This window comes from Panulirus ornatus, chromosome 59, assembly GCF_036320965.1.
Source record: "Panulirus ornatus isolate Po-2019 chromosome 59, ASM3632096v1, whole genome shotgun sequence".
NCBI lineage: Eukaryota > Metazoa > Arthropoda > Malacostraca > Decapoda > Palinuridae > Panulirus > Panulirus ornatus.
This window is the reverse complement of record NC_092282.1, coordinates 942,641-1,014,729: the sequence shown is the minus strand read 5'-3', so window position 1 is coordinate 1,014,729 and position 72,089 is coordinate 942,641. Positions and strand designations below refer to the sequence as shown.

General features: G+C 41.8%; 7 protein-coding genes across 9 annotated transcripts in view; all 7 read left to right on the top strand.

The window, feature by feature from the left end:
* Positions 1–5,481: 5,481 nt before the first annotated feature.
* LOC139767182 (actin-like) lies at positions 5,482–8,547 on the top strand. Of its 2 annotated transcripts, none has more exons than XM_071696238.1 (2): positions 5,482–5,621; positions 7,313–8,547. In XM_071696238.1, the coding sequence occupies exon 2, from the start codon at positions 7,345–7,347 to the stop codon at positions 8,476–8,478; it is 1,134 nt and encodes a 377-aa protein (XP_071552339.1). In that variant the 5' UTR covers positions 5,482–5,621; positions 7,313–7,344; the 3' UTR covers positions 8,479–8,547. The 2 variants fall into 2 exon arrangements, with proteins under 2 accessions (XP_071552339.1, XP_071552340.1); XM_071696239.1 differs by lacking the exon at positions 5,482–5,621 and adding an exon at positions 5,641–5,727.
* Positions 8,548–16,189: 7,642 nt separating this feature from the next.
* On the top strand, positions 16,190–18,862 carry LOC139767083 (actin, alpha cardiac muscle 2-like). The gene is made up of 2 exons (XM_071696054.1): positions 16,190–16,282; positions 17,622–18,862. Exon 2 carries the CDS (start codon positions 17,644–17,646, stop codon positions 18,775–18,777), a length of 1,134 nt encoding a protein of 377 aa, XP_071552155.1. The 5' UTR covers positions 16,190–16,282; positions 17,622–17,643; the 3' UTR covers positions 18,778–18,862.
* Positions 18,863–20,495: 1,633 nt separating this feature from the next.
* LOC139767085 (actin, alpha cardiac muscle 2-like) lies at positions 20,496–22,370 on the top strand. The gene is made up of 2 exons (XM_071696056.1): positions 20,496–20,646; positions 21,120–22,370. Exon 2 carries the CDS (start codon positions 21,147–21,149, stop codon positions 22,278–22,280), a length of 1,134 nt encoding a protein of 377 aa, XP_071552157.1. The 5' UTR covers positions 20,496–20,646; positions 21,120–21,146; the 3' UTR covers positions 22,281–22,370.
* A 13,503-nt stretch (positions 22,371–35,873) lies between these two features.
* On the top strand, positions 35,874–37,953 carry LOC139767096 (actin, muscle-like). The gene is made up of 2 exons (XM_071696076.1): positions 35,874–35,917; positions 36,626–37,953. The coding sequence occupies exon 2, from the start codon at positions 36,646–36,648 to the stop codon at positions 37,774–37,776; it is 1,131 nt and encodes a 376-aa protein (XP_071552177.1). The 5' UTR covers positions 35,874–35,917; positions 36,626–36,645; the 3' UTR covers positions 37,777–37,953.
* Positions 37,954–41,709: 3,756 nt separating this feature from the next.
* On the top strand, positions 41,710–46,241 carry LOC139767092 (actin, alpha skeletal muscle 2-like). Its single transcript, XM_071696064.1, has 2 exons — positions 41,710–41,770; positions 44,745–46,241. The coding sequence occupies exon 2, from the start codon at positions 44,774–44,776 to the stop codon at positions 45,905–45,907; it is 1,134 nt and encodes a 377-aa protein (XP_071552165.1). The 5' UTR covers positions 41,710–41,770; positions 44,745–44,773; the 3' UTR covers positions 45,908–46,241.
* A 3,854-nt stretch (positions 46,242–50,095) lies between these two features.
* LOC139767333 (actin-2, muscle-specific-like) lies at positions 50,096–53,766 on the top strand. Its single transcript, XM_071696652.1, has 2 exons — positions 50,096–50,155; positions 52,542–53,766. The coding sequence occupies exon 2, from the start codon at positions 52,576–52,578 to the stop codon at positions 53,707–53,709; it is 1,134 nt and encodes a 377-aa protein (XP_071552753.1). The 5' UTR covers positions 50,096–50,155; positions 52,542–52,575; the 3' UTR covers positions 53,710–53,766.
* A 16,689-nt stretch (positions 53,767–70,455) lies between these two features.
* The window catches only part of LOC139767217 (actin-2, muscle-specific-like), a 3,320-nt gene continuing 1,686 nt past the window's right edge, over positions 70,456–72,089 (top strand). The window contains exon 1 of one of the 2 annotated variants that reach the window (XM_071696347.1): positions 70,456–70,586. The gene's annotated coding sequence lies outside the window, so the exon portion shown is untranslated. The other variant, XM_071696348.1, reaches the window with a different exon arrangement.

Genomic DNA, 72,089 nt, shown 5'->3' with positions numbered 1-72,089 from the left:
TCCCGATTTAATTTTCTTCGCTGGCTAGCGAGGTGGTGTTGAACTCGGACCAAAATTAGTGCGTTTGCTCATTTTCATCTGTTCTCAGCTCAAGTTTAATGAGTCAACCTCATTCTAAAATCAGTTTCCAATAGCTGGTTAGCTCAACTGTATTCATTCATTGTTCAACAAGCTGACCAAGATCAATCATCTCATCGAGTGTCAGTTAACGTTCAACAGTGAGCAGAATCCTGTTTCTCAGTATCCCTCCGTTCATTTAGTTACGATGACAAGGTCGATTTTGTTTTTGATCAAAGGTTGTGAAGCTACGGATCCCGTCCATCACCTGCTGAGGTGCCTAAATGAGGTCCACTTACACATCTGTAGATCCCTATTCACGCCCTAAGTGCTCCACTTTGCTGTATGATAACCAAATTTAGCCAAACTTGTTGAGATCACTCATGGTAATGATCCTGATCTCTGGTATATTAGGCCATCCATACCACACATATGTAAGGCCGCCGTCCTTAAACAAGTATCGGAAGATCAACTTCCCGATCAGTACTTCGGCCGAAAATGTTCGTTTTGAGGGAATCATAAATGTCGGTGTTGAGTACATCTCTGAAGCCAAGTAAGTATGGAGGTGGTTCATACTCCTCTACAGCAGACCGCATAACTGCCACGGCCATAGTTTCTTATCGTCAGTTTTTGTTTACATTACTCAGGTCATGCATGACGGTGGAACTGAATCATACAGTGTATCCATCTATAAAGAAATATAGAACTTTAGCTTTGCTTAATCATATTGCCTTTCCATTAAGCAACTTAAACTTTTATGAAGCCTTAGCTTAACTCTGGCGGTGAAAATCAATTGTGTGTCCGTCCAGCTTCCTGGGCATGTTACTGAGCCAAGCTTGCTATATCATGCTGGGTCCATCACCTCTGGCGAAGATAATCATCGATCCTCAACTCAGTTTTGATGACACAACCGCCTAGTGCACCTAACCTTCTCCTACACTTATATTCTTAACCATATTTTCGCATGACTTAACATGTTAACTAATGTTTACTTTATCAAACTTACTGAGATTGTTCTTTGAGATGATGAGGCTAGAGCTTTCCTGTCGATCTTAACATCGCTCTGAGTTGGTCACAATCTCCAGGCTCTCTTTTTCAGTCATTACTACATGGGCCTCATCTACTGAATGTCTCTACAGTCATACAAGTTCTTTATGTTGTCACCGTTCATAATATCACTAGTCGGTTTATTCCATTCATCTAGTACTCCTGTACTATCAAAATTTTCCTTTAGAAATATGAAGGTTGTGATCAAGTTATCCCTTACTCTTCTCTTTTCCATGCTGGGTAAGTTTAATGCTTCTAACCTCCAATTCTGGTACCTTCTTGACAGTCCTCCTCTGAACCTTCTCTATTCGTCCTTTCTGGTTCTTTCAATGAGGTGAATAAACTTGAGAAGGATATTCTGTGGCCTGATACCATTATTTGAAGCAGGGAGGGAGTCACTCACTTGACGGACCCCATCGCTTGAACATTTCTTTATGCTCTTGCATGATGTCAGTTTATCACATTCATCCACTGCTTGTATAAAACAAAAATACCTCCATACATCTTTTCAAACGATTGTGTATGCGTAAGTTGGTATTCCTATAACATTTTCATCGTGAACATTTCAACCGCTATGGCTGAGTTTACATTCATCAATGTCCACTCTACTGCTGCCGCAAAACTTTTCTTGTTCTTCCAAACACATGAGACACAGTGGAAAAGAAAAATGGAAATAAATGGAACGAAGCTTTAGTAAAGGAGGTAGGTATCCTTTGCCTGGTTCATACTATGATAATACTTTGTGGAAGTAGGGTGTGGGGTACCCAAGTCCCCCTTCTAATTCTTACTGCAAGGAAGACAAATGATTTATCATGTCAGTGTGTCCCAACACTTGTGGATCTTCTGCAACCAAACCAATGAAAGTCCTAGCCAGAGTTCTGCCACGCATTTCACCTACTCGACAGTATATCATAAATTCGGTAATGTTTCATTTATTCACTTGAATACTACAACATAGTCTACATATAACCTTCCTCGATTGAAAAGAAAGTGGTGAAAGTCCTTCATAAGATGAAGTGCGGAAGGTTGACGTTTGCATGGACCAATGTGAGGTGAGTGAAAAATGAAAAATGCATGTACGTATACTGCTATTCAATGAAGGCAATGTGGAACAAAAATTAATGCTCTAATCATATCGGAAAGTATGGGAGAATTGGGGTCTTCCTCAAGGTACTGTTCTTGGTTAGTTTATGGTGTTCGAGATCACAGTTCCTCAGGGTGAACTACTGCACGTTACTGACGTCACTCGGACTTAGAACCCTACCGACGTATGTTTTTGTGGTGGGTCTGTGTCTGTGCTTGTGTACATGCATGTAAGCACGAGTTTCCTTTTTTGGTAACACTATTGTTACAAGTATGATGATATAGGCACCATACTGCAGGGGGGAGCGAGTAGTGGAGGTGGTATCTAACATGAGCAGTGGAGGTGGTATCTAAGATGAGCAGCGGAGGTGGTATCTAACGTGAGTAGTGGAGATGGTATCTAACATGAGCAGTGGAGGTGGTATTTAACATGAGCAGTGGCCACAGGTGGTATCTAACATGAGTAATGGAGGTGGAATCTAACATGAGCAGTGGAGGTGGTATCTAACATTATTAGTGGAGGTGGTATCTAACATGAGTGTTCGTACAAACGTAGTTCTTTTCTGGTAGCAAGAGGGAAGTGTTATGTTATGTCAACGCTACTACTGGCATCGGCGGCTGACACACTTCTGACACCGGCGGCTGACACACATCTGACACCGATGTAACGTCACAATCTCTTTCTCTTTATTAACGACAGAGTTGGTACATTTCGTCCACTTTCCAAACAAATGTATGCGAGAGATCTGTCGTCCATTGTGTGTAGCGGATGGTACGAGTAAATGTACGTAAACCGTATGGAAATTTGATATATTTCTGTAACTAGATAAACTGCATACCTTCCGACACACGGAACACGCTAAAGCAATTAAGAAAACGTGTTGAAAATAGTACTTATTAACCTGCCTGATGATAACATGCGTATATATACTGATGTAACCCTACAGAGCTGTGCTTCATACATCAAATAGGGTTGCAGGCCTAATGACCTTCCTCATAGGTCGATGGCCGTAAAACCCAACATCCATCCATCCATCCAGACCTGTGCAACTAAGTTTTTCAGTCGCTCCCAGCAAGAAGAACGTAGGAATTAGTGCATCTTCATCCACTGTGATTTGTATAGTATCTTTATGCCAGTGTGATACACATTCCAAACTCAGTCACCAACTTATACAGTTTCTCACTCGAATCCGCCACCAGTGCTGTATCATTAGCAAACAACAACAGATTGCATGATATAATTCTCTTTCACCTGTAGCACTCCCGACGGTGTCAGGAGAGCTTGCTTGCCTAGCAACAAGCTGTTCGCTCCACTGTGCAGTACCTTCTTGAAACCTACTGTAATGATAATAATCTTATCCAACGTCTATGGATGCCATCATGCGCTGAACACAGACATCATGAACAAGGTTATAACCTTAAGACTACTTCTTGGCTCCCAACTCCTCCCACCAGACTTGGTCTAATTAGAGCCTAGTTCGCCTTGTCCTCACCGCCGCAGCCCATGACCACGTAAACTTCCAAAAAGATCCTGAAAGACTTGAATCTGGCAGCTGTAATACTTACACCAGGCGATGTGATATTGTTACTGCCAAAAGCGTCGAGCTTATATACAAGTGCTGAAAACAATGACATCGACCACCCCCAGTACTGACATAGTTCAGCACTTGCTAGAAGAACATTTGCTCATTATACTGATAAATTCCCTGAAATGAAAGATCTGAGGCCTCAGGTTCTGAGGTATCAAGAACTTTGTGGCCACTTCACGGATAATGATGCTCTTGAGGATGCTTTCCAACTATAATCAAAGTTTCTCATATCCTTTCACCATCGCTGTGTGTCCATCCTGTTAATCATACATTCAATATCTGAATGAGCTCCTACTCTCTTTTGTATATCTGGTATTGCCAGTATATTCTGTATGTTTTATATACTATATCCTTCGTCAGTACAGCATATTATGTATATTATAAATGATTATAGAATTATCGAAATAAGACTTCCTCTGGTCATTTTTTTTTTTCTTTTCAACAGATCTAATACAACGAGAACATTATTCTATAGTTTGCTTCAGATGTTCTGTGGCTTAGGGTGAAGATAAAATATGGACAGCATAGCATTAAAGTGTTGATCATATTATACTTTCCTTCCATGAGCGATGTGTGTACAACTGTGTGAGCCGTGTGCGGGTCAGGGTAGAAGTAATATTATGCTTTATGTACTGTGGTTCTCCTCTCTACCATCGCCAGTCTTCCTTTCCCGACTGAACGAGAGATTGTTACCTTCTTGGGTCGCTCAAACCCACCTGTCAGCCCCCTGTATCTATGACTGTACCTTCTGTAGCTGTCCCTGCCTACCTCCTGTTATGTACTCTTCACCTACACTATCATAGTTTTTTCTTCCAGTTCAGTGTTTATCCTTTTTTTCGCCATCCCCCATAGGGCGAAAAGGTGCACTGCAGGTTCCCAGCCACTGCGGCAAAAATCAGCCTATGTTTACCTAAACAAAGCTTCTCCGCTTACTGTAAAGTGTATGACTGAACTAGAGGATGCTGCTCTTATAACTTGAGGATGCACAGGAGCAAGCTAACCCAGTGGAAGGCTTGGAATTACACCAGATGTCATGAAGGTTAATGTCGACCTCCTTTGACCTCTTGAACACAACACACTCACAATTCCATGTGACTAAACCAACCAATGTAACGTTGGTGGTTGTAAGCGGATGATGAATGAATAACAGTACACATCATGGCACTGTCAGTGAGGAGGGGCGGTGTATGTTTTGTCTGTTAATTTAAGCTCATCTTCCACCCCCGCATAATGTCAACTGTTGCCACACGCCACCATCAACCATTGTTGGGGGGGACTGGCAGCACTACACAACTCTGGTATCATTTTACACGACTTTCGAGGATTCGGAGAAGCACTTGGGTCTTGGCGCCGCCCACATTCTCAGGTGGTTCGACGTCAGAACCTAAAACTCGCAGCCATCTGACAAATACAATTTTAATAAATCCTCAGGAACAATGAAACCAATAGAGTAAATGGAGGGGTCATCGGCAGTATCTTATACTCAAAACAGCAACAAAAGAACGCTCGAGTTCCACTTGAGAGCAACAGTGTGTTCATGACAATAACAGAAATAACCTCTGGGACGGTCGTTACGAGGGAGTCGTCCCTCAAGCATTCCCGAAGAAATCCTCAAAACGCTCATAAAATTAGAATTAACGAAATGTTCTGCTTCAACCACATCCTCTGTCGCATATATCTTTGGCCACGTAATCCTTGAGAAATTTTGATATTTATTTGGCAAGTTTTCACTAGCAAGGAATTTGGATACACCCACCCAAGTGCTGTCGGTGAGTAACATATAAATATACGCGAGTTGGGGCTTGTTGACCAGTGTGGCTACGACGCTCCTCTGGGCCAGAATCTGTAAGTGGACAAACATATTGTGAAATTGGTGGGTGGGTCGGATGGTGCCGCGAACTAACGACTGCACACTAGCGCTCCTGAAGGATCATCAATCGTGCATAGATTCGTACGTTGCGTGTTTGGCTGAAGGTGTGGTCAAGACTGTGAGGATCTTGAGTAGTAATCTGACGACAAATGGATGGCCGAGTCACGAAAAGGTTTATGAGGAACAGAAAGAAAAAGAAGAAAAAGAATCTCCCCAACTTAATAACTTAACCATCCTATACTTCAGACAATAAGTGAATTATTAATTCATAAAAGATTTTGACTGCATCATTGTGAGTGTCAGCGACTGGCTTTCCCTTATTATGAATAACTGTTTATGTTAACGTAAATAAGATCTTGAATCATTCACGTAACTTAGAAAAGTATCATAATCAAATGTTCTTTTTCGAAATATACATCATTCATCATTTGATATTGATCTTACAACAAGGTTATGGTAACTGTTAACATGTGTCTGTATGGATTAAGGTTAAGTATCTCCACACGACTGAGCCACGTCTAAGATGCGGTAGTGGTGCGGTGCGTTACCGCTGGTTATGCATGCCGTGCGTGTAGGCTGGTGACGTCTGCCAGACCTAGCTTGGTGGAGGTACCGGCGACGTTTGATGGGTAGCTGGCACGGGGGCGCGGCAGGATCAGGAGACAAGCGTCCCACAACCAGAAATAACAGCCATAGCTTGGCTAAGAACGAAGGCCTCTGATCTAGTAGTTATAATCACTGGTCTTGAAATACATAATCAAGTCCGGCCTTCACATATGTCACAGGATGTTATAGGCCAAAAAAGGAAACTTGAAGAGTTAATGCCGTTGCGATACGATGCCCTTACACCGCCCAAGTAAAGAAAGCTTTTGCGACGCTGTGTTGCTAAGCTAAGACCCCAGATCATGGGCTGCGGGAACAGTGCTACATAACTGGGCAGCACAGAATCACTGATCCTGTATCATACAAACTGAACATGAACATCATCCTGATGTATTAAGTGAACATGATACGCCCCTGGCAAGTTAGGTAGGAATATCTTGAATAAATAAATAGAATACTAAGATAAGGGAAACGAATAGATAACTTCTTTTAAAAAACAATTCATCGGTCGAATATCACACATAAAAATATAACGCAAAACAATGTTTAAGTGCTTATATATATCAGTATAAACACAGGCACGACATCTACCTGATTGCTCCCACCTGTGTGTGGATCTGGAATGTGTAATAGATTCAGAAACTAGAAGTCAGGGACGCTGTAATTGCTTCCCTGTTTTGATATATAATTTACTTTGAGATTCTGATATATACTTTAAGGTTGTGATATGTATTTCAAGGTTTATATAAGTCATCAGATTTCTGGAGCGTAAGGAAAGTGCAACGTTCCATTTAAAGTGTCACACTAAGTGTAAGTGGCGACTGCTTCCCTCATGTAATAACAACTAAAAAGTAAAATTCGTCATCAATTCATCATTTAACGTTGATGCTATGTCCTCAGCACATACACATGCGAATATAACGAACTACATAAATATATATATGCAAACCTTCGGATGCACAACCCTGCTCTAAAAGCGGGAAAATGCTTGCTGACAGGAATATTGTTATTTTCCCCACAAGATGAGGCTTAAACGTTGATCTGTTCCCATGTTCTTTTCCAGCTTCGGTCTGAGAGAATCCATACACCAAAACAATGTGTGACGACGAAGAACTGTGCGCCCTGGTTGTGGACAATGGCTCCGGCATGGTCAAGGCCGGCTTCGCCGGTGATGACGCTCCCCGATCTGTTTTCCCTTCCATCGTCGGCCGCGCTCGTCACCAGGGTGTCATGGTCGGTATGGGTCAGAAGGACGCCTACGTCGGTGATGAGGCCCAGAGCAAGCGAGGTATCCTGACTCTCAAGTACCCCATCGAGCACGGCATCATCACCAACTGGGACGACATGGAGAAGATCTGGTACCACACCTTCTATAATGAACTCCGTGTTGCCCCTGAAGAGTCCCCCACAATGTTGACTGAGGCTCCCCTCAACCCCAAGGCAAACCGTGAGAAGATGACACAAATCATGTTTGAGTCCTTCAACACCCCAGCCATGTACGTATGTATCCAGGCCGTACTGTCCCTGTACGCCTCTGGTCGTACCACTGGTCTGGTTTGCGACTCTGGTGATGGTGTGACCCACACCGTCCCCGTCTATGAAGGTTTCGCTCTCCCCCATGCCATCCTTCGTCTTGACCTCGCTGGTCGTGATCTGACTAACTACCTGATGAAGATCATGACAGAACGTGGCTACTCCTTCACCACCACCGCTGAGCGTGAGATTGTCCGTGACATCAAGGAGAAACTTGGTTATGTTGCTCTCGACTTCGACAGTGAGATGAATGTGGCTGCTGCTTCCTCCTCTCTGGACAAGTCCTACGAACTTCCCGACGGTCAGGTCATCACCATCGGCAACGAACGTTTCCGTGCTCCAGAGGCTCTCTTCCAGCCTTCCTTCCTGGGTATGGAATCTGTTGGTATCCATGAGACCGTCTACAACTCCATCATGAGGTGCGACATTGACATCAGGAAGGACCTGTTCGCTAACAATGTCATGTCTGGTGGTACCACCATGTACCCTGGTATTGCTGACCGCATGCAGAAGGAAATCACAGCTCTGGCTCCCTCCACCATCAAGATCAAGATCATTGCTCCTCCCGAGCGTAAGTACTCCGTCTGGATCGGTGGCTCCATTTTAGGATCATTGTCCACCTTCCAGACCATGTGGATCACCAAGGAGGAGTACGACGAGTCTGGCCCCGGCATCGTCCACCGCAAGTGCTTCTAAAATGCTGTAGTTTAAAGTGTTTCAGTTACATACGTTCTATTCTGGTGGTAAATAAAGAGATATTTTATAGTATTTTACAATTATTTTCCTAGGAGTAAATTCAAGAAAGAGATATGAGAATGTTACATTTGAAGTTTCATGAAATTCAAACATCTGATCAGTAGTATTGGTAGCAAGTGGCAGGAATCCAATGACCAAGGAAGTGCAATCGCCTGAATACTGTAGGGTGAGCGATGGCAACGCAGTGAGTCAGCTCTGAGCTGTTGGTCACGTTCACCTCCCTGGCATAGACAGCTGTCTTTCCTCCCTGTGGTACCTACACGTGGGTATCCAGTACACAACTCACATCCTCTCCATCTCGAACACTACGCTTAACCAAACATAACTCATACAACTCTTTAATCGCTAGATTAGTTTTTCCTCCCTACTACATACATACTATGGCAAAACACACATCAGGATACTCCGGCGCTGAATTGGAACGGCGCGACCGGTGAGGAGCTGGATGTTTCCCAAGGCCCCCTTGACCGGTATCCAGCGACTGGGACCTACCTCACTTTTTCAGACCCTGCTCTTAGAACTTTCTTTATGTCTATTAATTTCTACAACATTTGCAATCTCAAATCTAACCTTTTCTCCGTTGAAAACCATCTATATACCTCTAATCTCCCCGAAGACCAATTGTTCAAGGCATCTTCTCTGCATCACCAGATCTCTACCTTTAAATGCCACCACTGATTCCATTCCAAGAGCTGTGTTTATGCCTATATTTGATAAAAAGCCTTTCAATGCTTCCTTTGTGGATCTCGAGTTTTTCAAGTTTGAAACCATCTGGCTTAAAATCTCTCTTCCCTCTGTAACAATTGTGTTTCGTGTATTTCCCAACATACCTCTAAATATTTACAAACATTCGACTTATTGATCCCCTGCCACAAAGCATTGCTCTCTACACATCCTTTATTGATCCCCTGCCACAAAGCATTGCTCTCTACACATCCTTTATTGATCCCCTGCCACAAAGCATTGCTCTCTACACATCCTTTATTGATCCCCTGCCACAAAGCATTGCTCTCTACACATCCTTTATTGATCCCCTGCCACAAAGCATTGCTCTCTACACATCCTTTATTCAGTGGATTTCAATGTAAAACTCAAGGGTTAGTTACGTTGCACCCGGGACGATTCCGGCAGAGCCAGGGCCCCTCCTTCTACCCCTTCCTGTTTTTTTTTTTTTTCCATCCATGACGATCTCGAACAAATAACTAAAACTCCACCACCAGTTCCCGACCACTCCCCCGAAAAACACGACCTCTTTCTCGATTAACTCTCCCACTGTACATATACAACATCTGCCTGATAAGGTTGTCAGACCACAACCTCATTCCTATTAGTCCTGATTAGGAACGACTACTCCCTCCATCCCAACCTCCAAATGCCACCTTTGTCACTTTAGGAGAGCTCAGCAGACATCTTGACTGACTTTCCTTGGGACAATTGCTGCTGCTTCGCCGGCCAGGACGCCTAATGATGTGTTGATCGTACAGCGGAGATCATCTTGACTGGGATGGAGTTATACATATATACATACATACATACATACATACATACATACATACATCATATCTATGTGCATAAAAGCATATAGGATTTCAGATCCTGAATTTTTAGATGAAGTGAATATGATTCAGTACATTGGACAGAAGCTATGATACCCAATAAATATACTTAACCAGTGACAGAATACAGCAAGGAAACGTTTCTATAGTGGCCAAAATAATAAGCCAGAACGTAAAAGCTACCTAGGAACCCTTGTTATTCCCTTCCATGAGAATTTTCTCAATTGTGTTTACATTCTCAAAATCTCAAGGTACAAGTAGTATTCAAATATGACAACACCATCAAGAAAGCCCTAATTAAAAATAGCCCATCAAATAATACAGGTGTTGTTTATAAAGTCCCATGCAAAGACTAACTAATTTTATATTGGACAATCGGGGAAAGATTTGGAGACGAGGACCTCACAACATAAGTATAGTGGCTCAATCCAACATAAAGCTGCTTCTGATCTACATTTCGACTAGGAAGGAGGTAAGACCAAAGCTAAATCAAATTGTTTCAGGGAAAGAAATGTGACTGAATCATGTTTGATCTCTGGCACATTTGATCATAATGCAAATATGTCCTCTGGCTATTTTGAATGTGACAAATATTAACTGAAATAATTACAAGGTATCCACCAGTATAACCCTGTCCACACACCACGTATGGAAAGGAAGGTCAGACACGTCAGGTCACATGACTAGTGGCCACCTGCTCTTCACGGGGATTAGTGAAGCCCCGCCTCACTGCTGTTTGTGTGCTTTTAAGAACTTCAACACTTGTATCTCCCCAACTCTGTCTGAGGATGTAATAAACAAAAGATATATATATATATATATATATATATATATATATATATATATATATATATATATATATATATATATTACTATACTTTGTCGCCGTCTCCCGCTTTAGCGAGGTAGCGCAAGAAAACAGACGAAAGAATGGCCCAACCAACCCACATACACATGTATATACATACACGTCCACACGCACACATATACATACTCATACATCTCAACGTATATATATTACCACACATCTCTCTTACCCTTTTATTACTTACTCGATCAAACCACCTCACACCACATATTGTCCTCAAACATCTCATTTCCAGCACATCCACCCTCCTCCGCACAACTCTATCTATAGCCCACGCCTCGCAACCATATAACATTGTTGGAACCACTATTCCTTCAAACATATCCATTTTTGCATTCCAAGATAACGTTCTCGACTTCCATACATTTTTCAACTCTCCCAGAACTTTCGCCCCCTCACCCACCCTATGATTTACTTCCGCTTCCATGGTTCCATCCGCTGCCAAATCCACTCCTAGATATCTAAACCACTTCACTTCCTGCAGTTTTTCTCCATTCTAACTTACCTCCTAATTGACTTGTCCCTTAACCCTACTGCACCTAATAATCTTGCTCTTATTCACATTTACTCTCAGCTTTCTTCTTTCACACACTTAACCAAACCCAGTCACCAGCTTCTGCAGTTTCTCACCCGAATCAGCCACCAGCGCTGTATTATCAGCGAACAACAACTAACTCACTTCCCAAGCTCTCTCATCCACAACAGACTGCATACTTGCTTGGCGAAATATATGAGCACCAGACAATGTAGAGCTTACCATCGTCTTAATACTACGCTCACCAGTTTATTTCTCCCAGGGATACTTGCTTCTCGGTTGTTTTATTTTTCTTCTGAATTAAGAATCTTTCATTTTATAAAAAGTAAGTTGTTTTTCACGTTACATTAAAAACCGAGAAGTATGGCATCGCATCATCGGGATAGAGATCGCAATACCAGTTCATAAAAATACATACAGAAAAACAATAAACTCCAAATATAAAGATAACTTCTAGTGATTGCCTGGGCATCCTAGAATATCACGAATGGATTTCAACGACCCAGTTGCAATCCTCTTGGAGTTCGGAGTTTAGGGATACTGTTCCCAGAAGTCCGGTGCTGCCAGGTTCAAGTTCACACATAAGCAAGTAATGTTCCGACTAGGAAACACCGCATGAACACAGAACCAACAACAACAGAGTGAGAGTTTTTTCTCTGGTACAAATTTATCAGAAACTCATCGCTTTGCGCTTCCAACACCGCCTTTGGAAATATATGTCAGTCATTTTCTATGACATCTTTACAGGCAAAAACATTTAGATCATGTAAAACAGTCGTTCTATATAGAATCTTAATCTAAAAGGAGATTTTTCACACTTTACTAATAGTGATAATTTCCCTTATAATCAGGAGAAAAATGCCTAAAGGGTTTAAATTCCAGGTCATACGAAATTCATAATTTAAAACAACAGATTCATTACACCAAGCACGACAACACGGACATAAAGTATGTTAAATTTCCCTTTTTATAAACAACAATCTTAACATTACGAAACATATATTGAATTTGCTTGAACAGTATAACCCAGAAGCTATATTAGAATTTTATCTACAACCCCAAGACAATATGATATTTTTCCCAGAAACCAGGAACCAGTGTTCCAATATCTCATCGCACATTCCGTGCAGATTCTCGTGTTCTGACTAACTCAACAACGAAAAGGTGAAACGGGCCGTCTGAAAATAAGCACCCCTGCCAAGATAAGGACTGACAAATCTCTTATAACGCTAACTGTATCGTCTGTTATACTGACACTGTCACCAGGAACATCAGAGTTGCAGAAAATGTTCGACGTTGCCGGGGACCAGATGACCCCACTATGTGATATGGCAACGTTCCCATCGTGTTAACACAAACAAACTACACCAAAATAACTGTTCATTAGTATATGAAGGCATCTCTGTATTAGATCTTGTTAGCTTAGATTCCTAATACATTAAATAAATCAGGCAACACTTAAACAGCAACATCTCAACACCTTTACACAGAAGATACAGTAGGATATGTGATACATTAGTTTGCCTTAAATGCTGAAGAGTTTTCTGTTGTAACCTTTCGTAGTTATATATAATTATCCCGCAATTTTATTCTGTTGATCTAGATATCACTTTATTAACAGTATAAATTTTTTCGGAAGATGTGACAAATGAGGGAGATATTTTCATGAAGTACAGCATAGTAAGATACAATCATCACTTCTAGAGGATCTGATTTTGTAAACTGATCAGTTAAGCGATCAATCACAGCGGCTCTTCACCTACGGAACACTTCTGTAAATACCTCTGGCCAAAAAAAAAAAAAAAAAAATAAACACCGATACACTACAAAAAACACAGACGAGAGTTAGTTAGCAGTAATGGAGATCAATCAAGAGAGCCACGGGAGCCCCAAACCCCTTAACGATGACATTAAATGATCTAATTAGGCCTGAGGACTACCAAGTTTACCGTGACCACTCACTTTCCTGTAGGCTTGGGAAAGGCTAGTAACATTCTTATACTTAATATCTAAATCTTAAAACAGAGGTAGAAGTAATGTGGCATACATCCTGACGCATCTGCTTGTAATAACTAAAACACTATAATTCACAAGTGTTCGGGAAGCCCCAGCGGGATGATTCCATTACACGTGTAAAAACACAGGATATGTTGAGTCACCGCACCGGGTAAATGTTCTCTAAATCCTATCACTAAACACAACTAAGACAGTTCCTACAACATAGAACTGATGGGCAAAAGAAGTCACAGAAAATGCACTTAACTAAGTTCATCTCAAAACAAGCCGTTCATTGAAATTCCTGCCGCACGGCATAATACTGACTGGCGGCTCTGCTTCGTCTCTAATGTTAAAAGTTCACTTAAGCAGCATCAACTGGTGATACGTCATAATATGATCTTACTTGTATTGGCGATCGGCTGCGCGAGAGACCAGGCATTCTGGGAGTCCTTGTTCAGCGACAGCCCGCCTTCTTCCAGTCAGATAGTCTGTACCTGCACGGGGTGTCCCCGGGCGTGAGAGAGACCGTGCTCAAAGACGTCAGTTCGGCACTGCTCGCAGCGACGAGGTGCATACGGACAGGTCAAGGACGCCCTGAAAACGTCCGTGGTACTGCTTACCGCTTCTGTCTACATATACCTAAGATTCTCTCCCTTACTTGTGGCACCCGGGATTGTGATACGTGTTAGCTTTATGCCCCTCAGGTTAGCCAAGCTGCATTGCAAGTTGTGGCTGCGCCGATCTGCTACCAATTAACCCAACACTGACCTGGACGCTGTCCTGCGTAATGCAGGACGTCATTTGTTGTATTAACTGCAGTTAGTTCAGTCTCCTTGGCTGATTCACACTTTCACTTTTCCACACTTGATGCGTTTTCGTTGTCTTTTATTGTCACGAATATTATTACATCTTACAGCTTACTTCATCACATACGGGACCTGCTGTAGACGAAGCCCGGTCTCGTGAATTTAACACTAACTATTACTACAAAGTTACAGTTACAGTTTTATTACAAACTATAACTTAAACACGACGTCGCCTCTGTTACTCTTACAATCTGATATCATACTCACTACTAACTAAACTACTGTAAGAGAATATTCTTCATTAGTAAATCTATCGACACGTGAGTGAGGCGCAGGGCGGACCTCTTGCCGTGGTGATTCCTAGCTCATCCCTCAACTAAGGCCGAGCTGTCTTTGACTCCTCGATTCTCTTCCGAATTTTAAGTTCTATTCATTAAGTTCTTACTCTCATTAAGTTCCTACTCTCTAGTCATTCGAATAAGTTTTTACTCTTTAGTTATTATGTTCTTACTCTCTAGTTAACAAATTAAGTTCTTACTCTTTAGTTAAGTTCTTACTCTCTAGTCATTGAATTCCTAAAATAAAACTGACTACTACCCGATTATCTTGCCAAAAGGTCGTTCAAAGTTGGACAGACTTGACAGCCATATTCATTCCCTCATTATTTCACTTGCTCGGATCCGACAATAACAGTTCATGTTTACGCAAGGAGTGGCTGGAGTCAGCCTACATCACACACATATAGAAGCTCTATATCTTCCAGCCATTTGGTAAACATGTTTACCAAATGGCGTCCTAGCTTCGTCTCTTCATTGTATATCAACTGACTTATATTTCTCTCTTGTGTCTCCCCTGATGATGTAATTATTACACGAAAGTGCACTTGGGAACTTACTGAGTTTCATTTTCCCCGTGGACTCATAGGAATATCTTGATCACGCGCAAAATTGTGATCCTTTCCATATATATATATATATATATATATATATATATATATATATATATATATATATATATCCCATAATCCACAGGTTATGGAAATGATATCAATCCGAGATGAAAAACATGTTTAATAATACATTTACTGACGTGTATGTGTCAGCTGTTCCCATGCAGGTGCTCACAAGGTACGTAGATACTTAGATTATATTTTGAACCTGTAGGTGTTCACGATGTCTTTTATATCATTCATGTCATTCACTTGCCTATGTGCCACAAGACTTACTGATTATATAACTTCGACCATTACACCAGTACACCAAGATCGATGAAGACATGGGTCCAAGCATCCAAAGCTTTACGTGTACATGATACTAATACATCTGTGAGCATCTTGTTATGAGACATGCTGCGGCTGCATGAGACTACACTGTTCATCGTATAAACCAAACTTGATATTTGCATTCCATCACTTCAGTATGAAAAGAATTATGAGACAAAATGAGTTCATGAAATACTATCACAGATAATTAGGATACAATAATGTATGATATTATTAGATACTCACCGAGTATCACATAATTACCATGTCACATTATGTAGCTACAGAAGTCGTGCATTCCACGGATCATGTCGTGAGCGGAGGCTGCCCCTGCAATACGCGGGTGAGCAAATACAAAAATGGAATCCGCCTGCCGTCACACCTTGGCTCAAGCCCAGTTCCTCGGAGAGTCCTTGTAAGGATCGAGGGAGAATGACTCATGTACTAATACAATTCACCTAATTTTTGGGAAGACATACCTACGTGAAGTAAATAACATTAAAACAACTGATGCAGTAATCATATGCCTGTATTTATTAATGGGTCTTTTTTAATGAGAACAAATCTCACAGACATTTGATTATACAAAATTTAGGTAAGTACGTTGGCTTTCCACAGTTTGGCGACAAACTACACTTTGTTTTAGCCGTGAGTACCTTATATAAGGAGCCCAGTCTCACGACTGAACTTAGTCGCTACAACACTCGGGAAGAAGACACAGTAAGTTCTGTCTTCAGTCACTGACACTGAAGCTTTAACATTATGAAAATGTTACTATTTATGTAATGTTCTTAAGACGCATATGAGTGTGAGAACAGCGGAAATGTGATACACAGACAGCAACATCCAGAGTCTGAACACTGTGTTACGCTGCATTGAACATTACTGTGAGAAGCTGGTTATCAGAAGTGACCTGATGCAGCCAGTAAAGTGATCAAGATATCATGTACTATGTTAACCATCGTCTAAACTGAGAAATGACATTCATGATAAAAAGAATGTGATTTACTTTAGATACAATCACGACAGAAGAATAATGAATGACTAGTACACGCACAGTGAAGCGCGAGAGTGTAAGTTAGGTCAACATGTCACAAAGATACATATGATCTAAATGATCTTCGTGGTCTGTTTTATTCAACAAATTATGCATAAAGAGTTGCGCTCCAAGCACTGATTAAGGGAATCGATGTTTAGTATAAGAGAAACAAGATATTGAAAGTGACACAAACATCTAGAATTGTTCATTATCAGTTGAACTGGGTCACCGTTAACGAGGATGTCCAAACAATAAAAGTTAATCCTGCCTTTACATTAATGTCGCTCTTGTAAGCTGTTCTCTCACTACTGAAGACGAATTCCACATCCTGAAGACACCGTCAACACAGTTGCACTGCTTTATATATTCATCTGGGCACACACACACACACACACACACACACACACACACACACACACACACACACACACACACACACATATATAAATATATATATATATATATATATATATATATATATATATATATATATATATACTTTCCCGCCCTGGGATCGCCTTCTATGGGACGAGACCACTGGTCGAGAAGGGTGGTGGCGTTGTGTGTGTGTGTGTGTGTGTGTGTGTGTGTGTGTGTGTGTGTGTGTGTAGTAGTAGTAGTAGTAGTAGTAGTAGTAGTAGTAGTAGGGTGAGTACAGGGTAAATGAAGAGTAATTGATCAGCATTTCCAGTTTGTAAGTAGCATCTCGGGCATGAGGAATCATGAAAGTTAATGAATCATTATTGTCTGTTAAGTGGGAAAGATAAGAGGTGATCAGAACGTAGAAGTAAATTATATATTTTGGTGATTTTCTTCATCTCTGCACAAAAGGTTTTTCTTTTTATTGCTAACGTAAACTACATGAATCATAACATAAACATTACCAATCATAATGAAAGATTCTAAGAAAGTACAAGCTAAAGTAATACGTGCCGTCTTATAAACAGGTTATCCACCTGTAAACCAGGCAATGTTTATAAGATGCTTTTTCTCGCCCTTTACTCAGAACTTGTGTTTCAGGTGATCCTCAAGACCCACCACCATGTGTGACGACGAGGAGCAGGTAGCGCTCGTGTGCGACAATGGCTCCGGCATGGTCAAGGCCGGCTTCGCCGGTGATGACGCTCCCCGCGCCGTATTCCCCTCCATCGTCGGCCGCGCTCGTCACCAGGGTGTCATGGTCGGTATGGGTCAGAAGGACGCCTACGTCGGTGATGAGGCCCAGAGCAAGCGAGGTATCCTGACTCTCAAGTACCCCATCGAGCACGGCATCATCACCAACTGGGACGACATGGAGAAGATCTGGCATCACACTTTCTACAACGAACTCCGAGTTGCTCCAGAGGAGTCTCCCACACTGCTGACTGAGGCTCCACTTAATCCGAAGGCCAACCGTGAGAAGATGACACAGATCATGATTGAAACCTTTGCTATGCCGGCAATGTATGTAGCTATCCAAGCCGTGCTGTCCCTGTACGCGTCCGGTCGTACCACTGGTCTGGTGTGTGACTCTGGTGATGGTGTGACTCATATGGTCCCTGTCTACGAAGGTTATGCTCTCCCTCACGCCATCCTTCGTCTTGACCTGGCTGGCCGTGATCTGACTGCATATCTCATGAAGATCATGACAGAACGTGGCTACTCCTTCACCACCACCGCTGAGCGTGAGATTGTCCGTGACATCAAGGAGAAGCTTTGCTACATCGCCCTCGACTTCGAGAATGAGATGAATGTGGCTGCTGCTTCCAGTTCTATTGACAAATCCTACGAACTTCCCGACGGTCAGGTCATCACAATCGGCAACGAACGTTTCCGTGCTCCCGAGTCCCTCTTCCAGCCTTCCTTCCTGGGTATGGAATCTATGGGTATCCATGAGACCGTCTACAACTCCATCATGAGGTGCGACATTGATATCAGGAAGGACCTGTTCGCCAACAATGTCATGTCTGGTGGTACCACCATGTACCCTGGTATTGCTGACCGCATGCAGAAGGAAATCACAGCTCTGGCCCCCTCCACCATCAAGATCAAGATCATTGCTCCTCCCGAGCGTAAGTACTCCGTCTGGATCGGTGGCTCCATCCTGGCCTCTCTGTCCACCTTCCAGACCATGTGGATCACCAAGGAGGAGTACGACGAGTCCGGCCCCGGCATCGTCCACCGCAAGTGCTTCTAAACCATGTATTGTTATCACTGCAACTGTTTTACACTTGCTCTTATGCATATGAAGGATTTTCTAATGAAACTATTTCTGTATCAAAGCATTTCATTATCCATAGAATGATAGTATCATTCATTGATTACCATTCTTCGATAAACATGTTTGCACCGTACATACACACTAGTGTCAGCGGCCCCGACTGCTAATGGTACCGTCGCGATGAAAAATCACTTTTGATGAAAGACAGACTCGTCAAAGAAATTTTCACTCTACCCTACACTTCCCTACTACTGGAGGTAGCGCAGCCTTGGGCCACAGGAGCCTCTGGAAGGAGGTTTTGTGTACAACCAGTAGTTAACTAACCAATATTCTAACTTGTATCTTGCTATCTCTTCACGAGGAATATTCCTCAAGTGTTTCTTTTTGTCATTCGGTCTACGATATTCTACACCTTTACAGTCTGGTTATTAGTTTTAATTCTAGAATTCATTAGCAATTCAGTACATTCCTTCCATCTCCGAGATAGATCAGGTAAAGTTGACAATAATCTAACATGTCTTATTTTTTCCTAGATGTTTTATATCCGTTCTTTCATTCACTTACAAGACCCCTCTTTACTGTATCATCAATGGATGAACTCTTTTCCCTGCATTCTTCACTGCTTTCGCATCCTTCTCAAATCTCATACCTCTTACACAATTCTAAAATATTTACAGATTTTCTTGTCCCTCTCATTCATTCCTATATATCCTTCATTTGAAGCCCATTTACCCTCAGTGCCTCTTGGTACAGCCGAACACAGTTTCCACATCTACGATACTAAACATTTATGACTTAACTGTCCTACACTCACCTCACAATGACATACACACATCACCGAACATTTTGACTTTTAGTTCCCCCTAATGGACTTGGCTGGCTTCCTGAGCGGTGAGGAATAATCTTGGAGAAGCAAGGTATAGGAAGGGATGTAATATATATGAAATCTACATGAGAAGGTAAAACACTTGTTTATATAGGAAAAACACAAGAGAGGAAAATCAAATTATCATATATGAATACTTTGTTATCAGGGAAGGTCACTTAAATGATAAATGATGAGAACGGGTAGAACTCTTGAATAATGTTTATTTAGGTACAAAAATATAAGAGAAGTTTGATTCCTCTCGATTAGTGGATGATATCCAGAATCCTAGATGATACAGACTGAAACCTATTGTACTGATACTAGAACGAGAGCAAAAATTTCCTTTTTATGATGGAATTTTCAAAAAATACAAAATTCTAGATTTTACATGAGATTAATCACAATTATATGAATACCAACGAGAATTCTTAAGGCGACCTGAATTATATAACCTTAAAACAACGTTTCCGTATTCCGGCTAAAGTCTGTCAAATGTCTGAAAACGATCAGTAAGTCATGAAGGCCTTAAAAATAGGCTGGGATGAGTTACTGGTGCAAGAATACACATGTAACCTTATACTGCAAGTACCTGTGCATAGAGCAGCTAGGATCCACTGAACGTGAACCCAGTTAAACCAAGATATATGAGTAATTATTTACTACATAACAATGCTATGTTGGTAAGTTTTCTTCAGCTCACACTGAATAAGGCAAGACGCCCAAGACTTGCTACCTGGCTAATGAATAGCGAAGAAGCATAAATTGGCTCTTATCCATCTTACCTGCCCACACCTTGAGAAACAGTAGCTTAATTGTCTGAATGAGTAAGCAAGGAAGAATTCAGCCACCAGGAGAACCAGCCTTATATACCGTGCGTAACATTCCACTTGGCCCTTGCAGGAGAACCGTATAAAAGAAAAAGATTCTAACATCGGTCTCCTCAGTCGGCTGTCGACTCCGGTGTTGGACAGAGCTCGGTAAGTCTTCCAGTGTGTATAATGCAAGTGTGAAATTTAACGCGAACCTGCTTTCATGGGAATATATAATCATAGTTATGTAATTTACACGGAGCTGACAATGTAAATGGGGTTGACAAAGTAGATGGGTTAATGATGAACATGGTATCAAAATGATAATGGAGTTAACACTGTACGAGGAAATGACGTAGATGGATTTAACAAAATACACGTAATCAAAACTTTGAAGAAAGTCAGATCAGTGTTTCAAGATATTTCGGAACAATAAAGTCAAATTTTGCTTCATACACATATCTGTGAACAACAATAATGTGATCCTGTTTCAGGTAGTGTTCGAGATGTTCAACAGCTCCAGCGAATAAAAATACAGAAATGTACATTCAAACGTGTGTATAAAAACTACGTCAATACCGAAAATTTTATTCTATTGATTTTAGTTATCAAAAATCTAACAGAATATATATCTTTCACAGGTGGTGGTTTGAATCAGTCAGTCAATCATGTGTGACGACGAGGAGCAGGTAGCGCTCGTGTGCGACAATGGCTCCGGCATGGTCAAGGCCGGCTTCGCCGGTGATGACGCTCCCCGCGCCGTATTCCCCTCCATCGTCGGCCGCGCTCGTCACCAGGGTGTCATGGTCGGTATGGGTCAGAAGGACGCCTACGTCGGTGATGAGGCGCAAGCCAAGCGAGGTATCCTGACTCTCAAGTACCCCATCGAGCACGGCATCATCACCAACTGGGACGACATGGAGAAGATCTGGCATCACACTTTCTACAACGAACTCCGAGTTGCTCCAGAGGAGTCTCCCACAATGTTGACTGAAGCTCCCCTCAACCCTAAGGCCAATCGTGAGAAGATGACACAAATCATGTTTGAGGCGTTCAGTATGCCAGCCATGTACGTATGTATCCAAGCCGTACTGTCCCTGTACGCATCTGGTCGTACCACTGGTCTGGTGTGCGACTCTGGTGATGGTGTTACTCATAATGTTCCCGTCTATGAAGGTTTCGCTCTCCCCCATGCCATCCTTCGTCTTGACCTCGCTGGTCGTGATCTGACTGCTTACATGATGAAGATCATGACAGAACGTGGCTACTCCTTCACCACCACCGCTGAGCGTGAGATTGTTCGTGATGTAAAGGAAAAACTTTGCTACATCGCCCTCGATTTCGAAAGTGAGATGAATGTGGCTGCTGCTTCCACTTCTCTGGACAAGTCTTACGAACTTCCCGACGGTCAGGTCATCACAATCGGCAACGAACGTTTCCGCTGCCCAGAGGCTCTCTTCCAGCCTTCCTTCCTGGGTATGGAATCTGCTGGTGTTCATGAGACTGTACACAGCTCCATCATGAGGTGCGACATTGACATTAGGAAGGACCTGTTCGCCAACATTGTCATGTCTGGTGGTACCACCATGTACCCTGGTATTGCTGACCGCATGCAGAAGGAAATTACTAACTTGGCTCCCTCCACCATCAAGATCAAGATCATTGCTCCTCCCGAGCGTAAGTACTCCGTCTGGATTGGTGGTTCCATCCTGGCCTCTCTGTCCACCTTCCAGACCATGTGGATCACCAAGGAGGAGTACGACGAGTCCGGCCCCGGCATTGTCCACCGCAAGTGCTTCTAATTTGGATATCTTAAAGCTTTGATAATACTCAATGTGTATTTTGACATAAACGACACAAGAAATATTATTCCATGATATAACCCCTGAGAACTGTTTATCTTATCCTTATATAAAAAGACATACTTTGCAAAATATTATTGGTGGATAAAGATTCATTTTTCTAGCAAAGGAGATTAATGTACCTAACTGGTGAAAAGAATGTTTCCATCATTATTACTGCAGCAGAAAAAAAAAATTAGCTTAAGCTTTTAGCGCATCCCTGATATCAGACGCAGTCAACACAGACCACACAAACACCACTCACAGCACTGATATAAGACCACAGTCAACACAGACCACACAATCACCACTCACACACAGCCCTGATATAAAACCTACTCCACACAGACCACATAAACACCCCCTCAAAACCCTGATATAAGACCCAGTCAACACAGAAAACAGAAAAGCCACTCACAACAAAGCTCGCTCTTACTACAATGGGCCAATTAAGATACTTCCCTGTTTATTTCTGTATCGACGATCGCAGTCTTTTGCCAATAGACTCAATGACCTAGGAAACAAAAGTAAACATAAGCTGATTCACAACAACTGTGTGACGGTGACAGCAGGAGGAGGATGGAAGATCGAGTTTTTTTTTTTTACTGGACTTTTATTCCTTGTAGTGAAGGGTAAAGATATTTTCAGACCAGGGATGTTTGTCAACATTGATGTTTGTCAAGATGAAAGACTAACGGGTAATTCATTTATGCCGCTAAATTTACTTCAAACTCACTTTTTATTTATACTAAACATTTTAGAAAAAAAACTTTTAATGTTGTGGGGAAAAAGAATCTTTTGTATATTTGCTCAAAAAGAAGCTTTTTCGTATTTCACGTTGACATGAAAATTCATTCGCGAAATTCAAAGTTCAGTTCATTGTAACACTAACTGAGGTATACCTGTCCTTTTTTGTGAAGAGCTGAGCATTCCAGTTTTGTGGATAATCAAGCCACCATCGTGTGTTACATCTTTAGATGTTTATGAGTATGATGAATAGCACATCTATTTCCTACATACAGAAGATATCCTACCAGTTGACGGTAACTAGCGACCAGGAGTCAACTTGAGTCAAACCCACTGACGTTGAAGTCTTGTGGTGTTTCAGTGTGTTGCTTACACTCAGTGTGTGGAGGACACTGTGAGTCACCGGCTCTACAGAGGGTACAGCATTCACTCGTTTTCAAAACGATTATGTTTAAGAACATGGAGAATAACGGGATATGGAGCGAGAGATGGTAAGAGACAGGCAGATAAGCTGAACTATACAGTATGTGTCGATGAAGCGTGGGGGAAAGTCACTCACCAAATATTACCTCCACTCGACTTCCAAACCAATGAAAAGTAAAAGATTACATGCAACGAGGCCAAAAATTCCAATACCAAAAACAGACAATCAATAGTGTTATATCTACTACAACTCTTGGTGGTCATCATCCAGTCGAAGAAAATTATTGTTTCGCTCGAGTGGTTTGTAAAGGCTACCAGTTTTAACCGCAGTACATCAACCCGATGATGGCTCTGGTTGTGACGTTATTGTTACAATATACGCTATACGACAGTAACAAAAATGACAGTTCGGAAACTTGTCTTTATCTGTAGATTAAAAATGAGAATCATGGTATTAATTTTTTTTCTCTTGAATATAAGGAATTAGCAATGGAGAGAGAGTCCAAAAAGAAAATGGACTTGGTTATCCAGAGTTTAGTGTACCTACGTCTACCTACACGAATGAATACGTGAGCGTTTGCCTAAGTCCAAAACAATGAAAAAAAAAAAAATGAATGATACCCACAAACCTTAGATAACTAAATTCAAATGAAACTTTTTTCCCCACATGTAAGCATGTTTTCAAGAAACCTGTGATCTGTTCCTGTTGTCATTAACAGCCTGAAGAAATCATACACGTAGGTTGCAAACGATACACAACAAATACCGACGCTCTATCGACGGAAATCATCACCTAAGACACACGTGTTTCTCCCTTACACACATCTTCATCACCAGAAGCATCTCTTACCACTAGTCCTTCCTAACTTACTACAGGATTAAACGTGATACTTTGGAATGTTACAACTGCAAAGTATTTTGAGGTTCTGTTTTTTACCGAGAACATTAAATTTTGTTTTCCTCAGTATTTCCTCACTTACGCTCGGAAACTCTAAAAACTAAGTAATTACTATAATGAATGTTACCTACTTAACTTTGTAAGTTCAGAGAGAACTACCATTAACAGAATGATAGACAAATATTTCTGTAATTTCAACACATTAAATATGAATTTGCTCTGCAATGTTTACCTACAAATCTGATATTCATATAAACTTATACTGAAGCCCCTGTACTAAATATTACTGAAATAAAGAAAGTGGTAAAGAACATACAAGATGGAATAATATGGATAATCGTAATATGAATAAGCGAATTAATCACAGAAAACGGAAGTTATTTAGGAATGGCAGTTCCTACTGCTGATCGTTAGTTCTATCGCTAAAACACGCCATTGCCCTTCAGACGACTTATGAATCATTAATTAAGCCCAAATACTATAATGAACTCTTAAACGTATTCATTCCTCAGCCAATACCTGATGATGATAATAGGAAAACACAGTGGACAACTGCAAGAATAAGTACAAGAAAAGTTACTTCGACAAGATTTATATATCTCATCTACACCACAGACGGACGTACCTACCCCAGGTCTGGAATAATGATAATATATGGTGTGTGTGTGTGTGTGTGTGTGTGGGTATGTGTCTGCGCGCGCAAGAAAAATGAAATTTTCCCTCAACTTACCAGGTCAAAATTTCAGTGGTATCGAAGGTGTAGTGATGATGGTCTTAGCAGCTAATATGACGGTATAGTGAAGAGCATAGTGAACATAGAATTATTCATGATTCATAGTATGGTGTAGAGTCTAAACAGGCACCAGTTGCAGACATTTTATATTCTATAGGGCGGTGATGGTTGACCGTCATGCACGGGTACACCCGAACACCAGCATGATGGGAGGTGTACCCCGCCAGGCGACACAAACAGCGAAGCGCACAAAAGTCTAAAGAAGTAAATGGATGGATGTCCAGAGACCGTGTGTCTGCTAATGAAAATCATAAACAGACCAGCACGAGTTTGAGTGATGAAGTCACTCATTAACAGAAAGTCACTCTGCTGACTGAAACTGAGACAGTATGATAACCCGCGGCGGAGAAGCCAGGAACTTTGGCATTTACGAGCGTGAATGAAACTCGTGTGAATTTACTGTTCAAGGACAAATTTTAAAGAGAAAAACAGCAAATTAAGTTGCAAGAAAATATCATATATGTATGATAATAAACAAAGATCTAAACATGATTCTGGTCTTAAAGATGTTTTTAATTACTTGTGTATGAGCACATAATGAACAAAATTAAGTACGTCAAGACAGCCACAGTTGAGGGAACGTAAACATGATATATTTAAGAGTGAACTAATCTACATGATCTTTATGCGTTATACTGAAAACGTATACGTGAAATACCTGGGGTTTGACGCTTTGGACAAATCAGCTGAATCTGTCTTCTATCGAGTTTAATCTACTGCTTTATCTGAACTCTGCTTTTCACCATAGCCTATCAGAAACTGGAGACGAAGTTAATGTTATAAATAACATATGTGATTGGTAGCTGCTTTCGTGTTGGTACCGAGGACAGATTTGTTTCGTTAAATTGTTCTGTGTAACAGCTTATCTGATCATAACTGACACCAGTGAGATAATTTTTTTTATTTCAGTGATTCAGAGCGACATGTATCTAGCCTTCTACTTGAGTCAAAATTTCAGTTTCCAAGATTTTGTTTTGTAAGTGAAAAGGGATGCTGTCGACAATACGGCGAGGCGCCTCATTATAACAGTACCACTCTCAACTGGTCCTGCACACGCAGGTATCCATCACTCTCATGTGAGAGTGACAGTATAGAGGCGAGCAGCGAGGGTGAGGCAACGTAAACAAACGTTCTGGCTGACAGGTTATGTGAAGCGGACACGTGACGCCCACTAGGGAGGTGGTTGTCCGCCACACCTGCCAACTGTCGAATTGTGCTTCATATTACTGTATGGTCTGTGAATGAACTGTTCAGTGACATTTCACAACAGAATGGTTCTGCATATGAGATTTGAAATTAAGCGTAATTCCCAATAATTACTTTTCTACAAAAACAAAAGTTTGCTTAATCAAAGGCTGAATAAATAAAGTGACAAGTGAAATGAACTGTATGTATAAGGCATTGCACGGCTGGGAAAAACAATAGAAAATTTTCCATGGTCATTAGTGCATTGTCAGACAGAACTGTTGAGGTTACATATAAATGCCTGGGATTATTGACACTATTACTCCAGACACTTGGTCAAAAATTTAGGTCAGGTCAATACCAGAGTTCGGTTACATTTCTATGGCTCTGCGTCTTACTTAAGCCGAGAAGATGCTTCTGACCTCAGCATTCTCTACTTATGAGTTAGTTTATGTTGATGTCTGATTGAATATGGGATCGTAGATGAGACCACAATTACTACATTCTCACAGGTCTCCATGTGTTAGAGCGCCCAAAGGTCAACGTTTTGACCGTGTTGTCTTCACGTGTTCGCGTGGCCGTGCACCTTTCCTAATATACACCTGGGAAGGTGTAGCAGTGTGCGGGTTAAAGATAGGCCCCGGACCAGCGGGCAGCGGTGGCCAGTCTGCTCGAAAAACGAGAGTGGTGAGCTGTGTTGGGCGCCGGTGGGAAATCCCCGCGTGCTGCACACGTCGGGACCGCCTGCCTCTCAGTCTATTCTCAGTGTAACATTACCAGAGTCGGTCCCGGCCAACGTAAATATATCCTGACCTCACCTGAGGATGTGCGGGAACTAGATCTTTGTTTTTGTCGCATTTTATAATACATCTTTAATTATCGACCGTCTATCTAAGGTTATCACAAATCAACCATAAAAGTGAATATGTTTTTGGGTAATGGAAGGTCTGACACGAACAATATAAACATATAGTAATAACTTATACTGAACACGTCGGCCGGGCAGTTCCTGCTGCTGTTTCAAATTTTTCATTGCTTCTCTGAAGAGTTAGTTACCCGAACCTGTCTTAAAATTCAGAATGATCCAATGTTCTTCCCAATGGTCTGATTTCCTTAATATTTCCGAAAATGTTGTGCTGGGAATGATTGTTTCTTCATATGCCGCTTGTGACTGAATTACTTTTATTTACGCTAGATTTTCCAGTCACATAGTATCTGATAAGAAACTATGGTCTAGAATAAAGTGGATAAATCAGTAAAATTATACACAGCGAAAAACATTAGTAGAAAACTGATATAGCGGTAATAAGTGGTTAGATTATGAAATCATTGCCGACACTGAATGTGATATGTAGCGTGAAACACAGATTAACAAACGTTTCATTGAATCATCTCTGGTCATAATGTTTTTGTACTTCATATTCTTTATGATTTGATGCGCTTATTTCTCTTCTGATATACTGTCTTATACTCTTTGATGCTTTAGAGATGTAGCCAACAACTGTACGATCATTATAAGTAAATGATTAATTATTGCGGGATATTATCACTTTATTACAATTTTTCTTCTTATCAATTATTTGTCTCCTCCAATACACATTAGGTTCACGAGAGTACAATAAGCTGAAAGAAATATTGTTTCCATAACGTACTATAGATCAATCTTAACCTTTCACAGTACACAGAGCCAGCATGTATCATCTATTTTAGGTAATTTGGAATTCCATTCATACATTTAATACAGGAAGGACATCCATGTACCATATGAATTAATTTCTCAGATGATGAACACAGTTTGTTTTTAAGGTGATTGTGATATGTGTTGCCTACAAGTCAAGTCGGAGAAGCTTTGTGTCTGATGTCTTGTTACCTACACCACTTTTGTAACTAGCTGGAGTCCTGCACCTCAGAACGACCAGACGTGACATTATGGCCACACGGGATCTGAGATTATGCCCAGAGTGACCAGTATCGTGGTTTGTTTGTGGGAACAGCTCTAATATGTGTATGTTGGAGTGACGAAGGTTTTAGTATTATGATTTCTAAGCAGGATTATATCTTATTTGTGGACTTTGGATATAGAAAATTACTATTTCATAAGCTTAAGGTAAAATCAAGTCTAAGTGCAGTGAGTATAGTGATATGTTTGTGTTCTGGAGTGATCGTCTGTCTAATGATATGGTTTTCAAGTAAAACCAGAGTTGGTTTGTATGTAGTGGTATATGTACAGTGCACCTATCTATAAATCCCTTGCCAATCATACCACACAAAAGAATTTAAGTAAAAAAAAATTATAGTCAAGGTTGTCACGCTGGTGTGTGGGCGACTGTTGTCACAATTACCATAACGAAGCGACAGATCTGTACACTTCATGTAACCTCGTGCTAGGATATATAAATTTACATATTTCACGTATTTGTACGTTTATAACATCACGTAAGACTCGCTCAGGTCCCAGTGTTCTGACGGGGCTGTATTCAGTTTCATACGTCACCTACAATGAAGAATTCTATTTCTTGTGATGGCAGTAATCTGCTTCTGTAATCTGTGTCATATTGTTGATTGTTTGTATTATAATCTTAAACTTATCGTTCAGGTTAGCTCGAGATTAATGTTCACTTTATTTTCTTAAGTTTAGCGTTGTTCTGCATTCAATTAATTTTATCGACACAGACAAGTGAATGGTCTAATCAAGGCCATCTCATCAACGCTATATATATATATATATATATATATATATATATATATATATATATATATATATATATATATATATATCCTAGTTATGGTCAGGAACGCTAACCACTTCACTACGGAGGCGATCGTGTTCTAAGCTCATACTTAGCGTTCAAGTCATAAGCTCAAGCTAAATGATGTTCATGTTACCCTAAGCAATCAGTGCAGGAATTCTATATGCGCATCGTTTTTCTCGGCAGAAAACAGACTATTAATATATTACTCAGCTTAAATTTCGTTTTATGTGGACTGTGGTAGTGTATGCAAACATCCGTCTTAACTATCTCAGTAAATCTATGTCATGAACGCTCCCAGGTGCTGGCAGGCACCTGACAATCCATCATTGCCACACTCTTTAGTGTTTCTTTTGTTTAAAGAATCGTGTCGCTTTTTGAAAACCCTCCCTACAGTTTTGGAGGCTACGATCATATCATATATATATATAGTTCAATAAAAGCAAAACGTGTCTCACAGTAAATCTGCAAGGCTCTTTCTCGCACGAGCTATAAGTAAGAAATTAATTCTTATGAGTCACTTTGTGGCCATCAGTCTGACATATGCTCGTTTAGGCAAGACAAATACTGTAGGTTTTTGCACAGAATTTAAATGGTCTGTAAAATCTACGAGAGAAAGGAATAGCGCTCCTCTGAGAGAGGGTCGGTCTTCTTAGTGGTGTGGGCTTTACCTGTTTGAGCAGGAGGAACGGAGCGTATCACCTCAACTGACATTTAAGTCCTGAAGGTAAAGGACGCCAGACAAATCATGTGTTGTATCACTGTACTGATCATAAACGTGGAGGAATCATTCTTTTCTGACCAGACAGAAAAAAACACAATATAGTTCTCTATGATATATGATAAACATTCCCAAGTTTTTATAGTCAAGGATACACGCGACCTACACATGAAGTCCTTCTCATCCTCCACACCAGATATCAGAGGTTTTGGCGTCTTGAGAACCTGACAATTTATTTTGATAAAGAATTGTGATTAATGATTCTATCTGTTTATTTGTATTTAGATCACAGGGACAGTTGGATAAGAACTGTCATCAAAATAACACGTGACGAACGATCTGCCTCGCAAAGGAAAACTGATTATAGCAATCGGGAACAACCCACGAAGGTAAAGTGTTCCAGTCTTGCTGTGAGAACACCAAACGTGAACATCAGCCAATCCTCGACCTACCAAACCTGACACAAGACCTGTAACATGTACGTAGTGTGGCTTGTTGGGCACTGCATGACCTAGCCAAAGGACGAGGAATGCAACCGCATGGCTAGAAAAATAAAATGTCAACGAGTATTTACCTACGGCGAGCTACTGCCATGAGACAAAGGGAGACAACATACCTGCGAGCACCTGAGAGAGAGAGAGAGAGAGAGAGAGAGAGAGAGAGAGAGAGAGAGAGAGAGAGAGAGAGAGAGAGAGAGAGAGAGAGAGAGAGAACGCTGTAGCGAGAAGAAAGAGGAGCAATTTCTTATAAGACTTAACTTCATAAGGAGAACTGTTTTTGAATTCATTCCAGGAAGGTAGATGAAGGCTTGCCAAGATGTGTGAGTAACACACCAGACAAGGTTGATGCCACCTCCACTACAGCCTGAGTCGTTGATTTGAAAAGGAATGTGTCAGATACATGAACCATATTCACCTCATCTTAAGATACATGAACCATATCCACCTCATCTTCAGATACATGAACCATATCCACCTCATCTTAAGATACACAGATCTTTTCCTAGTAGTGTACAACTAGACAGATTAGTGATTAAAAAATGCCTAGTATACTGGCAATGTTGAGGGCACAAACGACTTATATGCATAAAAGTAATAACTGAGTTTTAGAAACACTGGATTTGACCAGAATGTCTTCCAGCTACCAGCTAACTGAAGCAGGTCGAGACATAACGAGTGAGTGAGGATGGTCGGGTGAGGACGGTCGGGTGAGGATGGTCGAGTGAGGATGGTCAAGTGACGATGGTCAGGTGAGGATGGGCAGGTGAGGATGGTCAGGTGAGGATGGTCGGGGAGGATGGTCAGGTGAGGATGGGCAGGTGAGGATGGTCAGGTGAGGATGGGCAGGTGAGGATGGTCAGGTGAGGATGGTCGGGGAGGATGGTCAGGTGAGGATGGGCAGGTGAGGATGGTCAGGTGACGATGGTCAGGTGAGGATGGGCAGGTGAGGATGGTCAGGTGAGGATGGTCGGGGAGGATGGTCAGGTGAGGATGGGCAGGTGAGGATGGTCAGGTGAGGATGGGCAGGTGAGGATGGTCAGGTGAGGATGGTCGGGGAGGATGGGCAGGTGAGGATGGTCAGGTGAGGATGGTCAGGTGAGGATGGGCAGGTGAGGATGGTCAGGTGAGGATGGTCAGGTGAGGATGGGCAGGTGAGGATGGTCAGGTGAGGATGGGCAGGTGAGGATGGTCAGGTGAGGATGGTCGGGTGAGGATGGTCAGGTGAGGATGGTCAGGTGAGGATGGTCAGGTGAGGATGGTCAGGTGAGGATGGTCGGGTCATGAGTATACGAAGGAATATGTCGGAAGCTTAGATACACCTCAGCTCACACAGCTCCGTCGACCGTGCTGAAAAATTTCCTTGCCGTAATGGCCATGACTGTGGTGGACTCGTCTGGATGAGGAGGCTCCCTTGACACCCCCCCCCCCTCCCTCCACATTTGCATGACTGAACTTGTGTGATGCAGATGACGGATGCTGCGAGTGACTGACCTCTGTCACAAGAGTGGCATACAGCCGGTAAGAAGTCACGATGACGAGGCTGTATCACCGCACGACGTGAAAGAGTAAAGTCTCGTCAAAGTAATTCTCTTTCAAAAATAGTCCATCATTTCCCCACAACTGGAAGTAGCGCAATTATGGAAACTATAGAAGCTCCTTTAAAAACAAGTGCTTGGACATATATAACTACATCTTCACTTAACGTGGAGTTGTTAAATGCATACATATCTCAGAAACACCCATGCATGCAGCTACTTCAGTGTGATATAATATTTCACACACATTCAGTTTGCACAATAAGTCTAGTCGTCACAATTTGCTCAGCCATATTTATTCTCCCAAAACTAAAAAGAAAAGACCATTTATTTCCAGCGAAGGTGAACTTCAGTTATCGGAGTTTACCTTCAAAACAGTTCTCTCACGATTTTTCTTTTCTCCTAGACCTATATATATATATATATATATATATATATATATATATATATATATATATATATATATATATATTTATCATTTATTTATTTCGCTTTGTCGCTGTCTTCCGCGTTAGCGAAGTAGCGCAAGGAAACAGACGAAAGAATGGCCCAACCCACCCACATACACATGTATATACATACACGTCCACACACGCAAATATACATACCTTTACATCTCAACGTATACATATATACACACACACAGACATATTCATATATACACATGTATATAATTCATACTGTCTGCCTTTATTCATTCCCATCGCCACCCTGCCACACATGAAATAACAACCCCCTCCCCCTTCATGTGCGCGAGGTAGCGCTAGGAAGACAACAAATGCCCCATTCGTTCACACTCAGTCTCTAGCGTCATGTATAATGCACCGAAACCACAGCTCCCTTTCCACATCCAGGCCCCACAGAACTTTCCATGATTTACCCCAGACGCTTCGCATGCCCTGGTTCAATCCACTGACAGCACGTCGACTCTGGTATACCACATCGTTCCAATTCACTCTATTCCTTGCACGCCTTTCGCCCTCCTGCATGTTCAGGCCCCGATCACTCAAAATCATTTTCACTCCATCTTTCCATCTCCAATTTGGTCTCCCACTTCTCTTCGTTCCCTCCACCTCTGACACATATATCCTCTTGGTCAATCTTTCCTCACTCATTCTCTCCATGTGACCAAACCATTTCGACACCCTCTTCTGCTCTCTTAACCACACTCTTTTTATTACCACACATCTCTCTTACCCTTACATTACTTACTCGATCAAACCACCTCACACCACATATTGTCCTCAAACATCTCATTTCCAGCACATCCATCCTCCTGCGCACAACTCTATCCATAGCCCATATATACCCATATATATATATATATATATATATATATATATATATATATATATATATATATATATATATATATATATAGAGCCTCATCAGTTTCATGGATTTTCATCCCACAAAATTTCTAAAGCTTCTATTTCAGTTTACTCTAATCTCTCACCTTAAGGTTTACACGACTGATCCCTAAACCATGAATCAGCATAATCACATCATTTACAGTTATTCTTCTCCCATATGTGCCTAAGTTCCCAGTGTTACGAGTTTCAGGCAGAAGAGCTGGAACAAGCACACATGCATACCGCCTGCACATTTTACACATTCACTATCAGAATAACTCCAGTTCTTTTTCTTTGCATTCCCCAACGCACTACCGCTTTCACCATCATCACTGCCACCTTCACCACCACCACCATCAACACCTTCACCACCACCACCATCATCACCACCTTCACCACCATCACCATCATTATCATCAGCATCACTTTCCTTACAGCTTTTCTAAATATAGCTAATGAATACCAGAACTACTTCGAGACCCAGTCTTTATTTGTCTCTACTCCTTCCATCTATGCCATACAGACGTCACTAAGATCGATTAACTTCCCAACTGACTCTGTTGTTCCAGCTAGTACGTCACACCTGCCTCACACGGCACATGTGACATCGTCGATTCTGTGCAGCCTTGGTTTACTGGTGTCCTACAATTACCCTTAACATACGCATATCAGACATTACCTCAGTCAACATGGCAAAGAGCTACGCAGACATCACTCGAACTTCCACAATGTCAAATGATTCATACCATATATGATGCATTACCTCTTATGTCTCACACCAGTCATTCTCCAGTAAGTATACCTTACTTCTATCACTAGTTCCACACTGAAGATTTTCACTAGCATTAAGGTCTTCCATACAATTCATACAAAACCAAGAGCAGGAGACCGTGCAATAATCTAATTCTTTCTAAAGGCCAACATGTTACAACTTGTTAAGACCAGGACATCAACAGTCATACACAAATACCAACATAAAAAGACCAATTTCACCCAAACCTAGTGTAACCAAACTAATAATGACAATACCATTGTATGTGACACAGTCGAGACCATATTGTAGTCAGAACAGGTTGATGACCTGCACGCACTGATATATTTCTGCATTAGTCTCAGTCGTTAGTTCCTATGTTTGTCTTCGACAGATATTTGTTTAGTAGTAACGTCATTCTTTGAGTGCATTCTTTTTGTTTGCCTTTTATGTTAATTCATTATCTTGGTTTTCGGTCAATCTTATTTCCAGACTTTGATTTTGTTAAAACTCTTACAGTACAACAGGTGTTATTCATCCTGGCGTACAATGAACTTGAGTCTATATTGGCTACCTTACTCTGTTGTACAAACTGTTACGAACTTTGAGTTTGCGTATCTCTACTGATACTTCCCACACGATGCTCGATATTGGTTCTTGTTAACTGCCTCCTTATACTCTTAACAAGCACATTGAGACTCCTAAACATTTGATGATGGTAATAACCAAATTTGTTCATGAATTGTCACGTTTTCGTATTTATGTTTTTTCTTTTTCCCACGAAACGATGTACAATTTTGGCGGTATTTACAACAAAAAAAGAATCTTAAAGAGATTTATCTTTAAAATAAATCTGTGATTTTGAACATTTGTTACAGCTCTTCATGAGAGGGACTGACATATTACTAATGTCTATCTTTTTCATATGATGGAATGGCAACCTTGTGTCTTCCCACACAACGGAAGGATGTATTACTCTCTCCTCCATGTACGGAGGGATATACATAAGAGCATCTGCTGTCTCCATGCCAGGTAAAGACGTATTCGTGACTGTCCAGTGTCTCCACCAGGTGGTGGGATATGGAAGAATATCCTTTCGTCTGTCTACAAACTTCATGAATGTGAGCATCAGTGAGTGAAGCAAGGAGACATTTGTGCATGTATCATCACACTAGAGCCTTATGTATTTTGTAGAATCTACCTTGTATGTGAAAGGGGAAATATTTTTCACTGACTGTCTGCAGTCTCAATAAGGACAGTTTACTTCTAATTGTCGATCTCTAGGACAGGGAGGTCCATCTTACGTCATCATATCCAAGTGTGGTAATATCGTATCTCTAAGCATTTACCTTTGTGTAAGAGAGATAAACCAAAATTGATGTGGTGTTCTAGCCTGACAACCGAGAGTTAGCCAATAGAATCATCTCTTGATAGATTCTGACACTTGAAAAATAACAGACGGGTTATATTTTCATTAACTAAACTCAATCATTGGAAGGAAATCTTATGTAATACATACGCAAGATGAACTGATCTCTTCTTTCATGACTTCCATTCACAATAAACATATCAATTAGATACTGTTGTTAATCATTCTTACTGTAATAGTTTATTTTCGAATGAGATAATTCTGTTAACTGCTTTTATTGTAAACGTTTTTTCCTAAAAACTAAAACACGATTAGAATGAGACTGTCACACGTATGGTGGGTTAGAACATGGTCGTATAGTTACTCACGAGTTTATTTTGGGAACAAGTCTTAGGACTCATCTCCACTACGCAGGTAACGTTCCTAATGCCACGGAATGTAGACAATGGTGGAGTAGCCTTGTTTGGGTTTAACGAAACATTCCTTCCCCTACAGGGTTTGGAGCTGTGTATAAAAGGGAAACCGTTCCACTGAAAGACCTAGTCTACAGTCGACTGGAGAGGACTTCTCTCTGGTAAGTCTCGCCCATTGTCTTGCCACATAAGATAGAATTTTAAGTGGAAAAAAAGTGACACAGATAGATCAATATCTATAGATCAATATCTATAGTCTCCAGTGTTTCGGTCAAAAGTCTTAACTAAGAAGTTATGAATCTTTAATTACCCCTTTATCTGAAATCGTCACGTTTAAGGATATGTTGTTCTCCGTGTCATGCTGGCTAACACACACACACACACACACACATATATATATATATATATATATATATATATATATATATATATATCCTGGCAGGCATACTCTAGAACTATAGAATTCTGAAACATGTTAAATTTACTATCTATGAAGTCAGTGTTGTTGCCAGGGTGCATTTTCCTGAAAAAACTAATTGCCAAAATGACACTGAATGATCATGTATAATATGTATGAGGCCTTACGTAGGATTTAGAGACCATTATAGCATCATATTCCGAAAATATAGGAAACTGGGAACTATTAGGTTTTCACAGAACACGACAATGATGGATGTGCACATGATTATGACTGTAAATTCATCTCATTACTTCACCATGCTTAGTGATTTAGAATTATGTCGGCAGAGAAATATACATTACGATACTCATGTAGGAATAACCATAAGCTATAAAAGGAGTCATAACCATGAGCGTATCAAAAGAAAAACCTGAGTTGAATAAGAATATAAGATTATATTTTCTCCCAGGCCAGCACCTCCAGACAACGATGTGCGACGAAGAGGAGTGTGCGCTTGTGTGCGACAATGGCTCCGGCATGGTCAAGGCCGGCTTCGCCGGTGATGACGCTCCCCGCGCCGTATTCCCCTCCATCGTCGGCCGCGCTCGTCACCAGGGTGTCATGGTCGGTATGGGTCAGAAGGACGCCTACGTCGGTGATGAGGCCCAGAGCAAGCGAGGTATCCTGACTCTCAAGTACCCCATCGAGCACGGCATCATCACCAACTGGGACGACATGGAGAAGATCTGGCATCACACTTTCTACAACGAACTCCGAGTTGCTCCAGAGGAGTCTCCCACACTGCTGACTGAGGCTCCACTTAATCCGAAGGCCAACCGTGAGAAGATGACACAGATTATGTTCGAAACATTTGCGATGCCAGCCATGTACGTTGCCATCCAAGCCGTACTGTCCCTGTACGCCTCTGGTCGTACCACTGGTCTGGTTTGCGACTCTGGTGATGGTGTTACTCATAATGTTCCCGTATATGAAGGTTATGCTCTCCCTCACGCCATCCTCCGTCTTGACCTCGCTGGTCGTGACCTCACCATGTACTTGATGAAGATCATGACAGAACGTGGCTACTCCTTCACCACCACCGCTGAGCGTGAGATTGTCCGTGACATCAAGGAGAAGCTTTGCTACATCGCCCTCGACTTCGAGAATGAGATGAATGTGGCTGCTGCTTCCTCCTCTCTGGACAAGTCCTACGAACTTCCCGACGGTCAGGTCATCACCATCGGCAACGAACGTTTCCGTGCTCCAGAGGCTCTCTTCCAGCCTTCCTTCCTGGGTATGGAATCTGTTGGTATCCATGAGTCAGTTTACAACTCCATCATGAGGTGCGACATTGATATTAGGAAGGATTTGTTCGCCAACACAGTCATGTCTGGTGGTACCACCATGTACCCTGGTATTGCTGACCGCATGCAGAAGGAAATCACAAATCTTGCTCCAACTACTATCAAGATCAAGATCATTGCTCCTCCCGAGCGTAAGTACTCCGTCTGGATCGGTGGCTCCATCCTGGCCTCTCTGTCCACCTTCCAGACCATGTGGGTTTCAAAGGAGGAGTACGACGAATCCGGCCCCGGCATCGTCCACCGCAAGTGCTTCTAAAAATCAATTTTCAAGAACCATTTCTATACATACATTCTGGGTTTAATTTTTTTCCTCTAGTGTACATACTGTAAAGATTACCCATTTATTTTTCCATAGAGATATTAGTTGTAAGACCAAACTAACGTCGTATATCTGTATTCTATAAGAAATATAAATCATATTAATATCTAATAATTGTTTTATGTATTCATATATTTCTCAGTATCTTAAGCAACAAAAGCATATCTTCAAATTATTGATATTCACTTTAGCATTAACATTAATGAACTATATTTCATCTCCACTGAATAGATTGTAAGAATCTTTCATGAAAGAACACAGGTCTTACATGTGTTATAATAGACAATATACACTCGATACACATAGTCAATAACGACTTAGCGTCAGGGTACCTTCTTTCTGTTATCTAAAACCATGACGTTTCTCTCCTCTAGAACGTTCATTTTTAACAAATACATTCAATTTGCACACATGGAAACATGTCATCATGCTACTGAAAACGTAGAGTCATGTTAAGTCAAACAATGCTCTCTTGTGCTAAAGTTTTCGTAGTGGAAATTCCTCTTTGTAAAAAATTCCTGTGTATGTGTAATTGTACATATGGCCGACCTCTATACAGACATCATGAGAGTGTAGGAAAGGAAAATATAAAGATCTCCTAAACACAAGTCGTTCGATTACTTGGGTCGTCCACAATATGATTACTCTTGTCATGTCGAAACTATGAAATTAAAGATTTTAGGGAATGAGATTTTGTTTTAAATCTAAAAAATACTAGTATAGATGAATATTAAAAATCATCAATACCGTGAGCTTCGGAACCTTAAATAGTGTTGTGGTCAACGGGGAAGATGGTAATCTAGAAACTCTCAAAGAATTGAGGATTCTCGTCTGAATTATGTTACAAATTTAAGATCGATAAACTTTGATGATTCGAGCTGTGAACATGCGAATACTGGACAAAAATGACTTTGACAGATATTACTTTATGTTTAATTTTGAGAAACAACAAAAAGATGCAAAGGAAAAGGCATTTCTAAGGAAATACCTTTATACCATATTTTTCAAGGATGAACCACACCTTTGCCGACCTCTGAGAACATCGTTCTATCATTACCAGACTTTGTCTTAATCACTTATATCCGGTAAAGATACAGACAATGTATAGTCTTGGACAGGATAGAGGGATGCCAGCGCCATCGCCACCAGAAACACAAACTTTACAAATTTCCCTCAAGATTCCACATGATCTAAACAGACGTAAACTAGACATACTTACTCATGCTGAAAAGTAACCACGAGTAATGTGGCATTATTAACTAAGGTCATAAAAGAATCAGTTTAACGTGAATGTAGCGAAACGATATTCGAATCCCCCAGAACCATGGAGACTAAAACAAATTCTTTCAAGTATAGTGAATCCTTTAATCTCGCAGGGCACACAAGGAGGGGATTACCTGTGAACCAGCAGGAGAGAGATAGTTCACATGCCACTGTGACAACACAGACACAAACATCTTTGTGTACCAACATCTAAATGATACAGATTTCTTAAGAAAGATTCTTTTGTAACCATGAACGAGGAAACTATGACGCTAATTTCATATTAACCAAATTGTTCTCAAGATATTCTGAGAAGAACTAAAGAAAACTCCTAAGACAGAGACCAAGTTTATACAATCCTGTGTGGACAGGACCACTCCTGCCTGGTGTGTGCTGAGGATCCTACTGTGTGGACAGGGTCTTGGTATGTAAAGAGGCTCTGGTATAAATAGAATGCCCTCGTGTGAGGAGATACTCGTTGTTCTTATATGTAGAGTCGGTGATGGTGTGTAACATCCTAGGTTGTGGGCAGGTCCTCCTTGTGTGGAGACGGTTTTGTCTTTGTTTACGAGGAGGATCCTGGTGCTCACAGCATACACTTGAGTGTGTAGGTCACTGATGTTAGCATATGATGCTGGCGTTATACATGGCCCTGATTTATGTAAAGGGTTCTGACGAGCGCAAAGGATCCTTTTGTCTGAAGAATATTCTGATGTGTGAAAAAGTGCCGCGGGTAAAGACAGTCCCGATGTATAGACGGGAGACTGATGGGCAAAGAGGAATTGCGATGTATAAAGAGGTTTTTGGAGTTCATGGAGGGTCTTGGTCATGAAAAGTGAAATGGTTTGTGGAGGAAGTCTTGGTGGAGAGATGGAACTGAATTGTGGACAGTTTCCCACTGTGTAGTAAAAGCCCTGTAGTGTGGAAAGGTTCTGGTAAAAACGCAGTGTTTGCTGTTTAACGACTGCGTTGTTTCGGAGTTTCCTGGTGGGGTTGAGATGTATAAAGAGTTACCATTTCCTGTTATGTGAAGATGGTTCCGGCGTGTGGAAAGGGTTCTGCTGCGTGGAGAGGGTTCTAATGTCCACATAAGGTAAGTAAGAAGGATTCTAGATCATAGCGGGGTCTTGGTGTACATGGGAAATACAGACATCAGGATGGTCTATAGCAAGGCTGTCTGCTGGAGGCGAGTAGCTGCATCGTAAATTCCTAATGCATATAGAGAGAGAGCAAGATGGTGAAGTAGAAGGTCTCCTCCCATCCACCATTCCCTCTACTACACCCACTGGAAGAAACATAACAATGATGGAACACCATGTATCATAAACAGAACACAATTCATGGAAATTTTAAAGGAAAGGATGATGGAAATATACAGCAGCAACATAATCTAGAAAAGACAGATTTTAGACATTACTCTTCATAGAAGCAATTTTGAACTAAAATTACATTTTATTATACTTCACTGAACCAGGTTCTACACTGACAATTGATATCATCAAAGCACGTGTCTAGTCGTCTTTTAAATGAAGTGATAACGTTTGGTATGATAACATGTCGTGGTTCATTCCAGTGTCTTGTAAATCGACTGCTGAAGAATGTTCCTCTCCGCGTGTGTATCTTAATTCTTTCTCTTTAACTCAACATCTTTAACTCAACATCTTTAACTCTCATCATTGTACTGATCTAACTTGTAGATATCATCCTGAGGTATGTTACCGAAATTGTAAATGTTCTATAAACGAGAAAATGTAAACATCTGAATCTTTCATTTGGTCTAATCGTGAGTAAATGAATTGATTTTAGTTTTTTCTATTCTTTTTGGTTTTCTTTCGTGTTTGATAAAATTTAGTGATCTCAACGGAACGTTTTAACACTATGAAGTGGTTTTTGTATATGGAATTATTTAATGGGTAGAAAATGGTATAGTAAATGAGTTTTCTTTTTCTGAAAATATTTCCAATGTAAGTCTACTTACTGTACGTGTACCATGTCTACTGGTTAGAAGCATGAAAAAGAAGTAGCCTGGAAGGGGATTGTGCTAGAAAAAAAGGCAATTCAAATTATATTTGGAGACCTGTTATGCATCAGCAAACCATTTCTAAAATTCAGCTTCGGAATAAAGCCTATCTTGAAGGTATTGTTTGGAAGCCAACGATAGTGAAAAATCCAAATTTTAGTGACGGAAGCAATATATATATATATATATATATATATATATATATATATATATATATATATAAGATGAATAACTGTAAGAGAAACTAAAAATAAGCACATTTCCCCTAATATGTTCCATGTAGTAGTACATCAAATACAAGTTCCACAGAAACAAAGGAAGAACACCTGCAACAGGTGGTTATTAGGGAGGGGCCAGCAGTAAAAATACGCTGGGCTCACTGAGTCTTCCTCGTAGTTTCGATGGCATCTACCGTTTTAGAACGTCTTGAAGCCTACTGATCCAGGAAAAAGAATACCAAACACTTCCATAACGAGCGGACAATAAAAGTGTCTATTCATCGTTCGTGTCTGAAGGACAGGGAATTTCTGAATGGTAATCATGAGAATATTTGGCTCGCTTAGACATTCGACAGCAGGAGGGATATGGCTTCCGTATAAAGTAGCCAGCAGTGAGCGTCTGGCTAGTCATTCTTTCGACTCACCGCGGGTAGGTGTTGTGGCAGAGGAGCTCTAGCGTCTCACTGAGCCTTCGTCTCAGCGTTCCCACCCCTTAGTGTTCTTTATCCTTAACGTTGGCACCAGTGATCCATAGTCACAGAGCTTCACTACCTAAGTGTTCCTTGCTCTCATGCCTCAGTGTTCGCTAGTCTCGACTCACCGATGCTACAGTCATAACAATCATAACACAAGTAATCATTGCCATATTTCGACGTCGCTTAGTCTTGACAGAGCCCAGCAATGGTACTCCGCGATGAAAGATTCCGCATCTCAGTTTTCTTGTGCCCAATGACGTATGTTTCATATGTATAGTGGTGTACGTATGACTCAATTCGCGTTACAGTTCCATGTATTAGTGTTCCTTGATCTCGACGTCCCATACCTTAAATTTTCCACACTCTCAACGCTGCAGTGAGGGACAGATCCTTAGTTTTAACGATTTCTTGTTTCAGTGTTTCCGAGTTTCAGCACTCGAGGACCTTGATCCAGCCTTAATCTTCTTGTTTCACTTGATCCATGTTTCACTGTTCCTCAGTCTCAATGCACAGATGCTTCACTATTTCCTGGTTTTGAGGCAACTCCTCACTGTTTCCTTTATCAATTTCTTCATATGCGTCTGGATGATCACATATCAATTGTATTTTCTCCAAGGGATACATGAGGTCGCGATGACTCCTGTTGAAATATTTGTGAACAACAAATAAACTAAATATAGTATATTAATGAACGATGTATATTCTTGGAGATAGGTTTTAGAATGCCACTAGACAACATATTTCTCATCAAATGCTGCGCGCAATAACTCAGTGTTCCATGTGGACTCCTAGCAGCAGGATGGACGTGTTTACGAATGGACCACCACATCATCCATACATGTATCGTTACGTACTAACACGGATCAAGCAGCGGCGGCGGACTTCTCCCTCTCCAGGGAGAATACTAGTGAATGAGATCATCATTACGTACTGCAGTACACGTGATTATTTAAGTATCGCTCTTGTTCCACTACGCTGCCAGTTATCCTTCAACGACATTCCCTAACTATGGGAAATTAGAAAACTAAGGTAACTCTCGGGAGCAGGGGAGAAAGACCCCAACCCGCGTATCTACTGTGTGTTGTAGGAGGCAATTAAGAGAGGTGGAAAAGGGGGGCCTGGAAAGCCACTCCTCCTTTACCATCTTTTTCTACAAGTAGGAACAGAAGAAGAAGCCATGCACAAGTTTTTCCACGGAGCTTCTGTCATCTGCTCCTGACGCTACTTAACTCGCTAAGAAGGGAAAAGCTGAGCAGATTTCAAGTTACGTAACACCTTCAGTTTTCTGACTTTGGCTTTAAATTGGCGACGCACTACAGCGACAGTGGCTGGTCAGCGTATGTTCATCATGGGCATAGGTAAAGTTAGCTCGTTCTTAGAGGGAACGTGTCTATGAAACAATCATCATGCCTAGTAATGAAACTTTCCAGAAGTGACCAATGATTGATACGTTTTCTTTCACAGTTCATAAAAGTAAACAATGTGTTCATCAGTACAAGTTGCTAATGGTTTAAGCTGAGCACTACTGTGTTGCTCGACTGCGTTAGAAATCTTCAATACCACTGCTACTGTTATCATCATCATAATTACTTTCGTTAATGATGCTACTGGTACTGTCATGATTATGTGACAACATGGTTGGCAGTACTCCCTCATGGAACTGTTATATTTGAAAGAAGTTGATCCATCCCATGATCCGGTGATGATGATGGCTTGATTTATAGATTATCATCATTAATTTTTCTACTGGCTATTTATGCAATATGGAAAGACAGGTTTAGTACAACATCCTGGTCCTTTTGGTCAATGCAGTCTTGATGGAACCTTTGAATCACTGTATTCTTACATTCTAGGATGAATTCATTTCCATGAACTGTAGAGAACAAAAGACAACAATGAACAATAAAGTTGTAAACCGTAAATACATTAGTGAGACTATATTCATATACACAATACAAACGTGTGTGTGTGTGTGTGTGTGTGTGTGTGTGTGTGTGTGTGTGTGTGTGTGTGTGTGTGTGTCATACATACATCCACTCATTCATTCAGTCTGCCTGTCTGTGTTACCGGATTACGCCTGCTTGTGTTCGTACCACATATGTAAGGTCATCTTCAGCGAGGCTGTATCATCGTCTCGTAACAACAGGGACTACATTCTCGTCGCACAACTTCCCACTCCAATGAAGTCCAACATTTCCCTGCTACTGGAAGTAACGCAGCCTTAGAGCTGCTAGAGGTCCTGGAAAATGGTTCCTCTCATGAATGTGGTCCTGAGGGATTTGTAAACAAAGAGATATTCATCCTCCCCCCCAATCAATCGCTATTTCCCGCGTTAGCGACGTAGCGCCAGGAACAGACGAAGAAAGGCTACATCTCCTCACAGCCATTCTCGAGCCATATGTGTAAGGCATCGAAACCACAGCTCATCTGTCTACAACAAGGCCCCACAGACCTCTCCATGGTTTACCCCGGACGCTTCACATACCTTGGTTCAGTCCATTGACTATATATACAGAACTCTAAGGACTTCACATTTGTTCACATTTACTCTCAACTTGTTCCTCTAACACGTTCTCTCAAATTCATTCACCGGATTCAGGAGTTTCCCTCTATTATCCCGTGACATCTGCAGACAACAAATCATTCATCGTCCATCTATGCTGCCCCATCACCAGTGTGTTGTAAACTCTCCCCTCGCTCTAAACCCTTGTATTTACACCCTTCACCATCCTGTCCGTAAATATTAAACATCCATGTTGATGTCACACCCTCGACACTGACCTATCTTCACCGGGAACCACTCATCTTTCTCTGTTCTTATATTCAAGGAGTCTAAACAAGATCAAAAGCGTATTCTCGTGTTATGTGAAGTAGTTCTATTCATTTATTTACACTCATGGAGTTACGAGATTTATTTTCATCACCCAGGTAACTGATTCCACACACAAACCACCACCATGTGTGACGACGATGAGCAGGTAGCTCTGGTCTGCGACAATGGCTCCGGCATGGTCAAGGCCGGCTTCGCCGGTGATGACGCTCCCCGCGCCGTATTCCCCTCCATCGTCGGCCGCGCTCGTCACCAGGGTGTCATGGTCGGTATGGGTCAGAAGGACGCCTACGTCGGTGATGAGGCTCAGGCTAAACGAGGTATCCTGACTCTCAAGTACCCCATCGAGCACGGCATCATCACCAACTGGGACGACATGGAGAAGATCTGGTATCACACCTTCTACAACGAACTCCGTGTTGCCCCTGAGGAGTCCCCCACAATGTTGACTGAGGCTCCCCTCAACCCCAAGGCCAACCGTGAGAAAATGACGCAGATCATGTTCGAGTCTTTCAGCTTACCAGCCATGTACGTTACCATCCAGGCCGTTCTGTCCCTGTACGCCTCTGGTCGTACCACTGGTCTGGTTTGCGACTCTGGTGATGGTGTATCTCATATGGTCCCCGTGTACGAAGGCTTTGCTTTACCCCACGCAGTCCTTCGTCTTGACCTGGCTGGTCGTGACCTCACCATGTACTTGATGAAGATCATGACAGAACGTGGCTACTCCTTCACCACCACCGCTGAGCGTGAGATTGTCCGTGACATCAAGGAGAAGCTTTGCTACATCGCCCTCGACTTCGAGAATGAGATGAATGTGGCTGCTGCTTCCTCCTCTCTGGACAAGTCCTACGAACTTCCCGACGGTCAGGTCATCACCATCGGCAACGAACGTTTCCGTGCTCCAGAGGCTCTCTTCCAGCCTTCCTTCCTGGGTATGGAATCTGCTGGTGTTCATGAAACAGTTCATGGCTCCATCATGAGGTGCGACATTGACATCAGGAAGGACCTGTTCGCTAACATCGTTGTGTCTGGTGGTACCACCATGTACCCTGGTATTGCTGACCGCATGCAGAAGGAAATCACAGCTCTGGCTCCCTCCACCATCAAGATCAAGATCATTGCTCCTCCCGAGCGTAAGTACTCCGTCTGGATCGGTGGCTCCATCCTGGCCTCTCTGTCCACCTTCCAGACCATGTGGATCACCAAGGAGGAGTACGACGAGTCCGGCCCCGGCATCGTCCACCGCAAGTGCTTCTAAATCTTACTTTGTAGTACAGGTTGGAGATCTGATAAACGAAGCAGTGAGATAAACACTGTAACTCATGGATCATTCATTTTCCATTGCTTGAAATAATCATCAATGAACATACGAAGTTTGCTTCTTGTTTCAATTGCAAATCAGTTTCTTTAATGAAAGTACCTTTATGTTAAAACTCATTTCAAGTTCATGTTTTTTTTCATATATGTATTTGAGACAGGTTTTTCCATGTTTCTTGAAAAATCAGTTTATATATATCATAGATAATGCGTTTATACGCTGATGATATAATGAAAGAAATATTTGTGAAAAATAAATAAAAGATAGAGAAATTTACTTTCTTTCATTACGCTCACGACATTTTCCATGAAAGTTTCGTACCCTTCTACAATTACCACTCTGCTTCTTGATCTCAGATATTATGTGCAATATCTTCTTCCACTTTGCAAGCCTCAGAGAAGATCAGGAATCTAAGATCTTTAAGATTTCGGTGTCATTAGAATTATGTTTTTAATCATAAGCAACGAGTGACATAATACATTATATATGACAGAAAGCGTCTGGAACAGACAATCAACGGAGTTACGTGCACATTTCCAATTTTCTAGCTGACGTATATAATGCACTGACAACAGAGCCTAAAATCCACAGTTAAGTCTACAGACAATGCTATTGTTTACTTTGCTTCATATGCCTTGAATCAACCCTGGGGTAGCACACTGCCCTTCATATAGCACACCGGTCCAATTAATTTTATCCCATGGACTGACTTCTTTCACCCTTTTGAACGTTCTGGCCCCCTACCCTGTGTATGACCCTCTGTACTGGAAGTGCTGTGGATGATTCTGTACCGGAGATGCTGTGTATGATCTTGTGCCAATTCATATGTGGTTCTTAGAGTTTGTTTAAAGAGGAATTTTGTCAACTGAAACCCTTCAACCATTAACACCAAGTAATTTGCACTTACTGACCTCGTGCATCTATTTCTTTGATAAAATACACACACACACACACACACACACACACACACACACACATAAAGTTTTGCGATACAAGTCGTGCCAGGTTCTACTATCGCCAGCTGCTGTTTCACTGCTGTGAGTAGACTGCTGGTAGAGACAATGTACCCGACGCAGTACACTGACAGAACGTCCTCACTGATGGTGGCGCCAAGACGGACGTTAGGTGCACGTATTTGTTTCTTTTCTCCCATGATGGAGATTCCAGTCACGGAGGTAACTTCTCTTCCAGGCCAGATCTTAAATAACGTGAAAATGGCTATAAAAAGAGAGAGGTGGGGGGAAAACCAATTTACGAGTTCTAAAGGAGGGAGAAAATGTGAATTCTAAAAAGTAGGTCATGACTGACAGCAAGGACATGGGGAAAAAGAGGCAGTAAAGACCTTTATCACTTGAGAGTAACTGAAACTTGAGGAAGCTGTGGAAGAGGAGCAGGTTACTGATTCGTCTGATTTCATTCGTAATAATGGATACAAACTCGTGGGCAAATGATTTACCTTGAATGAGGCGAAGTTCTTTTTCCTTAACCTGATTGTTAACGTATAGAACGATCCGCCGAGTAGAGTGGTTGGAAGCAGTACTACAGATACGTTTAAGAAGACTTAATAAATATTTCGCCTCAAGGTCACGACTTTCATTATTGCGCTTCCATATTCAATACGACAATTTGCAGGTCATTCTCTGTGAATTATCTGTATGCCTTCTAAATTTTGTCACTATTCTGTGTTTCTCTTCCACTAGGTCAAACAGCCTCGAAAGGACCCTATGGTCTATTGCTGTTTGAATTCCTTTGTATTCCTTTGTAAGTAGTGGGTGAATGTGCAAGCAATTTGACATGTGAAATTTGGGATTGAAAATAAGACAAACGGCAGCGAGTTGTGGAACAGAGATGTTGAATCATAAGTGGAAGAGAAAGAGAGGGAAATGGAAGGTACCTGAGGATACAGAGTGTGACTGTGAGAAGAACCAGAGAAGGAGGCATGGGGTCATGGTACAACAGACGAAAAGACGACAAGTCAGGCATGAGGTACAACAGCCAAAATGAACTTCACAGAGAATGTGATTGTAAATAGTATGAGGAGAAAAGGAAGACACGGGAGGGCAATAGAAAGACGACCAGACTGAGAGGTGGCTTCAGGCAAAGAAGGGGCGAAAGAAGTGGAAAGAGTACTGAAAGTACTTGTAAAACTTAGAGAAAGCACTGAAAGTCTCGCGTAAGAAGAAGTGTCGTAAAGATGCGGGAGTGGATGGGATTGCAGCTAATGTACTCATGCAGGGAGATGAGAGTGTGTTTGATTGGTTAGTTATGTTTTGTGACGTTTGTATGGCCAAAGGGAGATACCTGAGGACTGGGTACATAGTATTCGAATAGTCATTTCCCTATTAAGGGACGATCATGGCTTAGCGGTAGCGCTCTCGCCTGTTACATAGGGGTCCCGGGTTCGATCCTGGCTGTTGGAGTTATATATATATATATATATATATACACGATATTCATTTTTTCATACCTAATTCCCTTTCCTGCCTTAATAAGGTAACATCAGGAACAGACGAACAACGTCCTCGTACTCAGCTGTGGTATAACACACACACACAAACACACACACCAGCCAAGCTTTACATTCCGCATTAAAGCCTCACAGGTCACTCAACGTTTACCCTCACCGCTTGGTTCAGCGTTACACATCATTAGCTATAATGACGTGTGCAGGAAGCCAATCATAAGACGCAATGATCCTGTCAAATTACACTGCAATGACAACAGCAGCAACGAATACCAAGAGGGTAGAAAGTGGTTCTATTTCTGACGACCCGACCCATGAACTGACCAAAATGTGCCCCCACAACACACACACACACACACACACACGCACACAAGCATATATAAACTGATTATATATATATATATATATATATATATATATATATATATATATATATACGAAAAAAGAAACAGAGGTTGGAGGACGTACTGAAGGTTAAGACGGGAGTTTTCAATCTGGTCATAGCATTATGCGCACGAAGCAACACAGTCACTATTATTATACTGAAATTATAGTATGATTAATAAACAACATCTTTCATGCATGGACTGATATATATATATATATATATATATATATATATATATATATATATATATATATATATATATATATATATATATAGTTTCTTCTCTTCCAGACAACGTAATATCTGGCCAACACCAGGTTATGGTATGGAGGAGACGTGGTCATCAGTGGTGTTGACCACGTACTGTTCGTCAACTTCCATTATATTTGAGGCGCTGACCTCACGCGATATATTCACGCAGACAGCAAGCAAAGCTGCTGAGATGATGGGCGACTTAGTCTACCGTGGAAACACATACACAAGATCACATCGTGATCAATGAGTCACTTCTCTGTCACTACACGTGTTACTCACTACTTTAAAGAGAGAAATATTTCTGTTCAAATATTTCCTGTTTATCTATTGTTATCAATTATGTTTCCCTTTATACTAAGTGGATCAACCACACAAAGGTGACACCCTTGACGTAAATCAGATCTGTAGTAATGGAGTCGCCAATGTGTGCAAAATGTCTTTCTGTAAGACTAACAAAATGAGCATTTACAACAGACACTACTATACACATACATACAGTCCAAGTTGTTAATACTATTACACACACACACACACACACACACACACACACACACACACACATACATACAACATCAGTTAAGATACATCAAAAAGTTTTGAAGCGAAACAATTAAAGACAGTCAAGGTATGTACGATACCAGCGAGAGCTAAAGTTCCATACAGGAAGAGGACGGCTCTAGTGAACTAATGTCCTAAATAGAAGGAAAAATGTATGTAAATGAAGTGGTTGGTCAGAAGGTGCCGCCAAGTTAGACAAAAAAGGTCGTACCATTGTTGTAAGACAACCGTACCATGTTATCATACAGGCAGACTACACTTATACTATACTTATATAAAACTCTTAAGCCGTAATGTAGGTGATCGTACCAAAACTTTTGCTGTATTACACAGGAGTACGTTGTATGAACCCAGTGAGCAAATGGATAACTTTCTATGTTTCTTAATTAAGGATCAGTTTCAAGTGGTATCCGATAACAGCTTTTGGCTCGATTTCAACTTCTCAAGGTAAGAATTTCGGTGACTTGTATAAAAAGCGAGCATCTGCAAGCGACGAGCTAGTCGTCTCCAAGACTCGAGGCGGGTAAGTGTGGCAGTGACCACATTCCTACACATCACAGGGAAACAGACAGACAGTGTAGTGAGAGCCAGGAACTGGTTCAGCAGTGTGGTGTGTGAAGTTCTGTTGAAACATTAAGTGGCAGCAAGTGTGACATGAACGATGGACATCGTTACATTAGTTCTATGTTTGAGTTTGTCGTGTGATGATCGTGGCAGTGATGCGGTGTTACACATCGAGTCTTCACAATAACTGAACCGAATGTTTGCTCAGACATACTCTGATCTTTCTCTCTTCATCCCAAACAACCAAGATGGGCGTTACTGGACCTCGCCGCTTGAGGTTATACTGCGAGTGAAAAGTCACCTTTGCGAGGCTGTATCATGATGAGTACAGCATTGTCAAAGAGCTTCTTGTTCCTTAGTAGTTTATATTTCCCTGCTACTGGAAGCAGTGCAGCCTTCAGCAGCAGGATCCTTTGAAGAGGTCCTGGGTAATACTAGGACTCTTTCATAGAAACTGGTCCTGTGATCACTAGAAATCTGGGGTGACTATAATTAAATAATACATCCAAGACGCCCACTTGCACTCGTGCTGCGCCTGCGCCATTGATCTACGTTCACGATAAACACTTCCAGAAGACGAACAGAAAAAAAAAGTAAAGTTCCATGGTGATAACGGCAGAACATTACCTGTCTTACGGTAACTCAGTCGTATGTGGCGACTGTTGACCTCATCAGATAATCTTAAGAAGTGAAGATGTCACAAAGTTTCCCATAACTAAAGACGTACTTAAACTATGCCCGTTGCCTCCATGCAGTCTATATCTATTCATTTAATTGTCATATCTTTCCGTAAGTCAACAAAGCGCTGAAATTCCTCGTAGATAAACGAATTTCAAACATTGCGCAATGAGAACATTATAGAAAGAAAACTTGCTTATGGTACTTTCAGAAATCTAATTACCTAAAATTCAACTTGGACGAACTATGACCTTACACATGTTGGGACGAACTGTGGGATCGTCTGGTTTATATGTACGTCATTACTTTACTTTCGTGTGTTAAGGGGAGTTTACACTCGTCTTGCTCCGTCTCTTAACGTTGTAGATATGAACCATGTCTTTACAACCATAACCTATGCCAGGGACCCATTTATCGACAAATCCCACGGGGATGAACATCTGGGTTAGCTGTGAGTCGCCTGCCGCACCCGGGATTCAAACCCTGGCAGGTCAGAGCATGAATCTTCATCAGCGATGCAAACCATTTTGCCACATGTGTGCTGTGTGTGTGTGTGTGTGTGAGAGAGAGAGAGAGAGAGAGAGAGAGAGAGAGAGAGAGAGAGAGAGAGAGAGAGAGAGAGAGAGAGAGAATGTGTTTCAATGTCAGCCAACTGACAACGCTTCCCTCCTCATATACCACATCAATCCAGTACATTTAACGCCATGCGCTCCTCTCATCTTGCTCAATGTTCAGGCCCTGATACTCCAAAGCCTCCTTCCCTCCATCATTCCATCTCCTCCCTCCACTTCCAAATAAGATTCTTTTAACTAGTCTTTCTTCAGTCACCTTCTCCATATGTCCAAATCATTTTAACATACACTAGTCAGCCTTCTCAGTCAGACTGCACTCACCATAACATCATCTTTTCACACTGGTAATCCTTTCACAATCAACTCGCCCCACACCATATACCGTCTCCCGCCTCACACCATATACCGTCTCCCGCCTCACACCATATACCGTCTCCCGCCCCACACCATATACCGTCTCCCGCCCCACACCATATACCGTCTCCCGCCCCACACCATATACCGTCTCCCGCCCCACACCATATACCGTCTCCCGCCCCACACCATATACCGTCTCCCGCCCCACACCATATACCGTCTCCCGCCCCACACCATATACCGTCTCCCGCCTCACACCATATACCGTCTCCGCCCCACACCATATACCGTCTCCCGCCCCACACCATATACCGTCTCCCGCCCCACACCATATACCGTCTCCCGCCCCACACCATATACCGTCTCCCGCCCCACACCATATACCGTCTCCCGCCCCACACCATATACCGTTTCCCGCCCCACACCATATACCGTCTCCCGCCTCACACCATATACCGTCTCCCGCCCCACACCATATACCGTCTCCCGCCCCACACCATATACCGTCTCCCGCCCCACACCATATACCGTCTCCCGCATTCAGTTTCCAGCATGTCTAAAATGTGTGTGTCTGTGAATGTGTGTTCGTATTTCACTTTACAATTATCATTTCCAGTGTAAGTAATTTCAAGTGGCAGAAGCATTTTCTATCATTATGGTAGGAGCAGTGTCAATACGAATATAAGAATGTTACACGTATCGTTACGAAATGCATTACAACGACATTATCTTTTACAGGCAATACAACTGACCCCATATCAACACCACCACCATGTGTGACGACGAGGATCAAGTAGCGCTTGTTGTGGACAATGGCTCCGGGATGGTCAAGGCCGGCTTCGCCGGTGATGACGCTCCCCGCGCCGTATTCCCCTCCATCGTCGGCCGCGCTCGTCACCAGGGTGTCATGGTCGGTATGGGTCAGAAGGACGCCTACGTCGGTGATGAGGCCCAGAGCAAGCGAGGTATCCTGACTCTCAAGTACCCCATCGAGCACGGCATCATCACCAACTGGGACGACATGGAGAAGATCTGGTACCACACCTTCTATAATGAACTCCGTATTGCCCCTGAAGAGTCCCCCACAATGTTGACTGAAGCTCCCCTCAACCCCAAGGCCAACCGCGAGAAGATGACACAGATGATGTTTGAGTCCTTCAGTATGCCAGCCATGTACGTATGTATCCAGGCCGTACTGTCCCTGTACGCCTCTGGTCGTACCACTGGTCTGGTTTGCGACTCAGGCGATGGTGTTTCTCACATGGTCCCCGTCTATGAAGGTTTCGCTCTCCCCCATGCCATCCTTCGTCTTGACCTCGCTGGTCGTGATCTGACCAACTACCTGATGAAGATCATGACAGAACGTGGCTACTCCTTCACCACCACCGCTGAGCGTGAGATTGTCCGTGACATCAAGGAGAAGCTTTGCTACATCGCCCTAGACTTCGAGAATGAGATGAATGTGGCTGCTGCTTCCTCCTCTCTGGACAAGTCTTACGAACTTCCCGACGGTCAGGTCATCACCATCGGCAACGAACGTTTCCGTGCTCCAGAGGCTCTCTTCCAGCCTTCCTTCCTGGGTATGGAATCTGCTGGTGTTCATGAGACTGTACACAACTCCATCATGAGGTGCGACATTGATATCAGGAAGGACCTGTTCGCCAACATTGTCATGTCTGGTGGTACCACCATGTACCCTGGTATTGCTGACCGCATGCAGAAGGAAATCACAGCTCTGGCTCCCTCCACCATCAAGATCAAGATCATTGCTCCTCCCGAGCGTAAGTACTCCGTCTGGATCGGTGGCTCCATCCTGGCCTCTCTGTCCACCTTCCAGACCATGTGGATCACCAAGGAGGAGTACGACGAGTCCGGCCCCGGCATCGTCCACCGCAAGTGCTTCTAAAATCTTGATTTTAAATGGTGCACTAACGTCGAAAAATAAAGATAATTTTATTAGAAATGTATTTTCCTTGCAAACCAGATTTCTCTCTTTTGAAATACCAATGAAATACTGAGATGTTTCCACACAATGAAATAAACTAGGTCTGTTTTATACCACTTAACACTGGTATTTTAGAAGCAATTTAACAGACCTTCCAATAGACGTCCAAAAGTATGGATATGAATCCAAACGATAAGATAAACAGAGCCTCTCATCTACGTCAAAATGTCTGTGTAAATATGACTTTTCAGTCTTAATGAATTCATGGATCAGGTGCATGGATACGCTAACGTCCTTTCCCAGGACATATGCAGACCCACATGCGAGTTGCATTAACAAAAAAAAAATCATCAAATCCCATTATCGGTCACGAGAACTGCCTCGAGATCCGTAGACGAAAGGATAATTTTGCTTCCAAACACACAGATTCTAGAATATGAACCAGCTGTTGAGCCCCCAACATATACCGACATATCTAAGCAAACAAATTTCCTGGTTCAGGGAGTAACACATATTATATCCCATACATGTTTATTTACTTATCTATAACTACCTAAGAACCATTTTTCTATGACAGTCCTGGTGTTACCCAGGACATTTCGAAAGGGTCCAGAGGCCCAAGGCTGCGCCACATTCAGTAGCAGGGAAATGTAGACTCCTGTGGATTGATGACAATATGTGGTTTGCTGCGGGTTGATCATGTAAGGAATGACAAGTGTGATAGCAAGCACAGGATGATTAAGGGTTAATCAGAGTGGATGGGAATGTTTCGGACATATCGAGAGGATAAGCAAAGAGGCTCTACATATCAGACAATGGAGGATACTAAGATGGAGGTGGAAGAATGGACTGAAAGAAGCTTTGGGGTATCGGGGCCTGAATATTCACAAGGATGAAAGGAAAGCACGGGACAGAATGAATTACATCCATGTGGTATAAAGATGGCGATGTGTTGTCAGAGGTCGAAACCAGGACATGTAAAACGGCTCTAGTCAAGGATGTAGGTCCACAACAAGGCCAGGGAATCTTTAAAGAATTTTGATTCAGAGGATTGATAAGAAGGAGCAACAAGAGAAGAGGAAATATATCTTAAGAATTCTGAACTTTGGGAAACTTTTAAAAAGGGAAAAAGTCATAGTTGGTAAGAAAGACACGAGAGGGTAGTCCAAAGTTTCGAAGTGTAGGGAAAGAAACAGTACCAAAGGCCTGCCCTTGACTTGCTATATACATTTCACAAAATAAACCTTTCCTGCACTCCCCTACATTTTTAAAGGCGATGCCACACTTACATCTTAGTATTTTGTCTTTGGCCTTGACTACCATCTGCAAATGTCTGGTCATGGAAATGGCAAGGTTCTGAGGTGAACAGGGCAATATGGTCTTGATCTACGGGATGAAGCTTGGCACAGACAAGGTATTGGATGATGCGGCTACCTGATAGTGCGCTCTGAGCGCCCAATGTGTCTAGAAATCTCATGTGTATCCACATTTTCTTGCGTTTATGCAAAATTCAGGCTTTCTTCTCCTTAGAAAGGTAAGAGGCAACCATCTGGAAGCACAGGTGGAAGAAATATAGCGTCCAAGGGCGACATTCCAACAAATAAAGTGACAGTTTGGAAGAACAGGGGTATCATACCACCCACAACACTGATGCACACTGAGGCGGGTGGCTTGTGCTCACACTTTAGAAACACTAGTCTCAGTGACCAGATGTACGATGATTAAACGCTGGGAGTGTTATGTTTGTACCCACAATAAACCTTAGTTGCGTATCGCCTTTGAAAATATAGTTTTTTTTGCGGACACTATATATATATATATATATATATATATATATATATATATATATATATATATATATATATATACACAGAACTTTCCATGGTTTACCCCAGATGCTTCACATGCCCTGGTTCAGTCCATTGACAGCACGTCGACCCCGGTATACCACATCGTTCCAATTCACTCTATTCCTTGCACACCTTTCACCCTCCTGCATGTTCAGGCCCCGATCACTCAAAATATTTTTCACTCCATATTTCCACCTCCAATTAGGTCTCCCACTTCTTCTCGTTCCCTCCACCTCTGACACATATATCCTCTTGGTCAATCTTTCCTCACTCATTCTCTCCATGTGACTAAACCATTTCAAAACACCCTCTTCTGCTCTCTCAACCACACTCTTTTTATTACCACACATCTCCCTTACCCTATTATTACTTACTCGATCAAACCACCTCACACCACATATTGTCCTCAAATATCTCATTTCCAGCACATCCACCCTCCTGCGCACAACTCTATCCATAGCCCACGCCTCGCAACCATACAACATTGTTGGAACCACTATTCCTTCAAACATAGCCATTTTTGCTTTCCGAGATAATGTCCTCGACTTCCATACATTCTTCAAGGCTCCCAGAATTTTCGCCCCCTCCCCCACCCTATGATTCACTTCCGCTTCCATGGTTCCATCCGCTACCAAATCCACTCCCAGATATCTAAAACACTTCACTTCCTCCAGTTTTTCTCCATTCAAATTTACCTCCTAATTGACAACCCTCAACCCTACTGTACCTAATAACCTTACTCTTATTCACATTTACTCTCAACTTTCTTCTTTAACACATTTTACCAAACTCAGTCACCAGCTTCTGCAATTTCTCACATGAATCAGCCACCAGCGCTGTATCATCAGCGAACAACAACTGACTCACTTCCCAAGCTCTCTCATCCACAACAGGCTGCATAATTGCCCCTCTTTCCAAAACTCTTGCATTCACCTCCCTAACAACCCCATCCATAAACAAATTAAACAACCATGGAGACATCACATACCCCTGCCGCAAACCTACATTCACTGAGAACCAATCACTTTCCTCTCTTCCTACACGTACACATGCCTTACATCCTCGATAAAAACTTTTCACTGCTTCTAACAACTTACCTCCCACACCATATATTCTTAATACCTTCCACAGAGCATCTCTATCAACTCTATCATATGACTTCTCCAGATCCATAAATGCTACATACAAATCCATTTGTTTTTCTAAGTATTTCTCACATACATTCTTCAAAGCAAACACCTGATCCACACATCCTCTACCACTTCTGAAACCACACTGCTCTTCCCCAATCTGATGCTCTGTACATGCCTTCACCCTCTCAATCAATACCCTCCCATATAATTTACCAAGAATACTCAACAAACATATACCTCTGTAATTTGAGCACTCACCTTTGTCCCCTTTGCCTTTGTACAATGGCACTATGCAAGCATTCCGCCAATCCTCAGGCACCTCACCATGAGTCATACATACATTAAATAACCTTACCACCCAGTCAACAATACATTCACCCCCTTTTTTAATGAATTCCACTGCAATACCATCCAAACCCGCTGCCTTGCCGGCTTTCATCTTCCGCAAAGCTTTTACTACCTCTTCTCTGTTTACCAAATCATTTTCCCTGACCCTCTCACTTTGCACACCACCTCGACCAAAACACCCTATATCTGCCACTCTATCATCAAACACATTCAACAAACCTTCAAAATATTCACTCCATCTCCTTCTCACATCACCACTACTTGTTATCACCTCCCCATTAGCTCCCTTCAATGATGTTACCATTTGTTCCCTTGTCTTACGCACTTTATTTACCTCCTTCCAAAACATCTTTTTGTTCTCCCTAAAATTTAATGATACTCTCGCACCCCAACTCTCATTTGCCCTTTTTCACCTCTTGCACCTTTCTCTTGACTTCCTGCCTCTTTCTTTTATACATTTCCCACTCATTTGCATTATTTCCCTGCAAAAATCGTCCAAATGCCTCTCTCTTCTCTTTCACTAATAATCTTACTTCTTCATCCCACCACTCACTACCCTTTCTAATCTGCCCACCTCCCACGCTTCTCATACCACAAGCATCTTTTGCGCAAGCCATCACTGCTTCCCTAAATACATACCATTCCTCCCCCACTCCCCTTACCTCCTTTGTTCTCACCTTTTTCCATTCTGTACTCAGTCTCTTCTGGTACTTCCTCAGACAAGTCTCCTTCCCAAGCTCACTTACTTTCACCACTCTCTTCACCCCAACATTCTCCCTTCTTTTCTGAAAACCTCTACAAATCTTCACCTTCGCCTCCACAAGATAATGATCAGACATCCCTCCAGTTGCACCTCTCAGCACATTAGCATCCAAAAGTCTCTCTTTCGCGCGCCTATCAATTAACACGTGATCCAATAACGCTCTCTGGCCATCTCTCCTACTTACATACGTATACTTATGTATATCTCTGTTTTTAAACCAGGTATTCCCAATCACCAGTCCTTTTTCAGCACATAGATTTACAAGCTCTTCACCATTTCCATTTACAACACTGAACACCCCATGTATACCAATTATTCCCTCAACTGCCACATTACTCACCTTTGCATTCAAATCACCCATCACTATATATATATATATATATACATATATATATATATATATATATATATATATATATATATATATATATATATATATATATATATATATATATGTGTGTGTGTGTGTGTGTGTGTGTGTGAAAGTAAAATTGCACTTCATTAGGAGTTCATATAATTTCATTTAACAGGCAATCTTTCTATACATGTGGTAAGACATGTTTCATGGGGACAATCCACCTCATCATCGGGTGCCAATAAATATCAATAACGTTATTTAAATCCCAACATCACAACCTGAAGTACCGTCTGACGTCTACCATCATACACAACGCACTGGTCTGACCGACAGTGACCATTAAAGGGAGAGTGGGGGGTGCCATGTGGTTAAGGGGGGTTGCGTGGCGGGGGTTGGCCTGGGTAGCTAGATGTGTCTTGGACCAAATTTCTTATGTTTTCGTTCCTTCTTAATTCTTCCATGATGAATTGGCTGATAATAGGATGGGCTTTAAAGTTGCCTGGAGACAAATTAAAGTTCTTAGTATCAGCAATTACGACAGATTCAATGACGTTACGGGCAGCATAATCAGCAGAAGCGTATAGAATAACTGGATATTTAAGGTCTACACGGTGATCGTATTCATGACAGTGTTAGCGATCGTATTTTTGTGGTCATCCCTGCGTACTGAGTGACGATGCCAATAGCATGTCTCATCTGCTGTTTTTCCAGTCTGGCCAATGTATACGTCTTCACATGCCTTACATTTGAAGGTGCAAAACTCCCAACTGTTGGATGATTTGGCCTACTTTTGATAAAGGTCTTACTGATTGTGTTATTGTACTGGAGGGGAGGTTGACTTCACGCTTTCTTACTCATTTGCACTAACTTTTCCCTTTTTCTTTTACCCCTATAATGGGAAAAGGGGAGCTGTAAGTAGGTAGGGGGGGGGGGTCTCTATGTCCTTAGCTATCTTTCCTTTAAGGCCTGGATCGCCTCGATAAAGGTTTCTGACCGAGTCTGGTGTCCTGCAGAGAAAAGCAAATGGCCTACATTCGCGGGCGAACAATGCACGTCTCCCTTCAAGTATAACTTGATGATCTTTTTGCCAACACTGATCAAGGTCAGTCAGAGGAGGAAGCAGTTACTAAGTGAGGTTCACCAACAGTGGTAAGTAAAATGGATTCAAAGCAAAAAAGTTTATTTTTCACTAACCTGTGATCTTTAAAGAATGTTGAAAATGGTTGTTATAAATTTGTCGTCTGTTTTATGGCATTTGTGGAATGACGTCCATGTTCCAAATCTCGTGAAAACATGCTTGAATATACCCAAGTAATGACCAAAACCCATGAACTGTGGTTTCTGATGACCTCTGTCCTCTACAAAATAACCAAAGGTAAGTCACAACCCTGATACATCCACTGTGTATAGAATGTAAAAAGACATTTTTTGTTCGAATGTTATGAACACTGGCTGCAATATGGCCAAGTAATGACAAAGAACAAGAAGAAGAAGGAGGAGGAGGAGGAGGAGAAGGAGGAGGAGGGTCGTGTGATTCTTGACCGATATAGAGGGGCAGGGATAGCTCATCATAATCTATCCTATGTATGTATTGTCTGGGCAGAGGTACTCAGCTGGCGGACTGCGGCGGGCTATGGCGCGGACACCAACCTCTCCTCCAGGTACAGCTGCTCACTCGCTCATGAGAGAAAAAAACTACAGGATGGTTTTACTTTACTGCTTGACAGTAACTGGTAGCATTTCATAGAATTATCTCTTGTATTAACTTAAAATAATTTTTCCTGGTATTGTAAGAGACGTTATTATCATGAAGTAAATCGTGCGGGTATTATCTTAAATGACGCCTTTCATTCAGACCTTTGCCTCCTCGAACTCTTGTGTGGGTGGAACTTCAATAATAGTGATTGACTTACCCTGGTATAGGGTTTGTGGTACGGTATGTGTATACAGTGTTTTGTTGCGATGAAGATGGTAAGAAACACCAACCCAAAATATATTTTTTGCTGTTTTGCCTTTGACCCCACAGAATCCTTAAAATGACCTAAATGGTACAAAATGGAAAAAGGAGTCCGTCCGTCCTGAGCCAAAGTTCATCATGAAAAAGGATTAATGAAAATTTCCGGAAGAATAAGCTTCTTTGGAAGGTTGTAAATAGGTGCTAAAAGGAAGCTCCGGTTGATAAGCACAACTGCTTTCGTCAAGAGATGAAGTTTGTGAAGACGGGGAAAATATCTAAGAAAAGTAACTGTGATGGTGAGTAACAGCCGTGGAGACTGACACGTTCAAGTTAGAGTCAAGGAAGGCAAGAGAGGAATGATGGAGTGAAGAATGGAGGTGAAGCTGCTGGTGAAGGATTTTAAAAAGTGTGTTGGACGGTGACATGGAGAAGTGACTGTGTGTCATGAGTGGACGAAGACAGTAACTTCCCCAGTATTGCGTTGAAACGCGTGAGTCAGTGTAGGAATCACTGGGCAACAAATCTCCCCGGCACAGTTGGCAAGGTGTGGAGTTGGGTAGCAGACCCGACCTTTCTTTAGATTATTTACTCAGGGCGGGAGCCGACGATATTCTCAGTAGATAAGGAAGTGTATTGGCATTAATGGAGTCAGATTAGGTATATTCGAAAGCTGATGGAAAGACAATGGAATATTTTGTTTATATGTGATTTGCATGGAAGGCTGCTGGATGCTAACAACACAACTTATAATGGAAAGTGTTGTTGTTTTAAAGAAAATGGTTCTCCGAGTGAGTGGCTGCCAAAAGGATGTTGGGAGTACGTCTGGGCATGAGGTGTAATGAGATGGGGTTACATCAGTGTGCTGCTGACCCATGGTGGAGCAGGATGGCAGTTGTCACTGTTGTTGTAAGCAGATGATACCGTGTTGTTGTACACAGATAATACCGTGTTGTTGGTAGAAACAGAAGAGTTGCACAGATAATGAGGTCGCTCTGGTGAGATGTGACTAATATGGGAGTTACAGGCACATGTCAATTACAACTAAATTTGTTTTTTAAAGCAACGGACCGCCACAATGCAATGTCAACGTTATGTTAATGACAGGGATGGTGTGAATCATTTTAAGTAGTTCGGGCTGATGATCATTAGCGTGACCAAGCTGGCACTAATCCTGCAAGGGAGAAGTACCAGCGCTACGCTGAAAGTTCTGATAAAGAAGAATCCATGTGCAGCTACGGCTGTCTGGAAGCTTGCATGGTTGATGTGACGTGTGCCGGTAACCCGGTCACAATCATCGTGAACCCCAGAGCTTCATCCTGTGGTCGGCATCGTGCATGAGGGAACACTTGTCCCGGGTCTGACGTGTGGCTACGACATCCTGGTACATACACGTTACAATACGTAGAAAAATGTGCGCACAAGAGATGAAAAGCACGTGTATTATACTTGGAAGTATGATAATATATAAATTAAGGAATGAAGATGTAAATAGGATAACTGACATGACGAGATTAGATTGAATCATGCGTGAAAGTAGTCTGAAATGTTAGAAACTGTTGAAAGCTTATCATCACGCGCTGGTGTGACTGATTTAGCGCAGGACAGCTAAAGCTTTTCAGAGAAGAGAACCAAGGAAGAAACAGAGAGATGCAGTGAGCAACTGTAGCGCACTCTATCATGTGTTTGTGTGTGTGTGTGTGTGTGTGTGTATGTGTGTTATCGGAAACCATATGCATCAGGTTGTACGACGAGTTCAAAATTTAGTGAGACTTAGTAAAGTCAACTTGCCTGTGTCTTCTGGATCACAAACGGTATACACAGCCAGTCTTACCTCGAATTTCTCGTTATCTCCCCCTCCCCACCACCACCAACACCACCACCAACACCACCATCACCAACACCAACACCACCACCACCAACACCAACACCAACACCACCCTTTTTTTTGTCTCCCTCACGAGGAGGTAATACAAAAATTGCAAAGGCATGGAGGAAATATATGAATAATTACAAGCAGAGTTGATTTACGCAATGTGTTGTAGAAAATACCCAGTACGATAATTGACAACAAAGTTTGATACAGGTAAGGGAATCAGTTGGTTCCTTACCTAGGAATCACATACAGTATACAAGTCAACAACAACAACAACAACAACAACAACACTCTCACAGAGAGATCCCAGGTCTGGAGAGGTGGTCGTCATACTTTGTTATGATTCGTCTGGCTTGAAGCTTATAAGCCATCATGTGAGCAGCGCCGCAGCCCGGGCAGGTCTCCATGCATGACATCACACTCATGAATAGTGTTTGCTCCTTCATAAGTTTAGTATAACTCATGAACACAATATCTTAGTATGATTCGATCTTCTCTGACAAGTTACTGACAAATATCTAGAAAATATCCCTGAAGGACACCGTTCACTACCTCAGTCTCTCCTACACAGGACGAGTGTGACGTGTCCTGTGTGTCCTACACACTTGGTTGTTTTCCATCCATCTCAGGAGCCACTCTGGCTCCGGCCTGAATCTGGCTTTTTCGTCATTCTGTTATGTTGAATAATGTCGACTACCATCTGTCACTCTACATACACAAGGCTGTACAATAGTCTGATAGAGATGTGGAGACTAAGTACAACGTCTGGTTTATTTCAACTACCTTCTTACTAATTTCTCATCGGGTAATTTTCTATACAACTTGTCTCTGTGGTATGCCAAAGATTCTGGCACACTCGACTGAACACGTAGATCAAGATATCATTAATGCCATATTCATTAAAGTAGCAAAAGAAAATATATATATAGATCGTCTAATGATTTCAATGCTTTCCTCTGTAGCGATCCTGTCTGAGTGAGGAAGCGCTGTGCTGGGGGAGCGGGGTTGGCGCGTGTTCAAGTATCACTACACTCAGACGCAGGGAACATATCTTCCTTCATCTTCACAGTTATTAATTCTGATTGTCTTCATCAAGCTGATTGTTCTTAATCCTGATTGTCTTCATCAAACTGATTGTTCTTTAAGTGACAACTTCCTTCAGATAAATTCACAGAGAAGCTTTGGATGTTCATTCCAGATTCTGCTCTTCCCTTCCTATTCAAACTTCAAATTTTCTGTGCCTTTCTTCCTATTCCACTGCATTATTGTTCTTGACTTTTACACATTTCAAACATTTGCTGACAGTTGTGACTTCCGCAACCTATTCATACTACATCTATACTACTATCCTTGCTACTGTCCTTACTACTATCCTTACTACTATCCCTGTTACGTGTGTTCCATATATGTGCAGGTGTTGCAGTCTTGGATATATCTATAGTTCGTGCCTCTGTTGTCTCGGTCTTGTTTGTGTTGATTTCCTTAAGTATAAACAAACACGTTTTTTTTTGGACTTGACTTCTCTGTATGTTCCATGTCAGGCCATTTTTCATTTGTGACGAAGCGCACAACCTCACTTGTCATTTGCCAGCCATGATATCACTACTACTCCTCCTACTTCTCCTGCTCACTGCTTTTGTGTCTACGTCTCTCGTACGTAACATGTTTGGTGCACCAACACAATAATTCCTGAAAATACTTTCATGATGGAACAGCAAAACGTAGACAACTTATGGGGACCTGCTGAACACTATCCCACAAACAAATGCAACAACAACAACAAAAACAACAACAACAGAAGAACTTAAGGATAAAAAAGTGATTGAGATATACTTCGAAGACGTTTAGTAAAAATTTGATTATATACATATATATATATATATATATATATATATATATATATATATATATATATATATATATATATATATATATATATGGGTATAAAGAATAACAAAGAATAACGAAATTACATATACTTAACTGATAATGCTGATGATCAGTTAAGATCACCATGGGGCCCATAAGTCATGGTTTCAGTAAAATCCGTTAATAAGGACATTAATGACCCATCTGGGCCGCTGGACTGCCAAGCATACTGTGACCACTCACTATCCCGCCGTAGTATAAAGGTGGCAAACATCCTTACAGTCAATACGTCAATCAACTACCAGCTGTAGAAGTAATGTAACATGCACCCTAACATACCGGCTAATAATAACTATAACATCCGCATTCACAAGTGTAAGGGAAAATCTAGTGGGAATAAATTCATTACACGTGTAATAACATCCTGTGACTAAACACAAATAAGCTCTTTCAATATCTTACTGATTGCACAAAGGAAAGTTTATGGGGAATTGCACTTAAAATTCAACTCAAAGCTTTACGCTGTAACTCCAGTCAAACAGCATAATACTGGCTGGCGGCTGTGCTCGATCTCCGGTGTTAAAAGTTCACTAAAGAAAACATCAACTGGGTACACATGTCCTGAAGGTACGACCTTAGCTGCACGGGACTCGCATCATGAGGAAGTCCTTGCTCAGCGACGGCCAAGGTGCCTTACATCAGGTCGTTCTGTACGTGCACAGTTCACATGCGAGGCGAGCCCTGCCTTCGTCCCTGGTACGGCTCACCGTTTCCGTCTTTACAAAGATTCTCTCTCGCCCCTATAAGTGCTTAGCCCCTATTGGCGCTCGGCCCCTACTGTTGTCCTGTTTGAATTGAATCTGTAAGTGTCCCATTAAGCATATCATTTGCTCGTTACCCCTACAAGGTACAAGCCTGACACATGAAAGACATCCTGTTGTGACTGAGCGAAGTATGACAGCGGGACTGACAGACGTTAGTGTTATGTTTCCCGGGGTTAGGCAAGCAGCAATGCGAGCTGGCTCTCTGCTGATCTGATATTAACTGGGCCAACACTTACCTCGTCTCTGTTCTACGTAATGAGGAATGCCATTTGTTGTATTACCAAGGGAATCAGTTCCGTTTCTTTGGCTAATTACTCCAATAGCTCACTTTTTCACTTCCCTATACTCGCTACATTTTCTTTGTGTCTTTAACTGTTACTTTATCCCTTTAATTCCTCATTTGAACTCTATGAATATTATATTTTACAGGGGACCTGCTATGGACAATGCTAGGTCTCGTAAGTTTAACACTTCAACTCTTACTACTAACTTACAATCATGATACAAATTTTGAGAGAACTTAGACACTGTCACTTGTATCATTCTTACAATGTGATATGTTACTCTCTACTAACTAAACAATTTTCAGAGAATATCATTCACTGGTAAATCTTTCGACACGTGAGTGAGGCGTGGGTGGACCACGGATAATAATGATTCGTAAACCTGGCAACAAAGGCCACACTGCTTTAGACGCCTCGAGTCTTTTCTCGATTACAGTTTCTTATTCAATAAACCAGATTCTTAATTTCCAATGTGAACCCATCTACTACACGTTAATCCCGCCAAAAGATCGTACTCAGTTGGACAGACTTGACAACCATGTTTCCTCTAATCAGAACTCACTCTGGCTTAAATCCGGCATGTTTATACAATGATTGATTGAGCTTAGCCATAAGTTTACATAACACGCACACACACCTACACACACACACAAGCTCCCTATGTCTCACCCTGTTACATATATATATATATATATATATATATATATATATATATATATATATATATATATATATATATATATATTTACATAATGCTTCCTCATCTATAACCATGATTCGGGTAAGAAAGACTATGAAAGACAGTATGATGTATGACGTAAAAGAGGATTTGGTGGGATTTTGTAAGATCAGCACATAGCAATACGTACGGCAACATTACGTGATCTGAAACTAACATTATAATGAAATAACAAAATGGATCAAAGTTTGATAATGGTTAAAAAGTGTGAGAGTAGAAGCTGAGTACCAAAAGAGGAAGGTGAGAGATGTCAATGACACAGTAAAAAGTGAGGTTGAACTGACGTGAAGACACTGGAAGAGCGCACTGAGAGGCCGACACAGAGGTGTAGGACATTGTAAGAAAGGGTTATGGAAAGAGAAGAACATGTTGGAATGATAGTCATGGATTCTAGCTAATGAGACATAGTTTAAAGCAGTTGATTCTTCCAGAAAATAGTGTTGCATGGAGGGCGAAGTGTCGAATAGAAAGGCTTGAATAAGGAGGAAAAATGTTCGTAATGTAAATGAGACAAATACGAATGAAGATTTCAGGAAAAGAAGTAATAAAATGTTGATGACTTTGGAAACAAAGGATAAATGAGTTCAGTGTGAAAATCCAGCTTTTACTAAACAGGTTTGGGAGACTTCATAAGACAAAAGATAAAGTGTTCAAGATGTTGACGTAAACCTTTATAGACATCATTAATGATGACGTAAGAGATGTGGGTGGATGCTGGTGCAGCACGATCTGGGTCCAGAAGAATACGACCCAGGTATGATGGAGAGCAAAACATTACAAAGGAGGCCAGAAGAATACGACCCAGGTATGATGGAGAGCAAAACATTACAAAGGAGGCCAGAAGAAAATCAACGCACCCAAGACGCATTCATTGGCCGCCCGAATCTTGGATCGAATCTTGGGCGCGGCAGTCTGTCCACAGTCAACCTAGATTTTCATCTTCCTCAAGGGGCTGCCGGATAAAGTGAGCACATGGCTTATATATCAATGCAAGTACGCTGAAGACTATATCATTAACATCAGTGATGACAAAACATTCCTCATCTGCACTGTGTCCTCGAGAACATCCTCCAATACTTCCAGTGCTACATCACCGTCAACCACATCACCGTCAACCACATCACCGTCAACCACATCACCGTCAACCACATCACCGTCAACAACATCACCGTCAACCACAACACCGTCAACCACAACACCGTCAACCACAACACCGTCAACCACATCACCGTCAACCACAACACCGTCAACCACATCACCGTCAACCACAACACCGTTAACCACAACACCGTCAACCACAACACCGTCAACCACATCACCGTCAACCACATCACCGTCAACCACATCACCGTCAACCACAACACCGTCAACCACATCACCGTTAACCACATCACCGTCAACCACATCACCGTCAACCACATCACCGTCAACCACAACACCGTCAACCACATCACCGTCAACCACATCACCGTCAACCACAACACCGTCAACCACAACACCGTCAACCACATCACCGTTAACCACATCACCGTCAACCACAACACCGTCAACCACATCACCGTCAACCACAACACCGTCAACCACAACACCGTCAACCACAACACCGTCAACCACAACACCGTCAACCACATCACCGTTAACCACATCACCGTCAACCACAACACCGTCAACCACATCACCGTCAACCACAACACCGTCAACCACAACACCGTCAACCACAACACCGTCAACCACAACACCGTCAACCACATCGCCGTCAACCACAACACCGTCAACCACAACACCGTCAACCACAACACCGTCAACCACAACACCGTCAACCACATCACCGTCAACCACAACACCGTCAACCACATCACCGTCAACCACAACACCGTCAACCACAACACCGTCAACCACATCGCCGTCAACCACAACACCGTCAACCACATCACCGTCAACCACAACACCGTCAACCACAACACCGTCAACCACAACACCGTCAACCACATCACCGTTAACCACATCACCGTCAACCACAACACCGTCAACCACATCACCGTCAACCACAACACCGTCAACCACAACACCGTCAACCACAACACCGTCAACCACAACACCGTCAACCACATCGCCGTCAACCACAACACCGTCAACCACAACACCGTCAACCACAACACCGTCAACCACATCACCGTCAACCACATCGCCGTCAACCACAACACCGTCAACCACAACACCGTCAACCACAACACCGTCAACCACATCACCGTCAACCACATCACCGTCAACCACAACACCGTCAACCACAACACCGTCAACCACAACACCGTCAACCACAACATCGTCAACCACAACACCGTCAACCAGACAAACAACATAATTACCCACATCACCCCCCAATATCTCGCTACCCCCCCCCCCCATAGAATGTTCACCACATCACACTTTCAGTGTCAGCCTGAACGATATTATAAGCTGAAGGGAACATATCAGCGCCATACCCCAGCTAGTGTTGTACGTTCCTACAATTCAGATACCTGGAGTCACTCAACTTGAACTCAAAACTTTTTATACCATAATTTGGTCATGTCTCAACCACTGCGAACATAACCTGGTCATGTCTCAACCATTGTGAACATAACCTGGTCATGTCTCAACCATTGTGAACATAACCTGGTCATGTCTCAACCATAGTGAACATGGTCATGTCTCAACCACTGCGAACATAACCTGGTCATGTCTCAACCACTGCGAACATAACCTGGTCATGTCTCAACCACTGCGAACATAACCTGGTCATGTCTCAACCACTGCGAACATAACCTGGTCATGTCTCAACCATTGTGAACATAACCTGGTCATGTCTCAACCATAGTGAACATGGTCATGTCTCAACCACTGCGAACATAACCTGGTCATGTCTCAACCATTGTGAACATAACCTGGTCATGTCTCAACCATTGTGAACATAACCTGGTCATGTCTCAACCATTGTGAACATAACCTGGTCATGTCTCAACCATTGTGAACATAACCTGGTCATGTCTCAACCATTGTGAACATGATCTGGTCATGTCTCAACCATTGTGAACATGGTCATGTCTGTGTAAAGACTGTCAGATTGTCATCATCTCCGCTTGTTATGGTTCCACTATGTCTATCAAGGGCATTTTTTCTAATGTTATCATCCGCTGGTTGTATGTCATCATCCGCTGGCTGTATGTCATCATCCGCTGGCTGCATGTTACCATCCGCTGCCTGTATGTTATCATCCGTTGCCTGTATTCTTATTCTGATAAAATGTTGAATTTTCTCGCACACGTTGCGAATATCATGTTGGAACGAGAGGACGTATGGTATATCTATACCCAGTGTTGTTTATAATTCAACATTCAATTAAGAAAAATCTTGTATCAAATGCAGTTTAAGTTCTTCTCTATCAATTACTAATAATGAAATCTATGACGAAACACTTTCAACAAAGATACTGCAGAACTTCTGATACTTCGTCAGCGACGTAGGAACAAATATCTAACAAAACTTGAACGCTAAAGAAAACGTTCGTGTATGTTTGAACGTTGTTCTCCAGCTGACCCATTCTAAACTTCTCTAACATTTACATAATTACAGAGTCATCAGCTTGATGAACTTCACTTTGTATATGCCACACTGATCTATCCGAAAGTTATAGGAAAACTATAGACAAAAGATTCAGCTTCCGTCAAATTCGCTAAAACATAGAGATGCAGACAAGCCACATGAATGGCATTACTCGTAGTAATCTGCTGTTTCATTTCGTATCGTCATTCAGATGAGCCAATAAAACATGATCTTCCTTGTGATGGTGGAGGGCATGAGTGGTGGAGGGCAACCTACACTCCGTCCTGGTTGGAAAAGGATTTTTGAAAATTCGAAGACAGAATCAGAATTAATCTTCTAGCTACTGATATTTATACATAAACTGTATATGCAATGATGGTGTACTATTCATCATATGACTTTATATTTTAAGAACGATGTTTCTCAGGGAGAAAGTGTATTACGTGTGGCAGGGTAAAGCAGTGAATTGCTTGATTGGCAGTAAAACCCGCAGGTTATCAGATGCCTGGATTCCCTTGGTCTTAGCTGTATATCGCTTGTCGCCAGTAAGCATTTGAAACAGTTCTGACACATCTATCTGCTTTGTTGCCAATCTTATGGAAATATGTTTTTCATTACCGAGTCGTCAGAGATTCATTGATAAAGCAAAAGTGGCTGAAAACCAGATACTCAGTAGTGACTATATGTATCAAGACTGACCAAGAACTAGACATTTCGTCGGTAATTTAAATGGTAACTGGTTAAACACACGAGCACATGAGACGATGAGCCGACGGTGGTCACGGAGGGATAGCGTTACGAAAATCGTCACGAAAGCATCACCCAGACACCTACCCATGGACTTCTAGGAGCGATACACAGGACCACAGAGGCCCAGCTCTTCACTGAGGAAAACTCCAGTCGTTACCAAGTCAGTGGGTTCATGGTCTAAAGTGTGCTCCACGAGGCTTACCAGCTCGAAGCGTGGTTAGGAGTCCAGCGATTTTCCCCCCCCTTGCGGGTGGGATCATTTCTGCCAGATTGAATCAGCTTTATGCATCTGGTATACTGTAATGGCTAAATTCGTTACTGACAAGATGTTTTCTTTGTGTGGTCTGAAAGCAGACTGCGGAGCGGTTCACAATTCGCGACAAATGTGGTTGTGGATATCGGAGTACGAAGCAGAGAGTTTTGGCGCATTTACAGATTCCTCTTCGTCTTTGTATATAAAGAGAAGTTGCACGTGAGACATCTTCAGTCAGATCAGGACTCAGCACGGGTAGGTGCTTGTGGTGTGGCCTCCCAAGCCAGAAGGAATTTCCTCAGTTATTTTCGGTTGGGCCAACATTGTGGGGGTGGTCGACTCGTAAAAACCAGGAATATTGTGTCAGTGTTCTTAAAACCAAGTGCCTTGTTGATTTGTTATTTGGTGCCAAGATGCTCACTATAAATGCTTCACGAGTGCGCCTTTGCTTTCTTTGATAATGAGTCAAATGAAGATACTGTAAGACACTACGATTTTGGAACAAAAGATCTCACATTATGGAAGAAAAATTTGTCAAAGATTTGTTTGTATACAAAAGCAAGGAATCTGAGAGATGCGATTCTGAACCACGATGGAACCAGTTAACATTATTCAACTTAATTACGAGAATCTGGATGTAATTACAAGAATCTGGATGTAATTACGAGAATCTGGATGTAATTACAAGAATCTGGATGTAATTACGAGAATCTGGATGTAATTACGAGAATCTGGATGTAATTACGAGAATCTGGATGTAATTACGAGAATCTGGATGTAATTGATAATTTACGAATCCCATACAAATTCTTACTTCAATTTCGTGAAATGCCAAATATGGCATTAAGCTAACTAAGATCATTTAGCTAATCTATTGTTCTATATAAAGTTTGCAAACCCATGAATGACCAAGTTCAGACACGTGTCTTCATCATGGATGACCACGTTCAGACACGTGTCTTCATTATGGATGACCACGTTCAGACACGTGTCTTCATTATGGATGACCACGTTCAGACACGTGTCTTCATTATGCATGACCACGTTCAGACACGTGTCTTCATCATGGATGAGACGCATAAACCTGGAGGGGGAGGAGTCCCGGTATTAATGAGGCACTTCAACAAGTTTAACAAAGGGAACACTTAAATGTAATGCACACCACAAGAATAGCGACGCGAAACTTTTTTGATTAACTAAACAGATGGATGTTTTTGCAATACTGGCTTTTCCTACGGCGTTTTGTACACACACACACACACACACATATATATATATATATATATATATATATATATATATATATATATATATATATACGCATGTATGTATAACCACTTAACTTATAAAAGAAATATTTTAGAATCAAGAGTTATTTTTAGGAACAAGACATGATAACAAGTTATAGTAAAGAGTGTTTCTATCAACTGTTGATTCAATCATCTCAGAAGAAAGTAATGATGTATGAAGCCAGAGTTCCGTTCTTGTCATCAGCTACGTAATATTTCAGTCAGGGTCTCTGGCCCAGGCAGGACCGTCCGTACATCTATATAAACTGATGTTTCGCTTGATCATCGAGACATGAGTTTTGGTCAAGAGACCAAGTTATATCATAAAATACAAGTATATGTGACCACACGTCAAATACAAATCAAAGCTTATTATTCTAATATTTTCCGACACCAGTTCAGAAAACTATAAATAATCAACGGCATTTGCATGCAGCCCACTGGCCTGTGTTAGGAGGGAGAGGTGTAA

Excerpts from the sequence above, each read along its gene's own strand:
- LOC139767083 (XM_071696054.1), top strand. The coding sequence starts at position 17,644 with ATGTGTGACGACGAGGAGCAGGTAGCGCTCGTGTGCGACAATGGCTCC.
- LOC139767182 (XM_071696238.1), top strand. The coding sequence starts at position 7,345 with ATGTGTGACGACGAAGAACTGTGCGCCCTGGTTGTGGACAATGGCTCC.
- LOC139767096 (XM_071696076.1), top strand. The coding sequence starts at position 36,646 with ATGTGCGACGAAGAGGAGTGTGCGCTTGTGTGCGACAATGGCTCCGGC.
- LOC139767092 (XM_071696064.1), top strand. The coding sequence starts at position 44,774 with ATGTGTGACGACGATGAGCAGGTAGCTCTGGTCTGCGACAATGGCTCC.
- LOC139767333 (XM_071696652.1), top strand. The coding sequence starts at position 52,576 with ATGTGTGACGACGAGGATCAAGTAGCGCTTGTTGTGGACAATGGCTCC.
- LOC139767085 (XM_071696056.1), top strand. The coding sequence starts at position 21,147 with ATGTGTGACGACGAGGAGCAGGTAGCGCTCGTGTGCGACAATGGCTCC.